The sequence below is a fragment of the Danio rerio genome, chromosome 15 (assembly GCF_049306965.1).
Source record: "Danio rerio strain Tuebingen ecotype United States chromosome 15, GRCz12tu, whole genome shotgun sequence".
Taxonomy (NCBI): Eukaryota; Metazoa; Chordata; class Actinopteri; order Cypriniformes; family Danionidae; genus Danio; species Danio rerio.
This window is the reverse complement of record NC_133190.1, coordinates 14,648,478-14,720,566: the sequence shown is the minus strand read 5'-3', so window position 1 is coordinate 14,720,566 and position 72,089 is coordinate 14,648,478. Positions and strand designations below refer to the sequence as shown.

Genomic DNA, 72,089 nt, shown 5'->3' with positions numbered 1-72,089 from the left:
GTCAACTTCTTTACAATACATTCATATCTCTTGTGCAAATACGCTAATTATTTTCTTTGTTCTCTATTTACACTTTCAGGTGCCCATCTTGAGGCCTCTAGATTGTGAACTGTGAAGAGATGATGCTAGCCTTAAGATGACTTGAGGAAATGAACCTTCCGAGAACTTCAAGGACAACAAAAATATAATACCCCTTTATTATGCTTGAGTAAAATTAACAAGTAATCACTGCGTTGTTAATTCCAAACCTAAGTGAACATTGCCTCATTTTATCTGCAAAGGTAGAAGTTGTAAACATACCAAATGGCTTCAGAATGTATAAAACTACCCAGACATCAGTACAAAAGTTTTGCTACAGTTGATAATGAGCTTTAAAGCCCAGTACAAACATATATATATATATATATATATATATATATATATATATATATATATATATATATATATATATATATATATATATATATATATATAATAACGACAATGAAAATAGCCTATGAAAATGTTTGTAGGTAATGTCAGTATGGCTAAAATAGACCTACATTTCTGCTTACTGCACTTCAAAATGATAATTTTTCTGAAATAAATCCAACATTCTATGTTATGTTTTCTGTAGCAACTATCATTCATTCAATGATAAACTATCATTCATTCATTTTCCTTTGATTAGTCTCTTATTTATCAGAGGTTACCACAGCAGAATTAACCACCAACTATACCAGAATATGTTTTACACTTCGTATGCTCTTCCAGCCGCAACCCAGTACTAAGTAACACCCATACACTCATTTATATACATACACTACGCCAATTTTGTTTACCCAATTCACCTATGGCGCATGTGTTTGGACTGTGGGGGAAACCGGAACACCTGGAGGAGACCCATGCGAACATGGGAAAGCTTGCAAATGTCACACAGAAATGCAAACTGGCCCAGCCAAGACTTGAACCAGTGATCTTCTTGCTGTAAGGCGACAGTGCTACACACCGAGCCACCCTGCAACCCCATTTGTTGCAAACTATTGTTCATTTTAATACTTTATCAGTTCTTTACATCTGTACCAAAAACAAATGGTGTTATAGTCATTGCTGACCCCTGGGTTAAGCGGATTGTCATTGACATATCATTATAGTTTCTATATTCCAAATGTTTAATTAAATCTATTGTGCTCACATCTGTGTGTGACCATGATGGAGATACTATGATGTAAACACCATCACTCGATTGCGCTGCAGTTTTTTCCTGAATATGTTGTTCTGCTCATTTATGCTTTCAGGACCATGGGAAATGTGTGGAAACTGCTAAATTATACAGAGAAGGACTTAGTAAGCATGAAAATGAACGAAATTTTGATGAACTAAATAGACTGTATTCTGCTTTATTTATTATTACAATTGGAAGTCTTTAGTACTCTACTCGGTTAGTACAGGCAGTACAGTACATGATGATTACTTGTCATTTTCAGCAACAGTAATCAGCAAAATATGCTATATTCATTTGGTTTAGTGCACTGCTTACATTCTGTTCTCCATCATGGACAACTGATGACTAGTCGTAAAAACACTCTATTGCTATATTATCTATATTAGTAAATGTAATGAGAATGTGTAATAATTAATAATGTATTAATGAATGACAATGTTGGGTAATAATTAAAATAATGTCAAACTTATCATGGATTTAGACTTACCCAGAAAAAGATTTTTTTTTTTTTTTTTGGCCTTGCATGATTTTTTTCATAAATGATCATGTCAAGAGAATAATATGAGAACTTTATTGTTCTTCGGGTCTCTCTCACTGAGCTTTAATTATGTTTTACACATGCACATGGTAGTTTTATTACTTCCCAATTGGAACACATTTGGAAACCCCTTGAAAACACTTTAGTAACCTTCATGCATACAATAACGCTTAACTAACTTGTCTATTGAGACAAGCAAATTTAAGGCTGCTCTGCGGGTTCTGAAATTTCAACATAAACATATAACGGTACATAAAACCACCCTAACATTCTTTTTTAATTATTTAAGCTCATTGTCTGAAGTCTATGGCACAAGTGCACTTTTGCTAGGATAGCGAGAGGACAAAATGGCACATGGTCTAAAATTGTCACTATTCTCTTAATGAGTCATAGGTGTTTAAAGTGAGTCATAGGGGTCATAAGTGCGTAATATGCAATAAAGCAGTCATGAACAAAACAGATTTGGTGTTTACATGGCCGTGATTTAGTATTTTCATTTTGTGAGCACAAAGATAGAGTGCTTCTCTAGAGAGCAAACAGATTTCACAATATATTTTAACAGTTTAGATTTAAGTTTTTCAGTTTACATGTTTTCTTAGTCGTTTTATTCCTCATTTTATGCATGCATGTCTTTAAATGGTAGTCTAAAGGTTGTGCGATCAATCATGACAGAAAACACTAAGCAAACAGTACAGTACATAAGAAGCAGCATGGCAAACATCCCAACTCAAAGAGTAATCACTTCAAACTGAATTGTGGAATTACTTTTGAGGACTATTTACATTGGATTATAACGTGGACATTGCAAACTGGTAGACATTTTCACATTTAACAACTAGGGGCTAAATTTACTAAACAGGACCAATTTGCATTTACAAAACAGTGCAGATAATGGGCATAGTAAATACTATTAAGGGGGGAAAATAATATACTATTACCTTCCTGTCGTGTTTGGGTCAAATCTGACCGATTTACAACTTAAATCACAAATAAATTTTGTGTTTTACATCTGATTGCCTCAAGGCCTTATGATATCCTCCACACTATGCATTTGAACATATAAAAGTGATGATCACCTTTTTCATTGAATTTTGACTGTTTTAATAAACGTTGTTACACCTGTGGTGTTCCTGGTCAAAAGTGACCACCATAGGAAATGTGTATCCAGGCTATATTAATTTATCAGACAGAAAACATCCCCACACACTACCCCTACTCACTCACAAACTCAGTCACCCACCCACCCACTCACTCACTCAGCCACCCACCCACTCACTCACTTGCTCTTTTCATACTAAACAATGTCTTTTGCGGGTACACATCTCTTTTACGCGCTTATGTGCTGATCATACAGCCTAAACTCACAACGATACATAACTATTTTATGTTTTGTGGTTCAGTCGTACATAAATGTACGATTTTTTAAAGGAGGCGATGACCCCAACTCCACCCCTAAACCCAACTGTCATTGGGGATAAGCAAATTGTACAAAATTGTATGAATGAGATTGTACAAATTCATACAGATTAGCCACTAAATTACTCAATTGTGAATTGCAGTGAGATAGCATTGGATTATCCAACGTAAATCAACTTCCTGATAAAACTTCACACAGACTGTGTCTGTTATGTGAATCCATCTTCTTTCTCTTTCTTTCTTTCTTTCTTTCTTTCTTTCTTTCTTTCTTTCTTTCTTTCTTTCTTTCTTTCTTTCTTTCTTTCTTTCTTTCTCAGTTCAGCCATTCTCTGAGTCTAGCAGGAGCATTGTAGGTTGGCTTAGCAACAATTATTTTATTATATTAGACTGTTATTATCTCACTCAAAAATGACCCAAGTATAACTAGTGCTAGTTCTGTGTCCATGCTCACCGAATATACCCTCAGTCACTATTCCCTATATTAGTACACTTGAAGGACTGGAAATGCGATCACTCAGAACACAGGAAAGGATAGCATTTTGTTTGTGCTTTTTTGTGCTTAACTACACACAATAAAAGGAATCTTTTCCATGGTAAAATAAGTTTAACAGCAATCCCCTGAATTTTCTATTTTAGAAATGGTTTTCTTGTTTCTGAACAACAGCATAAACTACTATGACAATGATGACCTTAGGTACTGATTATGTGTTTTATTCAGAGATTGAATACCATTTTACATGACATGTAGGCCTATTGCCAGAGTGAAAGCAGCAGCATATAGTTTACCTCATTTGAAACTAAAATAACTTGCAAAGTTTGAAAATAAAAGTTAGAACTGCGTTGGACTTTTTATTTATAAATTTATATCAGTTACTCTGTGCATTTTGAATTAGACTATAAACCTTACTATTTTGTTAGAGTTCTGGTATTTAAAACACGGTTTTAATAGTAACCTGCTTAGCTAATGTTTTTATTTGTATAATTTGCCAATTAAAAAGAACTTTAGGTGGATTGTTATAACTATCAGTACTATTTTAGTCTAATGTAAGAGGCTGCTACTGTCTACCAGAGGTCACATTTTTAGCCGGATACATTTAGGCAGCCTTCATGACTGAATTTAAATATGCTGTTTTTTTTCTACCAAGGCAACCTGGATTGCTTAAATATAGTGGGCGGGTTACAGCGACCAAAAAAAGGACAGACATTCCAGCATAGAATGCACATTTTCAAAGGAGAATATCTGACTTTAGTATAATTTTACAAGTACATTCACTTACAATGTTTCTTCAAACATATTATAGTATTTTTAGGCTTTAGAACAGGGATAACCAAACTTGTTTCTGGAGAGCCAGTGTCCTGCAGATTTTAGCTCCAACCCTAATTAAACGCACCTGAACTAGCTAATCAAGGTCTTACTAGGTATACTTGAAACACTCAGGCAGGTGTGTTGAGGCAAGTTGGAGCTAAACCCTGCAGGGCCACCGGCCCTCCAGGACCGAGATTGGTGACCCCTGCTCTAAAATAATCAATAACGTACATAGAGCACATTTAAATACTCCTTTGCCATACAATTTGTTTTACTAGGAAGCTCCTAAAAATACATATTCAATAAATTTGGGAGCAAAAATAGCTGTATCCACACCTTTCAGTGCTATTGTTCTCTTAGCGCATTTAGTAAAAACTGACACAAGTTAGTAACTATTGTTTGAGCCAGACTTCATAAATCTGTCCTTAGAACTCTTAAAGACTAATATAGGTTATATTTTTCGACAATTTATTATTATTATTTTTTTATATTTAAAGGTTTCCTTGGTTTAATTGTGTTGTTATAAGTTCAAAGTTTCATGTGGAATACACGTATTAAGTCATTTTAATGGTTTTGTCACAGCCACAAAAAAAAAAAAAAAAAAAAAGGAGGTTAAATCTTTAAGGTTATTTATTTGAGAGGAGCAACAACAGCTGAGAATGAAACCGATGAGTGGTTAAGCAGAGAGTGATCTCTCACACAGTTCAAAACGGTAAGTTAAGTTCTTCAGTAAACACCAAAACACTTTTAGTCACTTCCTTTAAGCAGTTTGGTTTGCATCCACAGGAGAAAGGGAACATCCACGGAAGAGCAAAGGAGAAATCAGGAGAGCCATTGAGGAGGACCATTTGACTTTGATTCCAGCCAGTGAGTGACTGGATGAGGTGAGAGTTTATAGTGTGCAGGTCATTGTGGGTGCAGGTACGGGCTGTTAATACTCTTGATGGTTCACATGTGTGGTGACTGGTTATTAGCTGTGGTGACTGGGACTGCTGATATGAGCCAAGTGTGTGAGGTTAGTTGTCAAGACTTTTTTTTTAAACCCTTTTTTTATTTTATTATTATTTTTTTTTTTTAACCTCAGACAGTAAAATCTGACCCCATTTAAAAGTTTTGAACTTAAACCGATAAGGTCAATCGTAAAAAACTGTACCGTGGCACGTATGGAAAAAACAATAGAAAGATTTTAAAAGCAAAACCTAGTTCAATCTCTAGGTGTCAATCCAACTACAGCACCTTTAAGATATTGCATGCTTATGTGTTGCTGCGTTTCACCATATGCACCCATCTATAAGTACACGTACTAATGCCCTCTTTAGTTACAAAAATATACTGCGACATTTACTTTATACCATTCATTCATTCAATCATTTTCATTCGGCTTGGTCTCTATTTCAGAGGTCGCCACAGCGGAATGAATCGCTAACTATTCCAGCATATGTTTTACCCAGCGGATGCCCTTACAGCCGCAACCCAGTTCTGGGAAACACCCATAAACACTTATTCACAAACACACACTACATACACTACAGCCAATTTAGTTTATTCAATTCACTTATATCGCTTGGCTTTAACTGCGGGGGAAAATGTAGCACCTAATTGAAACCCATGCCAATACAGGAAGAACATGCAAACTACACACAGAAATGCTAACTGGGACTCAAACCAGCGGCAGTGCTAAAAACTGAACCATTGTGACATCCTGACTTTATAACAGATGTCAGTTAAATACATCAGCCTTTCAGTTGCCTCAAAAAAGTAACACACTAACAATGTGCCTACACTCTTAGAAAAAAAAGGTACAAAGTTGTACCCTAACCTTTGTCACTGGGGCAGTACCTTTTCATGGAACAAAATTGTACCTTAAAATAAAGAAACAAATGTGTACCATTGCATTTTGTACCTTTAAGGACATTATTTGCACCTTGGACCATCAAAATGTACCTTTGGCTCTTGTAACCTGCTGGTACAATATTGTACCTTCATCACTGGTACAAATCTGATCCTTAAAGATACCGCCACAGTGACAAAGCACTTTGTACCTTAACTGTGTCAAATGTGTTTCTTTAAGAACTATTAAAAACCATTGTTCTGCTGAACCTGAAAGGCATCAGTTTATTAATGTTAAATATTGGATACATTTTTATATAAAACATTTTCCACTCACAACATTACTTTATTCCATTTATAATTTAGATTAAAAAATTAACTCAGAAAATCAATTTGCTGTAAAACGTTAAACAATACATTTCACAAAAATGTTACAGCATATGCAATAAATGTTTTCATGTACAATAAAAACTTAACTTTACATTTTTCATAGCATCATTCATACTTATAACTTGGGTTCATATAAATAATTTTAAAGTGAAAATAAAATTCTGCTAAAGCATTGGAATCATATATGCACAATACATAGGACTGTGACTAAGTATATCAGGTCCGAACATATAAAAGGTCATTAACCAAATAAAGTTCAAGTGCTCCGTAGTCCAGTTCCTCGCCTGGCACCATACAAAACCAATCCTAGTCATATGAAACATAAAAAGCATAAAAAAGGACTATCGAAACAATGTGGCAGCAACAGTTTCCCCACAGAATCCACAAAGAATCTACATTAAAAAAATACTTCACTTGATTATTTACACAAACTTCTTTTACATGGCTAAGTTTTTTATCAGCAAAATCAATAGCTTGACATTGTTGGTTTCCCTTAAGTGTGTTTTGAAGCTCCCTTAATACAGATATAAATGGGATGCTCACACTCATTCCATTAACTTTCTCATAAATCACCCAACAAGCTACCTGATGAAAACTTTCAGCACTGTTTGTACTTTTTCTTTAATAAAATCCAAATGACATTTGTGTACAACAGAAGTTATGAGAATTTACTTATCTTCACTGAATAACTCACTTATTTAAGTGAGCTGCCATACAGTATTGGCATATTCATCCGGAGTTAAAGGACATACTAAATCCACCCATCATGTGTGCATATAGATTGTTCCACAAGATAAAAGCCATAGCAGCACACACATTTAAGATCTTACTGCTGAAAATCAGAGGTAAGCCTTTAGTAGAAATCAATTTTAAATCATCCAACAAAGGTTTCAGAATAACATTCATGTGCTGCTTAAATATAGAATGCTTGATTAATAAGACAAAGTGAATATGCTTTAGCTGAGGACTGTATTTTACTCCTTACCAACAGTATAATAGATAGCACAGAGTTTGTGTTTGTTTCTTTCTAGAATCCCATACATCTCCATGGCTGCAGTATTTTTTCAGCACATCCACAATGGAAAAATATGGAAAACATTTTATTGCTATTATCATCCCTTAAATATGCTGCACATGTTCTATCATGTCCAATTGACATGTACAGTATTCTTTGAACAAATATTTTGAGTCTATTACTTTACAGGCCACAGCAAAAAGTCAACTGACTGTAAATGCCCTTAAAGTTTAAGAATTTATTTGCTATTAAATCCGTTTTGCTTTAGATGGTGGCAAAGCAAGGAATCGTAGTTTTTTTTTTGAGCAATTTAAACGAATTCATCTTTCAAGAGTTCTTACTGAACAGACTGTGGGAGGACATTTTTCTTCTCTGCATTTCAAAACAAAAGAAACTAGACTCCCCCTGAAATTAGTCAAAAGATCATTTATATCCAGTATAGCATCTTCAGGAGCATCTACTGCAGTGTCAGAGTTCACTTCATTGTCACTATAATCGATGTTGGCTTCACTGTCCCTAATGTCAATTTCATCCTCTTCAGTGACAATGTTTTTTTGTTTTTTTTTAGCCAAATGTGAGTTTTGTGCTTTCTGTATACTTGAGGCTGAAAAGACTCATGTTTGAAAAAGAAATGTTGACAGTCATTAAGTCCACAACAGATGGAAAGGTTATGCTTATGAGCATAAATCAGTTGTATACGTTTGATTAATTTTACAATAGTAAAATGTCGTCGTGAACACTTCAGACATGTGGCATCTTCACCGTCTATGATACTAGATTAATAAACCTGACAACAGCAATTGGCAATGGCTTATCTTTTGGTGCGGATATCTTTAACACATGCCTTTGGTGAAAGAGCAAAGTGTTCCTGTTGTGCATGGGATATGCATGGTTGAACACAAAATATGGACAAAAAGCCAAAAGAATGCCATTCTCCACTTCAACTGCTCGGCAGATCCCTCAGATCCTTCCATTTTCACAGTGCTGAAGATTTTCTTATCACTGAAGACTTGTTTCCAGCCAGATGCTCCCAAAATCTGCACAGTGGGGTAGGGTGTGACTGGTGCTTCCTGGACATAATGTAAACTTAGTATTAGAAGTTAGGCATGAATTAAAATCAAGTTCCTAATGACTTGTTGCAACTGCAGAAAAGACTAAAATCAACATCAATACATTGTTACTAAAAATTGTATGGATGGAATACCTGTCCAATGCTTAGAAAAGTCCACTTTCTCCTAAAAATCACTGGAGGTAACACCAGAAAAGCATGAAATCCATATCTAAGAACACATTAAAAAGGTATTAGAGGTGTAATAGCTTAAGTTACTCATTGTTTATAATTTAATAATATTAAAAATAAACAAAAGTACAAATAATTATACCTACGCAAAATTGCATAAAAATACAAAACAGCAAAAACACTATATGGCAATTTACATTTATGTTTTTTGTAGATGCCTTGTCAGATTTCAGAGATTTTAGAGATCAACTGTGCAAATTTAAGATTTTTTTTTTTTTTTTTTAACCAAGAACCAATAAAAACATAAAATTCTATTTTGATTTTCTAAATTTTCAAAAGTATGTCTAAACAGAAACGTATGCATACCACAAAGACTCTCTGCAACAGCTTCACTTATTGCATTCATGTAATGTGATTCTATATGAGATTTCTTCATAGCCATCTTCAACACACTGGTCAATTTTGTTGAAATAATCCTGGAAACACCGGCTTTAATCAGTTACAGCATGCATTCATCCCATTTCTTGAAAAAACTGAAATGCAGAGAAGACAAATAATAAAACCAATTACTTTTTTTTAATGTTGTTTTTCACCATTATCAAAAACAATTCTTTATTGTAACAAATGTATACAGAATGGCCTTCTCTCGGGCACTTTTGAAGGTGTAAAGGGCATAGACAATTATTATGAAATGGATTGTGAAAAGCTACAACATATTACTTTTAAATGTTTTTAAGTAAATGACAATTAGTGGCCATTGTATGGAAATAAAAAAAAAACATTTTAGCAACATATGGTTTTATGCGCACGCACACACGCACAGTTTTTTTTTTACTTGCATCAAGTTTTACTCGTACACTCTTTGGGAATTTTTGTAGTGTGAAAGCAGTAGGAAATAGTGATGGGCCCTTTGTGCTGTTTAGACAAGGGGATGATGCTGAATTGAGGTGAAACATTTAAAAATCTTTACTTAGTAAACTTGATACATATTAATAATGCGACAAAATTGGTCAGTATATTCATGACACAGATATTTATGTTTCTAGTATGGATTAGCATGTTTCCTGCTAGGGAGTTAATGGGGTTCTGAGTGGTTGCTAAGGTGTTTTGACTGGTTGTTAAAAGCATTGCAAGGCAGTTGCTAAGATGTTCTGAGTGTTCTGAGTAATAAACCAAACTTAGTAGCCACTCAGAACACCCTAGCTACATCTTAGCAACCACATAAAACACCCTAGCAATGCCTTACAAACTATTTAGAACACCCTAGCAAGCACATAGCAACAACTCAGAATAACCTAGCAACCACCTAGCAACATCTTAACAACTGGTTGGAGCACCCTAGTAAAAGCCTAGCAACACTTTAGCAACCACTCAGAACATCTTAGCAACCGCCTAGCAATGCTTTAGCAACCAGTCAAAACACCCTAACCAAACCTAAAAAACTTCCTAGCAACCACTCAGAACACCCTAGCAACTACTTAGCAACACCTTAGCAACCATTTAGGACCCTTTATTAACAGCAGGAAACATGCTAATCCTTACTAGAAACATGCCTTTTTGAAAATCTCTTTCGTGATTATACGGACCTATTTTGTCAAATTACTGATATGTATCATGTTTCGTTTCAATTTGCTCAAACTAAATGTTTAAATGTTTAAATATTACTCTTAAAAACACTGCAATCATTTCAAGCAATTTTATACTGAAACTCAAAAATCACAAATATATTAAGCAGGTAGGGCTGCACAATAGATTCATTTGAGGTACAGTTAATTATAATACAATAATTGTGTGCAAGTGAATAACTGCTGTTGTACTTGCCTTACATCTGTGGATGCAGCCGGACTTTCAGACAGCTCTACACTTGGGTTCTCTTTCAGTTGCTGGATAAGTTTGATACATTAGACTTGCTTTTAAAAAGATTACTCAAAAAGCTGCACGGTCATGTGATAAGTGAGACCAGCACTGACCGTTTCCCCAAAATCTAAAAGACAAAGAAACATTAACGTTATGCAATTTTCGGACAGGACGATTGTTTTTAGTGCATGATCAGATAATTTGGTATTCTTGTAAACAGAGTGCACTGGGCAGATTACAATGCAATGTTTGCATAAACGTGCAGTGAAGGCAAGATGCTGGCTTTACCCCGCACAAACTGTATACTGCACCAAAGGTCTCACGTTACATTATTACCAATAAGGGAGAAAACGCGAGCCATCTCACTGGATCCTTTGCAAAGCTTCGCGAAGGATGCACCGAAAATCCGGCACCTTTCATAAACACAACGCCTCGAGGCATTAAAATAAAAGTTTGAATACACTGTGTGCAAAATACTTTGTCTGACATGTAATTCACTAGTCATGTTTCTATGAAATGCCAAATAACAAGCTTTAATATACAATACAATAACAGACTCAAACTTTCTCAATACGTCTACGTAAGTACGGTTATCTTTACCATTGAAAAGGCCTTTAGAAAAAGAGACAAAATAACAATGCCTTTAATGTTACACTCGCATGGCACATGATGAACAAAACAAAATATATTAAAATAATTTAATAGTACTGCAAACCTATGACACACGAAACCGTAACATTAAAGTTGTACTTTCTAAAGTCATGTTGGGTTTCTGAAAAACTTTATAACGTTAGCCTATATTTGGTTTGGTTACAAATAATGTTCCATATGACTCACCTCTGAATTTCCTCTCTTCATAACTCTAGTCCAGCCTCCATTAACGTTAAAACACGTCCTTCGGATGATAAAGAAGGCAAAGCCATGGTGTTGTGGTTGTCTGCTTCCCACTATCTGTTCAGATGGTCAATTCCGTTGCCATCTGTAGAGATTTGTTTATAGGCGTCCAATAAACCCCCTTAATAAAAGTTTTGTTTTAAAGAGCCAAAAAGTCGGCTTGGGTTGTCCTCTGCTTTTTACTATCCGTTTTTAACCTCTGCGGCGAGTCAAATAAAGCACCAATTCCAAAAATTGTAGAAATAAACAGGCAAAAAGTAGACTAAAGATTTTGTCTGCTTCATGACAGCTGCAGCAACTTTGACTAATTAATGTGTTGTTGCTGTGCCAATACAAAGCAACCAATCATTTATTAATTAAAAAAGTTTGGCGGGAATTATGTATGCCAGCTCACGTGCTCAATAAAAAAACAAACACCAAAATGTTTATTAAATGTTTATTACAAACAGCATTATAATAAATATAGTTCACAACAACTGTAGATGTTTTTGCCAGAACATAATAATTAGAACTTAATATTTAATTAAGTTCTTAATATTTAATTAAAGTAGTCTACATTTAAATGATGAGTTTTAATGTGAAAATTTTCATAAAATCACTTTCCAGTCATATTTATAATAGAGATTGTATTTTAGGCAGTTTGGTGACTAAGATGAAGAAAAATGAATGAATGAACGATTATATTTTATTTGCAAATGTATTGAAGAGGGAGTTGTCCAACATTCTTGTACCTTTGATGGGGGAACAATTTTGTACCTTCATTTCAGTTGTACCATAAAAGGCACTGAACAGTGTCATACTAGCTTTTTCCTGTACCATATCTGGTACAATTTTTACAGGGGTACAAAACTGTTCCTTAAGGTACATAATTTGTACTACCATGTACCTTTTAACTTCTGAGAGTGTAGACACACCTCATTTTCATACCAGCAGCTAATGGCAACACAAATATATCTGCTGTTTAAACAATGTCACACAGGAAAAGTCCCTATAGCATCACAGTACAGTCATAACTGTTGTGTAAATGCATTTATGACTCCTATGAGTTGCGTTACAGAAAACCTGAACACCACCAGAAAAGATGGCACTAGATAACGTTAGAAAAACATACAGTAGACGCGTTTCACACAGACTTTGAGTTCTCCCAAATGAAGCAGCTTGCTGCTCGACTGGTGCTGATATGTCTCTTTCTTTCTCACCTAGGAGTGATTAAGTGTCTCATGTGTAGCTGGTTATTTTGCGACTCTAGCATTTCCAGAATTCAACACCACATACACAGCAGCTCGCAGCACAGGTGTGAGTCAAGGGAAAGTGGAAGGCGATTGCTTGCCAGAGCGTGAACTGAGGGATCATCCATCTGTTCTTCGTCTGACTCAGTGCTTACACCAACACTGGCTGCCGCTCTCTGGCTCTCAAGGGTGATTATGGGAAATGAAGTCTTCGACAGCTCGATTCCCAGAGGCTTTGGAGCCTGTGGTTGTGCTTTCTGAGGTTTGCGAAACTCACTTTATGCCTGGAGATCACTCAAGCACTGTTCTGGAGGTGCTAAAGATTAGCTCTCACAGCCTGACACGCGGCTTGTTCATCTGAATGATGTTTCAAGCTCTGTTTGGCCACTAATTGATCAATTATTTGAAAACATGCTGATAAATGAGGGCCATTGAGAAGACAGCTTAAGCTCCCAGAAGCTAAATTGGGCTGAAGCGGAGCTGCTCAAAGCTAACTGGAGATTGTTTTTGTACTTTATGGAGTGCTGGGCAATGTGAAGTGTTGTAAAGTTAAAAATCGATCTCTGACAATTATTGGACTTCTCATTATCTGCTATTTCCATGCTGTATTCATATATATTTTTGCACTGTATTGAACCAAGGTTCACTGAAAATACATGGCTCTGCCTATGAAACCTGAAACACATTGCTTCGAGTTTGTTTTGCTGCACTTTTCTCTCAAGACAATTCAACACAAGGACATGTAACAAAGAATGGCATGAGATAAAACTTCATTTGTTGAAGCAACCTTGTTTTTGAGCTATTTTATCGATCTGTGTTTCAAAGGACTAGTAACCATAACACAAGTACAGCACCATACCATGTGAGTTATTGAGCAATCTATATAAGAATCGTACTATAGATAGAAATAGATAAGTGCCACAAACATATCTGTTTACAAATCATGCACAACCTTTTGAGTTCATTACGTACTGCATGAAAATAAGGCTGTGTTTGTCAATTATTGTAATGTGAGCATGTACTGCATTTTTAGTGAGCTTGGGAGGACTATAATGGTTTTAAATTACCTAAATAATTTGATCAATGGGTAGTTTATCTCACTACTGTATGATATCCAACTATCACTGAACCCCTTAACCACAGCTGGGATGATTAAGTAACTTTGAACGTGGCATGGTTGTTGGTGCCAGGCGGGCTGGTCTGAGTATTTCGGAAACTGCTGATCTACAGTACCTGGATTTTCACACTCAACCATTTCTAGGGTTTATAGAGAATGGTCCGGAAAAAGAAAATATCCAGTGAGTGGCAGCTCTGTGGGCTCAATTGCCTTGTTGATGCCGGAGGTCACAGGAGAATGACCAGACTGGTTCGAGATGATAGAAACGCCACAGTAACTCAAATAACCACTCATCACAACAGAGGTACGCAGAGGAGCATCTCTGAAACAACAACAAGTCAAACCTTGAGGCAGATGGACTACAGCAGCAAAAGACCACACCAGGTGCCACTCCTGTCAGCTAAGAACAGGAAATTGAGGCTACAATTCAGACAGGCTCACCAAAATTGGAAAATAGACAACTGGAAAAAACATTGCCAGCTCTGATGAGTCTCAATTTCTGCTGCAACCGGAATTTGGAGCCAACAACAAGCATAGATCTTTACTGCCTTGTAGCACCGGTTGAGGCTGGTGGTGGTGTAATGTGTGGGGGATATTTTCTTGGCACACTTTGTACCAGTAGTAGTACCAATTAAGCATTGTGTCAACGCCACAGCCTACCTGAGTATTGTTGCTACATCCCTTGTGACCACTGTACATCCCTTTGTGACCACTGTGTACCCATCTTCTGATGGCTACTTCCAGCAGGATAACGCTACATGTCATTAAGCGCAAATCATCTCAGACAGGTTTCTTGAACATGACAATGAGATCACTGTACTCAAATGGCCTCCACAGTCACCAGATTTCCATGGTGAAAAGAGAGATCGCATCATGGTTGTGCAACTAACAAATCTGCAGCAGCTGTGTAATGCTATCATGTCATTATGGACCAAATTCTCTGAAGATTATTTCCAGTACCTTGCTGAATATATGACACAAATAATTAAGGCAGTTCTAAAGGTAAACCAGAGTCCAACTAGATACTAGTGAGGAGTACCTAAGTGGCCGGTGAGTGTATATAGCACATTAGCACATACAAACATATATATAAATGTGTTGCTCACTGAAGAGCTTAACTGAAACTAAACTTATTAGAATTAGGCATAAATGGTTTTTGAAGCACCAACATTGTTACCTGAATCTGTGACATTTAAAATATTGTATTTTTGACTGTTCAATATCTGTTTTGTGCCACAGCATGGGTAAAGAACAGGTAAACGTGTCAGATGCTTTATTTGAACTCTAGGCATAATTAACAATATTGATATGTTCTGTTTTAATTGATACATATATCTAAATCTCAAGATAATCTACATGAACAAACCTAATTAAATATTTGTAAAGTGCCTGCCATGAAATAATGGCAAGAAGCATTGCATTTTTAAATGTTCAATATGAAACAAGTTTAAAGGTGCTGTATTTAAGTTAACTTTTCTAAAGCATACAAATACAATAGCATGTTTGCAGTTATTTTAAGAAATATGCTAAGTGAACATTCTTGTTTATCTGAAAAAGCACTGTCAGATATTCTGCTTTGAAAATGTTTGTTACGTGCCGAAACATCTGTCTTTGTTTTGGTCATTTAACCTGCCAAAAGCCAGTTTAGCCAATTATATGTCATGACCCCAGGTTGCATTGGTGGAAAACAGCTTATTTCATTCATTCAGTCAGAAAGGCTCTCAAAGTGCTCGCAACCAAAATGCGACCTCCGGTTGACAGTAACAGTCTCCTAAATGAGACGTAGATTTAAAGATACCCATGGGGTGGTAACTTATTAGCAAATAATATAAATATTACAAATGTAAACATGAGCAGGTTACATTGTAATCCTGTCTCCCAACACTACACTATGTGACATGCAGTGATAAGCAATTTGGCTGTTTACACCAGATAAAACAAGACAGAAATTTAAATAAAGCCATTCAGAAGCACAAAATATTGCACTTACTGCACTCTAAAAAATGTTAAGGTTTATAATTTAATTAACACATATTAAACTTTTTTAAACATTATTAAATGTAGAATAAATAAAAGTCATTTCTAAAATACTAATTTCAGGTGTTGGTTTGAATAAAACTACTTTTGATATGAAAAATATTCCTTTTATCATGTGCTGTTGCTTTTATTTATAACACTACTTAAATCAGCCGATAGGCTCTACAGTCAGACTGACTACTGTTGTTGTCATCAATCTGGCAACCCGCACTTACGTGTGTTTTGAACCAGGTGGGCAATACCTAGTTCAACCACTGTGTGTCAAACTTACAAACTGCATTTTAAAACTTTAAAAATGACCTGATTTTATTGTGAAATTCAAATAATTTATGTTGTTTCAATGCCCTTTAATACAGTGGCATAGATCACTCACTGTATAGCTCTATAAGGCTTTAAAAAACTAAATGACTTGGTCATTTGTATATAATGGCACAATCATGATATATCATGCATATATGCAATGGAGTATTGGTTTAGTATTTCATCAGAGCTGAATTATTTTTTTCAATTGATTTTTCCGTTAAGGAGTTAAGAAAAGACTTCTAAAAAGTATTATGGGCCATGGAAACAACAACCTGACTAGAAAACTAGAAATTGGTTAAACCAAAATAATTCAAACTCTAGAGATTTATATAGATAATGGACAAAAAAAAAATCCCCAATACTATTTTCTTACTAGGCTAAATGACAGAAACACTAGGACCACCCTGAAGTGACAAAGCTATGATGGAGGAATATTTTTGCTCTCTTGGAGCCTCTGATTGGTGGAATTTTTGATCAGCATCATGTGTAAATGTATCTTTCTGCACAGCTTATACTCATAAACATGAATGTATAACAGTTAATTCACGTCAACAGATGTTATTAACTCCATTTTTAACTCCACTCTATCTCTATGGAGAAAACAAAAGAAATTATTACTTCCAGAGTCCAACTGTTATGCTGTTACAGGTCTTCTGTATGGTCCAGACATATAAGCCTAGACAGTTATTCATTTTAATCGGCAAAATGTCACTGCTTTTCAACCCAGTTAACCTGGTAATTTACGTGTGATTATGATGTTTGCCCACTGATGAAGAAAAAAGTAAACATTTACAACACAGAAAATTCAGAAAGCCAGATCTTTTCAGTGCAGTCCCCCTGGAGCTCCTGTCTGAAAAGGCTTGTTCATAAAACAAATCCAAAGCTTAAGATCTCTTTTAAGAGGCAAACTTTAGTGAGCAGGGCATGCGAGACATCGATTCCTCATTTAAATTCCTCTGGCTAAAAATGATTCAGATAAATGAAGAAAGATCAATATCATGGATTGCTTATCTTTTTTTAGATCGGCTCTCTGACAAGACAATGAATGGCCGAAGGGAGCGAGTGGGTGTGTGTTGAAAGATGTAACTATATGCGATCAAGGACTCAAACTGAGGGGTGTCGATAAATTTGATCCAGAGAGAGCTCTATCCGTCAGTCCCTGTGAATGCAGCGCAGCGGGACAGGCCACCACTGGCTGACTCCATCTTTGATCCACATTCCCACTGAGACCCAGACACTAACTCTGGAGTCGTGACAAAGCCCCTGGGGAAGCATCCACAGGGGTCTCTCTGTCTGCAGGGGATTTACAGCCATATTGTCTGTCCTGCTGATGGAGAACACAGACGCAAACACACATTTAGAGACTAATAATATTTATTATTATTATTATTATTATTATTTTGTAAATGTGCTGTGTAAATCCATGTAATATTGCATTCTGTTTTGTTGGCAGGGATATTAAAATTATTGGTTTACTTTAGTAATGTCAAAATGAATATATGAAGAGAACTAGATTAAATAAATGGATAAATAAATGATTAAATGTTTTATGGTTTTCAAATTAACCATGTTTCAGTGTTTGCTAGTACACTGAATTATGCCACTGGATGATGGTCTCTGTGAATCTCTGTGTTACATGTCTGAGTGTCTAGCATGTAGATGTAGCACACTCAGGTAGTGAATGGCCTCACTGCAAAGGCATCTCGATGGCTGCACTGAAACCGTAATTTGGCCAAGGCGTACACGGGCAATCCCTAGGTGAAAAATGCCATTGCGTGGTCTCTTTTTGTTTGTAACATTGTAAACTATGACATTGTCTTATTTTTTACTGCAAAGATGCCATTTTCGAATTACGTAACATAGTAAACAATGTAAAAAAATGCTTATTTCACGGGGCCGCCAAAGAAGAACCTAAGCGAGGCTGAGGTAAGAAGAAACCCGGAAGTATAAGACCAGCACTGTAACATTGCAGTAAAATGCTGTGGACAACAAACCTCCAGCTGTGCCATGATTTTAAAATGCAGAAATGGTGTAATCATCACTTCAATATCATTCAGTAAGTTTAATTAAAACAATTAAAAGCAATTTAGCATCAAACATCACAATCTCTGTAAGAGTAATATGCTCAAGTGTCCTCTTAGGCTTCAGTTCATGGCACCAGTTAAACAACGTGGGGACTCTTTCCTGCTTCAGCCTATGTAACCCAGTGAGCGATAAAACACTGCTCTTTATCCAGTGCAAACACAGATACACGGAGACTGGAGCGCGAAGCAGCCATGAAAATCAGTCGAGTCATCAAGCAGATCACTCGTCTTGTCTGTGTTTGTGCTCGGTTAACAGCTGAGGGTGAACTGATGACCTTCTCTGCCAATCACAAGCATTTCTGTGGAGCATGTGAACATAATGGCAAATCAGCGCTGTTTTAAGGAAGCCATCAACAGTGCCTTAAATGTTAACGGCAAATTCACATTCTTCTTTTAATTCAGTATCATGACGAGTCTAATACAGTAAAAGAATCAGTTCATTATTTAGAGTTTGATAAATGGCATCTAAAACGTGTTTAGGAAAAGAAAACATTAGCTAACTTGTGCCATTTCCCTTAACTTAGCTGAAAATTAGCTTTGATATCTCTTTTTATTTTCACCATTCGGTCAGAATGGACCTTTGGGTCACTCGGAAGGCGGTGAAATTATAAATTTGTTTCATTTTATCTTCGCTGAAAGTGTACAGCCAAGTATAAAACCTCCTATGTAACTACCAACGATACTTCCGGGATTCTTCGCACCACTGCCTCGATTTCAATTTTAAAAATGGCGGCCATGTGAAATCAGTCTAGCTCTCCAGATGAAACAGTGACATAAACAAATAAATAACCATTCATAATTCAACACTATTGTGTTGTGTACTTCTTGCACAAATTTAGCAAATACATTCCTTATAAGGTTCCCATTGAAAAACAACTATCTACAATGGCTGCTTGAGGATTGTGGCTTGATGTACAGTTTCTCAATATTACTTGTGTTCTTTTTGATGTAATCTATTTGTAACCACTGCCATGTGCAAAAACAGTGCTTCAGTGTGTCCACATCCCGATGCTGGCTAAGAGGTCTGCAATGTGCCCCTGACTGTCAGTTTCCCAGCAACCCCATTTCCCAGGACATCCTATTCAGGAATCTACAGTAGGTCAGGGACTTTGTGCTGGCAGGTCAGGAGTTCTTGGCAGTGAAAGAGGAGTCCAGCATAATAAGCATGGCTGCATAGGACTGCTATGCCACCATTTGTCTTTACACATACACCATCGTTATTGTCCCAGTGGCTGCGTCAAACCCACTGCAAAACTGTATGATCTGCTTAAGTATAAACTGCTTGGTTCAACCCAGGCTCATTCTGAAAATGTAACTATATAAACATTTCTGGAGACCACCAAATACGTCCCAAGTTTTAGCGAAGTTTTAGCGAATCCAGTAGAGGCCGCTGTCTCCAAATTCTCTCGAGAGTGCCATTCGCGCTTGCTGTTCTTACGTAAACAAACCAGAGGCTGCTGTTGGCTTACTGTTTGACTGACTGAATGACCGATCAACTGACCCACCCTCCTAATTCCCTAAACCCAACCAATTGTATTGATTGGCCTGTCCACGCACTTTCCCAAACCCAACCAACAAATTTTCAAAAGCAATCCAGAAAAAAAAAAACAATTTTCTGATTTTTAACACGTTTTCAGATTTTACCACATTCTTACTCTGTTTACTTGTTTATTTTATTTACAGATTCTGCTTTATTTTCACCTTACCTGCTTTCTGGAACTGTTCTTCGCCGGACTGAACCTCGAACCAAAGTTTCCTAATTCTCTGGGTGTGAAATCTTAGGTGCTGCCAGCAGGAGATGCACCACTTCTCATCCATGCCATGTGCTATGATCATGCAGCCTAAGGTTCATGATTTAGACTAACAATTCTCCCAACCATTTTACCACCAATGGTAGTTGACATCATCACTCAGCCTAGTTCCCTCTACAAAGCTTGCCACCACAATGAGTAGAGACTATTCAGTGTGTGATGCACTTCTTACCCCCAAAAGACTCCCAAACTTGAGCAGTGTTGTGCTTCTTTCCCTGGGGTTTAGTTGGAGCGGAGGTTGTCACCCTCCACATTGAGAGGTTTTGTAACTTCCATCTCACTCCATGATGTGGTGAATGCCCCTGAGTAAACCCATGTCTTCCCTACCAGCTAACCACCTTACCATCTGTAATACTCCCACATCAGGGCTAGCTTATATGCGTACTTTCACACAACCTCCCCTCTAGCTAGTATGGGGCCCCATCAGCATTCTTTCCTTTCTGGACTTGGACACTTTTCTAACATGCAGTCGCATCATAAAAACCACAGCCTTAGCTCAGCTTGGTAAATCTTGCCATGACCCTGTACATTCATAAAATTTCCATAACAGGCCTGAAAAAGAATGGTTATGGTTTTGGTTGTGCTTGTGCACTCATGCTACAGTAGATGCTTGGAAAAGTTCACCCAAAATGCATAACGTAGTTCAGCTTCTGTAATGCTTTCTACAGCCCTGCTCACACTGTGATATCAGCCACGATTTTGTGTATCTGAAAAAAATTCAGGAACTCCTAAAAAGATTCCAGCAATCCTAAGCTAAAATCTGTCATCTTTAATGAACAGTAAATTAATGAGAGGGGTCTGGATGCAGACCTGGTGCAGTGCAATCTGGGCTGCATCCAATGCTTTTTAATGGGCTCACTTAACCCCTCCCCTAACCCTACCCGTCACAGTGACGTCACTAGCTCCATTTGAGTGCATTGTGTCTGACATTGCATCGCCGAGTGATGCAGTCTCAGCTTGCTTCATAAAGGCTGCATCCAGATACTATTGAAATTAATGGCCATTGTGATCAGACTTTACCTATGAAGAGGTTCTGGTAGTGTTAGACGATTCCAGACACTTCCTGCAATCTGACTTAAGCTTTGATGAACAAACCAAGAACCAATTGGAGCATCAAATCTAATGACACAATCAGTACAACAACATCAAACCACCATGGGGAAATGTCAAAACAGTTATTTTCTAGTGTGATTATTGAGACGCTCTGTGAGCAAATCTGCTGCTATTGTTTATTTGTCATGAGGTATCATTTCAGAATTTGGAATAGTAAATGTGCTTCTCATGGATGAAGTCGAACTCTGGGTGAGTTTTCTTGCATGTCCATGTTTGCTTTGCCCTAAGTGTTGTTCAGTCTGACATTTACCGAGATCTTACAGTATGACATGGGAGTTATATTTGTACAGTCTGACTTGTTACAATAATTTAGGATTATTAAAGACATTGTGCTAAGGGATGATTAATAGGGAACGGTTCAGTTTTGTATGTAACCCTCATTCCCTGAAGGAGGCAATGGAGATCTTATGTCCCAATGCCACAGCCTGAATGCTAAACCATGCTTGGTGTCGCAGGTGTGCCTTATACTCCTAATTGAGAGAGTGGCTGCATATGCCGATTGTACACACCATTTTCAAAGTCATTCCATAGACATTTTCATACAAGTCAGGGTAACTGGTCTTCTAAGCACATTCCATATTCCGGTCTAAGAGAGGAAAAGAGACATTTGCAATAAAGCAAGAACCTTTCACATTGTACGTTTTTGTTGTGTTTAAATGTACTCTTCTAAAGCATAAATATACCATAATATGTTTGCAGATGTTTGAGAAGCATGCTAAGTGAACATACTTGTTATCTGAAAAACAATGCTAAAGTCCGGTATTCTGCTTTGAAAATGTGCGTTATGTGACAGGAACAGCTATCTTTGTGTTTGTTTTTTTGTTTTGTTTTTTCCATTTAACATGCCCAATGCCAGTTTAGCCAATTATATTATAGTTTTTATTTCAGCACCCTAGGGTGCCTTGGTGGACAACCACATATTTTGTTCATTCAGTGAAGAAGGCTATGAAAGTGGGCATCCGCGACCTCCGGTGGACAGTAGAAATGAGATGCAGGTTCACATGAGGTGGTTAATAAATAGCAAATAATATAAATATCATGAACGTAAACATTAGGTGAGCAGGTAACATTGTAATCATGTGTCCTAACAACACGCTATGTGATGAGATTTGCAGTGATAAGCAATTTGCACCAGACAAACCACAACAGAAATTTAAATAAAGCCATTCAGAAGCACAAAATAGTACACTTACTGCACTCTAATGAAATGGTAAGGTTTATAATATAATTAATACATATTAAACCTCTTTAACATTGATAAATGTACGTATGCTAAATCACTGATTTGTTGGCTTGCACTGAGTCACAGTAATAAAGTTAAATTTCAAACGGTTTATTTTATTTTTAAGATCTGAGGTGAACTATCTGCTGCTGCTTTTAGTAGTATGACAATACATGTCTAGTGGACCTGAGGTGATCATAGGGCTGCACGATTAATTATATTATTATCATGATAACGATATTTGTGGCCCACGATCAATAATGATACATCGCTCTTTACAGAATAACGACCTGGGGCCTCATGTATCAATGCTGCGTATGCACAAAAACATTGCGTACGCCAGGTTTCATGCTCACATTTGGATTTACTAACGATGAAATTAACATGAGAATGTGCATTGGTCCACGCCAACTTTATGTTTGGTGTACGTGTATTTCTTGTGTGTGTTTGTTTTACTTCCATTGGGGACTCCTAGAAGCAATTATGTTAAATTGCACACTACAAAATATCACACCAATACACGTGAAAAACATTGCTAGTAATTTATAATTAATAAAATGGGTTCATTGACACAATTTTTTTTTTTCCAATTATGTGATTTACAACATATAAAGGCATTTGAAAATGTATACCACCCTTAGTCTATGACAATGGCAGTGTTGGCCCTAGAGGACATTGTCAATGGTCAAATGCAAAGACTCCTAGGGGGCAGGGTACGCGATGGGTGGCTTCTTGGTGAGTTAAGTATTTAAAGATATTATTATTTTTTTTTTTATATTGAGCATAATTATTTAACTGCATAGCAGGAGACTGCAATTATGCTTTAAAGATGTGGCTGTTAACAACCCACAAACTGACCAAGAGCGCAGATACATTAATGCCCATTCTCACACTCGGTCAGTTGTAGAGTGGGCAATTGGGCAACTGAATTGCGGCAGCGCTGCCTCGATAAGAGCAGAGGGGTGCTGCTATATGTTGTATATTCGTGGCATTGTTATTTCACTACAGCACCCAGAATGCATTGTGACGTGAACCGAAAATGCCGGTTGTTGTAGTTGTCATCGGATATATCGAAGTAAAAACGAAGAGCAGTAAAACAGTCTGTGTGTCATCTTATTCCTTATGCAACGTTTATTATCCACACGGATATAATAAAGTGGCGACGAGGATTGAAGCACTCGCGCGTGTGTTATGACAACGCGGAAGTGAAGCAGCGTGAGTGACACGAGAGCGAGAGAGAAAAAAAAAAGTTCGAGTCGGCTGCTTTCACGTCTTCTAAAGGGAGAGGACCGACAGCGATTCAGATAAGTGACTGAATTGATTGTTGATGACCGAAAACGGGACAAAATGGCAACAGTTTTTGGCAATATGTGTCCGTTTGATGAAAGCAGTGAACAGTGAAGTTCTTATACAGAACGATTTGAGTACTTTGTGGCAGCAAATTCAATTGCTGATGATAAATTGGTACCCACCTTTTTAAGTGTGATAGGTCCTAAGACATTCACACTACTGCGTAACCTCCTACAACCAGAGAAACCGGGGGAGAAAACGTATGAGCAAATAGTAAACACTCTCAAAGCTCATTTCTCCCCGAAGCCATTAGTAATAGCAGAGAGATTTCGGTTTCACCGACGAAATCAGCTAGAAGGAGAAACTGTTACAATGTTTGTGGCAGTGTTAAAAAAATTAGCTGAACATTGCGAATTTGGTGATACATTAAATCACACACTACGGGACAGATTAGTGTGTGGACTTCGCTGTGAGGGAATTCAAAAAAGGCTATTAACAGAGAGCAACTTGACACTACAAAGAGCGATTGAACTGAGTGTGGCTATGGAATTGGCTGCTAAAGAAGCTCAGCAACTGAGCTCAAACAGTAAAGTGTATAAAATGGTCACGAAAAAACAAACAGAAATGAAGGGCCCTTGTTTTCGTTGTGGAAAAACTGGACATACACCTGTCACGTGTTGGTTTAAGGACATGGAGTGCCGCAGCTGTAAAAAGAAAGGACACATAGAGCGTGCATGTAGAAATAAAACAGAAAAAGGGAAAATGCAGCACAAAACAACATTTAAAAGAAAACAAAAGAAACAAGTATTCACAGTTGACCAAGAGAACAAGAAGAATACAGACACATCAGATGATGAATTTTCTTTGCATGTGCTCACCGTGGCAGGGGGAAACAAGTCATACAAGGTCACAGCGCTGGTGAAAGGACAACCAGTGAAGATAGAGATTGACACTGGTGCTGCGGTGTCGCTTGTGTCAGATGTGGTATACCGTGAAATTCTGAGCCACCTGCCACTAAAACCACCCGATGTGACCCTTAAAACTTACACTGGCGAATCAGTGACCATGAAAGGGCTTCTCCAGGTTCCCTGTGAACTAAACAAACAAATAAAAAAGCTGCCATTGTATGTGGTTTCGGGTGATTACCCCTCACTGATGGGGCGTTCCTGGCTGGAACAACTGCAGGTGAACTGGCAGGTCTTTCACATGATGACATCTAATACATTGGATTTAGAGGATGTTCTTCAGAAAAACAGTGACGTTTTCAAAAAGGAGTTAGGCAGCATGCAGGGGATCAAAGTGAAATTGACCGTTGAGCCGGAATGCCAGCCAAAATTCTTAAAGGCCCGACCTTTGCCATATGCACTCAAACCCAAAGTGGAGGCAAGCTTAACTGAACTTGTAAAAGATGGTGTCCTGGAACCAGTCAGTGTAAGCAAGTGGGCAACACCTATTGTTCCCGTTTTAAAGAAAGACGGTAGCATAAGAATTTGCGGAGACTTTAAAGTCACTGTGAACCCAGTATTGTCGGTGGAACAATACCCCTTACCGCTCATAAATGACATCTTTGCAGGACTGACCGGAGGACAAAAATTCAGTAAAATTGATCTCAACCAGGCATATCTGCCAATGCATGTTGAGGAGCAGTCCAGAGAACTATTGACTATAAATACACACAAGGGCCTATTTCGGTATCAGCGCTTACCATTTGGAATCACTTCGGCTCCGTCCCTGTTTCAGCGAGCGATGGACCAGATTCTGGCAGGACTCCCGGGAGTAGTATGTTACTTAGACGACATTCTTGTGACTGGTACTGACGATGAATCACACCTGCAGCATCTGGACGCTACCCTAAAAAGACTGAAAGAGTATGGATTGAGAGTGCGAAAGGACAAATGTGAATTTTTCCAGTCTGCAGTTGAGTACCTAGGCCATGTCATTGATGCCTCTGGCCTGCATACGTCCCCAGCAAAGGTTAAGGCCAAAGTGGATGCTCCGACACCTAAAAATGTCACCCAACTGCGTTCATTCCTCGGCTTGCTTAATTATTATGGACGTTTTATTCCAAACATCGCTACTCTGTTGAAACCCCTGCACAAATTGTTGTGTCAGGAGAATAGCTGGAGGTGGACCACTGAATGTCAGGAGACTTTCCAAAAAGCAAAGGAGACCATGCTGAAGTCAGAAGTCCTCACTCATTTTGATCCTTCTCTGCCAATTCAGCTGGCCTGCGACGCCTCCCCATATGGTGTGGGAGCTGTCTTGTCCCACATCATGCCGAACGGTCAAGAGAAACCGATCGCATTTGCTTCTAGAAGTCTGAGCAAAGCCGAGGCAAATTATGCTCAAATTGAACGTGAAGCATTGAGCATTGTTTTTGGAGTGCGCAAGTTTTACCAGTATATTTTCGGAAGGAAGTTTACTCTGCTGACCGATCATCGCCCACTGACTGCGATTTTTGGTCCTTATCATGGCATCCCCTCTCTTGCTGCTAGTAGGATGCAAAGATGGGCTTTGTTATTGTCTGCTCATACCTATGACATCAAGTACCGGAAGTCAGAATTGCACAGAAACGCAGATGGACTGTCCAGATTGCCTCTCGCTGACCAAGTAAAAGAAACAAAAGTAGCTGAAATTTTCTACTTTAGCCAAGTGGAAAGGACCCCAATAAGAGCTGCACAAGTGCGCAAGGGCACACGTAATGATCCTGTCTTGTCCAAGGTCATGGATATCGTCATGACAGGAAAAGATGAGAACCATGACCTAGAGCTAAAACCATATCTTACTCGACGTCATGAACTCTCAGTGCAGACAGGCTGTTTATTGTGGGGAAGGAGAGTGATCATTCCACCAACATTTAACACCACAGTGTTAAAACAGCTGCATGCGGGACACTGTGGAATGGTCCGCATGAAGGAGATTGCCAGGAGTTACTTCTGGTGGCCAGGAGTGGATCGAGAAATTGAAGAGAAGGCAAGAACATGTACGTCATGTCAAAGCATACGCAACGTACCACAACTGGCACCGCTGCACCCCTGGGAATATCCAGAGAAACCGTGGCATCGCATTCATGCTGATTTTGCAGGTCCGGTCGAGGACAAAATGCTGCTGGTCGCCATTGATGCACACAGTAAGAGGCCTGAAGTAGCCATAATGAAATCTACGTCAGCAGAAAAGACCATTGAGAAGTTGGGAGAAATTTTCAGTAGATTTGGACCACCAGTGCAGTTTGTTTCAGACAATGGACCTCAATTTATCTCGCATGAGATGGGCACATTTCTACTTGCAAATGGAGTGCAACATATCAAGTCATCACCCTACCATCCTGCAACAAATGGGCTTGCGGAGAGGTTCGTGCAGACCATGAAACATGCTTTAAAAGCTTCAATTGGACAAGGCACATTTCATCAACGCCTTCATAACTTCTTGCTGTGCTATCGCAGTACTCCACACGCAACTACCAAAGTGTCACCAGCCTACTTGTTGTTTAATCGAGAGCTCAGGACAAGCTTTGAGCTACTTAAACCAGCAACACTCAAAGAAACGGTCCTACAACAACAAGAAAATCAGGTACAGCGACGGAAACTGCGAGCCAAAGACAGATCCTTTTTGATAGGCTCATCGGTGCTGGCCCGGAACTATGGCACCGGTCCAAAATGGGTTCCAGCTACTGTGGAAACCCAGACGGGTCCCGTGTCCTACAGGGTTAAAACTGCTGGTAATCTTCTATGGAGGAGACATACTGATCAGTTACTGAGTGGAGCCAGTACATTCACTGACCTTCCTGAAGGTACCGACATCTGTGATTCAGTTGGCAGTTCACCAGCTTCTGCGACTGTCACTACAGAGCCTAGCAAGATTACAGATTCCCCACCTACTAAAGAACTGTCACCTCCTGTTGTTTCGACTGAAAATGGGGACCAAGTAAGCCGCCGGTATCCAATAAGAGAGCGACGTCAACCTCAGCGTTTTTTGGATTATACTTAGTTAGGGGCTACCCTTACAGTATTTGAGTTGGGGCAGAATAATCCCCTAAGGGTAAGCCAGGGTTTGAGGTAGTCCACCCTCATTCCCAGGGATTTAGTTGTGTTAAATTACCAAGGACATTTAAGACATTTAATCAAGAAATGTTCAAATAAATAAATAAATAAATGCGTGTTTACAGAATGTTATAATGGTAAACTGAATGTTATACATTCATTCTGCATGGTGCTAGTTCAAAATTAAAATGTTGACCTTCAAATTTAAGGGGAAGGAAATGTTGTATATTCGTGGCATTGTTATTTCACTACAGCACCCAGAATGCATTGTGACGTGAACCGGAAATGCCGGTTGTTGTAGTTGTCATCGGATATAGCGAAGTAAAAACGAAGAGCAGTAAAACAGTCTGTGTGTCATCTTATTCCTTATGCAACGTTTATTATCCACACGGATATAATACTTTATACCACCCTAACAAAGCATTCCTCTAACACATCTGTGTCTCCCACAGACACGGATACTACTCCAGACAGTAAAGTGTCGCCCACAACTGAGGCAACTCTACCCTTAAAGGATGTTAGTTCATCATACCGTTCCCCCGCCTCTTCGGTCTACATCTTGACGGTGCGCAGCTGCTCTCCTCTTAAACTGCACCTTAACATTGGACCATTTCTTTTGTTATATTATATTATATTATATTATATTATATTATATTATATTATATTATATTATATTATGTTCACAAAGGAATAATTGTTGATATTATTCGTGAATAACATTTTGCAACATTTTTTTAAAATAATCGTGGTTATGAGTTTTTCTGTTATGGCGCAGCCCTAGGTGATCATTGTCAGTTTTCGGTTGTTCACCTGTGAGAAATAGAAGCTGTTTCTAAAATATAAATTGCAGGTGTTAGAACAAAACTCGGTTACAGTTGCTTTTATTTAGAACACAGTTTCAATCAGCCTTTAAACTCAACAGTCAGGCACACTGCTGTTGGTGTCATCAATCAGGCAACCTGCACTTGTGTTTGAACCGAGTGTGCAATACCTAGTTTAACCACTCGGTGTTAAACTTACATACTGCATCTTTAAAACACACACATAAGACAGGCAAAAGACACAAGAGTCATTCTAAAAGTAAAGATGAGAATAGTTTACACAAATAAAATGTTTAATGCATGTCAGTATAAAGACAAATGTGTTCTCATGTATAAACAATAGCTAAAATGGAACTAATCTAGAGTGGGAGATTTTATAAAAAAAAAAAAAAAAAAATACCCACAGAAGCATTTACTTCATTAGTGGACTATTGGTTTACAAAGCTTTTAATTATCACCATCCAACAGAAGTGTAAAATAATACACGGTTTAAACTGGAAGAGCAATAGCGTGACCCTCGCTTCTTTGATGCACTGATGCAAGAGACATGAACAAAGCAAATCAAAGACGCACCAGTGCTACTAAAGTGACTGTCTAATAATGATGGAAGTGTTTGTGTTTCCGCACACGCATACTTCTCCTTCTCTGATCTTTCAGATGCAGAATTTCTGATTGCTTGTTAAGAGGTTAGTTATTTAGTTATTCTATATTTTAAAGAGTAAGTTACTGATATAGTATTTATATTTTTTATATTTTTTATATTTTCAATCATTATTTTGTATTAAAAAACCTTCATAAACACACTTTTGGACTTTTTTTTTGATAAGCATTAATATGCATGGCAGGAACTGATGGCAGACTTTACATGGCAGACTTTGTAAGTGTAAAAACTGAATGCTTCACCACAGAGAAAACAGTTAAACAGAGCATCTACAGCGCGAAAATGAGAGATGAGCCTCCTTATTCTTTACTTTCACTTTTTTCTCATGGATAAGGAATTTTGTTTAACGTACAGACATCCATTAGCCTATACATAATTTCATTTGTTAAGCTTAAAAATTTGTTTCAAAATTATTTCTAAATTTAGTTCTAATTTCCAGCAAGCAAATAAATTAACAATTATAACAAAGTGTGTTAAAAAAACGGAGTTATTATCAAATACACATGCTATGCCTCATATGGTCAGAAACCTGACAGGTGGACATATCTTAGCTTGTTTTTAATAGAACAAATATAAATATGTATATAATAAATAATACTGCTAATATTACAGTTACTTTCCCTGCTAATTAGTTACTTTTAGAATTACGCAACTGAGTTACTGTTTGTGAGAAGTAACTACTAACAAATTATTTTTAATGGAACACGCCCAACACTGATTATAACTATTTATTATGTTTTTTTTTGTTTTTTTAAGGATGACTCTTTTTTTCTAACAGCAATTTCAAAATCCTATTTGGTTCAAAATGTACTGAAAGAAAAGTTATGCAACAAACTCAATTAGTTTAACTCAGTTTGTTGAATGTTTCTTTATGTGCTCTCAGTTTCTTTTGAATTTGTATTTATTTTGTTTTCCATGACTGCCAATCATGCTATGTGATGTAATCAGCTAATACAGGTGCTTCTGTTTAAATTTAATGCCTATGCCAGTCGGTGGGACTGCAGTAAGAAAAATGGAAGTTCATGTTGTGTGTCATTGTAAAAAGTATTATTCATTCATTCATTCATTCATTCATTCATTCATTCATTCATTCATTTTCTTTCTGACTTAGTCCCTTTATTAATCTGGGGTCGCCACAGCGGAATGAACTGACTTATCCAGCATATGTTTTATGCAGCAGATGCCTTTCCAGCCAAAACATATCACTGAGAAACATCCATACACACTCATTCACACACACACAATTCAGCATACCCAATTCACCTGTACCACATCTCTTTGAACTTGTGGGGTAAACCGGGGCAACCGGAGGAAACCCACGTGAACACTGGGAGAACATGCTAACTCCACACAGAAATGCCAACTGACCCAGCCGAGGCTGGAACCAGCGACCTTCTTGCTGTAAGGCGATCATGCTACCCACTGGGCCACCACGTCGCCTTGGTAAAAAGTATTAGTAGAAGTAATCTGTTAACAGGTTATGGGCCTAGAAATATTACTTGGGTATAAAATGCTGGGTGAAAGTAGCAACATGTACTGCATGTAACTAGAGTTTGTGTGAAAACCTAGTTTTTACAGGGACTAAACGAGACCTATTTTTATTTTTATTGAGCCTTCTGATGATGATGAGAACGATGCGGCTAAAAACGCTGAAGCCAATGCAGTTTTTGGATGACAAAAGTTTGTCACTGATTATGAGGGAAGTGGCAGATGATGAACGCCTATAGCAGGTCGCACACCAGAAGCGCCGCTCAGTGGCACGCCGCGCAGCACCACGCATTTTAGAATTCTAAACATAGGTTTCTATTAGGATACACACACCGGCGCCGCAAGTCAGAGCGCCATCTGATTAGTTTCATGTTAAATATCATTAGAATGTGAGCGTCTGGTGTGTGATACTTTAAACTGTCATGTGCGCGACGTGTCGCGGCGCCCAGCAGTGCTTCTGGTGTGCGACCTGCTTATCGCTAAACATTCTTGCAGGCATATTATGCAGGCAAGGGAAAACCTAGGGTTATTAGTTTATACACAGGGTTAACTATGCTACAAAAGCTACCCAGTGAGGGTGTCACTAGCTATGTTTCCATCCACCTATTTTTGTGCATTTTGTATATGCGCATAAAAAAAAAAACGGTTGATGGAAACACAAAAATGCACATAAATTTTGAAAATGCGCATAAACCTATGCGCATAACTGAGTAGAACAAACTTTTTATTCAATAAGAAAAGATGCGCACAAACTACGTTGAAAACACTTTTACCACATACACTCTAGCATGCACATTTAAAAAGGTCATGTGATTTTTTTATAAGAGATCATGTGATGATAAAAAACTTTGTGTGGATGTATAAACCAGCAGGCTGAACACATCATAAACATCTGAAATGTTGTTTTGGTTATTCTAAAACACCTTACCGTTTAAGTATTAGTGTTAATATATTATTAATGACCTCCAGAATCAAGAGTGTCTGTGCTCCGCGTCTGACACCTTCAAATGCCACTGCATGTCAGGATTGGCTTCTGAGGTGTAAGTCATCTATTAGATGAAGAAAAGATTGATGCAGCTTCTCCTACTGCAGCAAATTCAGTTTTTACTGTTGATATTTGGCCCCAGTCAATCAGGAAGTGACAATTTTGTTCGCTTTAACTCATTGGATGGAAACACAACTTTTTTTTGCACGACTTTTATGCGATAATCCAGTTTGGACAAAAAGTTAATTTGCATCTCTGATGCACAAATCACAAGTTCAATCGAATTGATTTGCAGAGGTGTTTTTGAAGTTTTTTGAAAAATTCCGCAACAGTAGGTCATGGGTTCAATTACTATAGAATGCAGCTGACAAAATGTCCACCTTGAATCCAGCGTAAGTCACTTTGGATGAAAGTGTTCCTGAATGTAATTGTTCCAGCGGGTCTTTGGCTGCCAGAGAGATGAATGTGAATACTATTGGGTAACTCATTATCCGTTCTAGAGAAGCCAAACAAACCTTAAAAAGTCCCGCTGTGCACACCTGTTTATGACAGGCTCAGATCAGCGATGGATTATGGGCCACACCAGGTGAGTCCGTCAGGGATCTCAAGAGCCTCAAGCCATAGCGCTGGAGACTGGCTGGGAAGGCTGAACACCAGGCTCCTCAGCACATACGGTGCCAGCTGACCAATATGACCCCTGATCCCTCAACACATACAACAGATGAGGGACACCTGCGCCATTTGGTGAATTTGTAGAAACTGTAAAGGACTACAAATGAGAACGCGGCCAGCAGAACAGCTGAGCCTCCAGGCTTCTGTTTTAGGGTATTTGCATATTAAGGATGAACCAATACAGAAAATGTCAGCCAATAAACAAAAACTCTTTACAGTTTTTAGCCAATAGCTGATATTTAGGCTTATAAATACGGTCTTCTGGTAATACATCTGCTTAGCCTGATTAGAAAAAAAAATAAATGCAAACAAATATGTAATTTATAAGGACATCAACATTTTTTTTCCACAAATTTGCTTACGGATTGCATTTCTGAAGTGCTCTTTTTTCTTTAGAAAAAACTTTGACATCTTCCCTTTACACTGTTAAAAACAAAATCCCCTTATTGTTCAGCGTGCTGTACTTTTTATGTCATATATACTAAGAATTGTGAATAAGTATTGATTTAAAAAAATATATATGTTATGTCAACTATTCTCGCTAAAATATTAAGACTACATGTTTAACTGAGTTTTCTGGACAAACATTTGTGTGTTGAACAGGAATGTTGATAGTTAAATAACTTCTGTATGCATGATGTGACGATCGAAAACTAAACTTGTTTATCTTGTTAGAGGGGTGGCACAGTGGCGCAGTCGGTAACGCAGTCGCCTCTCAGCAAGAAGGTTGCTGGTTCGAGACCTGGCTGGGTCAGTTGGCATCCCTGTTTACATGGGTTTCTGCCACAGACCAACGACATGCAGTACATGTGTCTGAGTGTGAATGGGTGTTTGCCAGTACTGGGTTGCAGCTGAAAGGGCATCCGCTGTGTGAAACTGAATAAGTTGGCAGTTCATTCTGCAGTGGCAAACCCTGATGAATAAAGGGACTAAGCCAAAGGAAAATAAATTAATGGATGAAGGATGTGTTTATTTGTAAATAAAAATGATTAAAAACAGCACTTAACAGAAAAAAGAAAATGAATTGGCTTCAGTTGCCAATGATCATTCAGAATGAGTAAATGATTAATAAACTATTGAAATCAACGTTTATATATCTTATTATCCAGGCGTTTAGTAATGGTTACTATGTTAGTTAATAAATGCTTTATTAACTCAACTTCATGCAGTTTTGTGACAATCTAAAGTGAGGACTATTTATGCTTCGTAAATCCCTTAGAAAATGATGATTAAAGGTTTAGTATTAAATGAAAAATAATCTGCAACCCCATCTAAAAAATAAATGCTGCAAAATTACTGTAAAAATTGGATAAAACTACAAAAATATTTAACAATATATTATGATACAACATTTTAATGTTATTCAGTGATGTCTAAATTGTACAGTAATTTTATTTTGAATAAGGTTGCAAATATTTATTTTCCATTTGATACAGTTTCATTTGTGTATCTTCAAATGAATAGAAATGAAAAAAGTTTCTCTTTTTCTCCTGTTCAGAATATAACTGACCCTTTAATTGTTGTTTATAAAGGATTTATAAAGCATAAATAGTCCTCACTTTAGATTAGATCACAAAACTGGATGAAGTTGATTTAATAAAGCATTTATTAACATACAAATCAACTATTAAAATGAAATTATATATATATATATATATATATATATATATATATATATATATATATATATATATATATATATATATATATATATAGAAAAGCACATTTACTAATATACTGCATAGTTGATTTATAAAGTTTCACTTACATTTAATATAATTTAACTTAAGATGGACTAAGCTATATTTGAAAACACTTTCACCAATCAGAAAACACCAATCAGCAGTGAGGGTTGCATCTAGTAAATATAGCTAAGACAAAGATATTCTTAATAATGTCGACTTCAGAGTGCATGACTTTAGCCCTGATTTTGATTCGCCGTCAGGTTTTGAGAAATCGACGACAAATGCCTGAAATAACAGGCAAATCGGTGCTCATGCATGTGAGTGACAATCCAACAGTGTGAACTATCAAAGATGCAATCTGAGAGAATGGCCGATAAGTCCCCGATGCCTGTGAGATATTTGGAATGCTCAATATCTGGAGCTGTCGGCGATTTAAATTATGCCGTGTAAAATGAGTTTTGATTGAAAATAACATCTGAGATTGCCTACAGCCAAAGACAGAGCAGCATTCCCTTGTGTGTATGCACCTGCAGGCCAGCAGGAGGTTGGGGGAGAAGTTAAAAGTACTCACTCGGTTTATTTCGACCCAAGAAATGGAGGAAAAACTAGTGGAGGCTTGACATGAGCACACGTGTCTGTTTGACGTTTTATACAGGAAATTAAAAAAAGAAAGTTGAGGAGAAATCTAATTCATTTCAAACCCAGGTGAGCATTCATTCATTCATTTTCTTGTCAGCTTAGTCCCTTTATTCATCCGGGGTCGCCACAGCGGAATGAACCCCCAACTTATCCAGCAAGTTTTTAAGCAGCGGTTGCCCTTCCAGCTGCAGCCCATCTCTGGGAAACATCCACACACACATTCACACACACATTCACACACTACGGACAATTTAGCCTACCCAATTCAGCTGTACCGCATGTCTTTGGACTGTGGGGGAAACCGGAGCACCCGGAGGAAACCCACGCGAACGCAGAGAGAACATGCAAACTCCACACAGAAATGCCAACTGAGCCGAGGCTCGAACCAGCAACCCAGCGACCTTCTTGCTGTGAGGCGACAGCAGTACCTATTGCGCTACTGCTTCGCCCCACCCAGGTGAGCAAATATGTACATTTTCTACCCTAATAAAGTCTTCCTTCTCGTTAAGAAAAAATATATACTACGTGTTTTTGACAGTGAGACGTAGTTTGGAAGAAGTTGTCAGCGATTCTTCCTATTGTAAAGTCATGCAATGTGAAAGCCCCTGTCGCAATTACATTTTGCAGTGTAAACAAAGCAGCGACAAAACGCTAGTCCAGATAGTCATGCAGTGCGAAAACATCTATAACACGACTACTTTAAAAAAAATCCTGCAGTCTGAACTCGGCATAAGGGCAAGATGAAAATGCCTTTAAGGTAAGTCATGTAAGTCATGCAGTATGCTCGGGTATTCTGTTTGAATTGGGAAAAATCAAATAGTCCCAAACTGTTTGCCAAGCTAACAGTTACATAACATAATGGAAACTCTTATAAAATTAAACAACAACTGGCTCATAAGTGTCGTTTCAAAATGTTTAAATCAAACTTAATTTATTTTCAGGTTACTCGAGTTAATGCGCATGCACACTCAAAAAGAGGGAGGTCACGACACCAACCTCATTTATGGCCGTGTTATAAATTATCATTCTCTGAATAATGCTTTGCAAGATCATGCTGGTCTTTAGAAGTAATTTACAACTTGGTCTAGCTGTTAGGGTTATGCTGAGGTCAGACTGGATGATTTTAGCCCTAATTTTGACTCGCTGACAGGTTTTGAGAAATCCCAGACTGAAATCACAGGCAAATCAGTGCTCGTTCACGGGAGTGACAATCACACAGTATGAACTATCAAGGACGCAATATGAGAGAATCGCAGATGAGTCGCCGACAATTCAAATTTAAATCATGCCGTGTGAATTGTGTTCTGATTGAAAATAGCATCCGCGATTACCAACAGCCAATGAGAGGGCAGCATTCACTAGTATGGGTACCTGCAGGCCACCGAGAGGCTGGGGTAAAAGTTAAAAGCACTCATTTTCAGTTTATTTGGACCCAAGAAATGAAGGAAAAACTAGTGTAAATTTGTCAGCAGCACTGTGTCTGTTTGACGTGTCATCTAATCAATATCACAATCAGGTCGAAAAGTAAAAAATAGTTGAGGAGAGATTGTACAATTCTCTTTAAAAGCCCAGTGAGCAACACACATCGCAGTGACCTTGCAATGTTTCCATGTCACGTCTCGTGTTTGTTTGGTTGTGAGAAGTAGTTTGGACAAAGTTGTCTGTGATTTAAAGTCATGTAGTGTGAACTCTCCTGTTGCCAATCCATCCGAAAGTGTAAACACAGCACCAACACAACGCTAACAGTGATGGTCTTGCAGTATGAAAACATCCATGACTCGACTATTTTGAAAATCATGCAGTCTGATCTCGGCATTAGAGTTCTGGCCATCGACTCTTTGTTTACACGCTTGTGAGTGTTTGAGTAGTTGCTGTCATGTGATTTGCGTTTGAAAGGACAGACGGTACCTAGAGCTCATTTCATACAATTAAAAAACAATTAAAAAGTTGATTTAATTAGAAGCACCGTTTTTAAGCTTTATTTGAATATTTCTTATGTCTGTGAAGCAAGTACTCGCTGAGATTCTAGTGCATTTGTTGATCGCAAAAACTATTTTAAAAGCTCACGTCTGATCTAAGTCCCTCTACAAGAGAAACGTCAGTCTACAGAGATCGATGACTGGCTCCTGTACATATAGTTATATACATTCTTTGGTATAACCGTTGAAAAACCTGTAATGTTAACTTGGTCATGTAAAGCATATCTTACATGTCGGCGTTAACATTTCATATTGACTTTGAATGCAGCATTGGCGATCTGAGTTTTGAGTCTGTATTGTGTTGTGTTCTTTGCACATGGCAAAAGTTGAAAAATCCACTTTAAGCGCCAACACAGGTGTCAGCCAATCAGATTACATTAAGCAAATACTAGTACAGTCAGAAGCCAATTACATTTGCACAATACTAAAAGACTAGGAAAAGCTTATATGCAGAGTTGGTAATCACTCCTTGAATCTCAATCTTCACCTACTTCTTTGGCTTTTTTTTTTTTGTATTGAGCTTTAGGCATGCCCTCTGTCGAATGTTGACATTAGCACCCTGTGTGAACTGAGCGTTAACCAATCGAATTGCAGTTTTTATTCTCCCTGTGTACTACCATAGAGGCAGTGTTGTCATTAGATATTATGCTTATTAGACTAATGATTTTAGGCTTGCCTTTAATAGGCTTTGGCTGAGATATCAAAAGAAAGACAAGGTCCTATTTGTTTAGATGCTTTCAAATGTCAACACTATTTGGCAATCTTGTCAGGAAGATAATTAGTGAGTCAGCTGAAAATAATGGGAAAACTTGCTGCTTTATTGCAGTTTCACACTTGCCATGGCTGTATGCTAAATCACACTCCTATACCCTAAACAGTGCACTATATGTGAGAGCAGCCATTTGTAGGGGCGTCCAAAACTATGGTATATGTTCTGTAGTGCAAGAAGTCAATTCCATTGTACACTACGTGTACAACCAATCTACACAATACGCTAGAGCAGGCGTGACCAACCCTGTTCCTGGAGATCGACCTTCCTGCAGATTTCAGTTGCAACCCATATCAAACACACCTGCCTTTAATTATCAAGTGCTGTTCAGGTCCTAATTAATTGGTTCAGGTGTGTTTGATCAGGGTTGGAGCTGAACTTTGCAGGAAGGTCAATATCCAGGAACAGGGTTGAGCACCACTGCGCTAGAGAATACCCAAATTGCCAAATTAATTTCCATAATTGATCACAAGATGGCGTCCACAGTGGAATCTTTTTGGTGTAAGTTTTTGTACATAAATAATTTCATTGTTAAATGAACATTTGCATACATAAAATAAATCAAAAAACTTCATTAATAGACAGTTCGCCAAGTGTTAATAACTATCATGTAAAATCTGTTTGAGGGATTCATCAACCAGCAAAACACAAACAAAATGGCATCCCTTCTGGTGTACTAGGAGATCAACTTCACTGCCTTTTTAAGGTAAGTCTTTGAGTATTAACAGACTGTCGGCTAATTTTTTTTTGATACTGCTCCTTCAACAGACATTTAATTGACCATAAGAAACTTTGCAAGTACATGTCAACTTAGGCCCCGTTTACACTAATACGTTTACACTAATACTACAAAAAGTTTTGCTATGGTTACGCCATCTGTCCACACTATGCCAGAGTTTTCAAGCGTTTCCAGAGGACATGTTGAGTATATCTTCAAAGGCAACAGTGTACTTTATAACCTCATTCTCATCATCCTGGCTACGTTGTTTCACTTTTTTAATTAAATGAAAACATGATTCGAGGAAATACCTTTTTTTTATTTTGATATTAGCAACTTAACAGACAGCAGAAATGTTGAGGCGTCTTTAGCTACATATTTATATGACAGTCATCTTCACTGTATACATATTTATAACAAAACGGAGCCTATAATATTACTGCCTCCTTTAATTTTCATTGAAAATACGAAACATACCCTCTCTTTTGCCGAATATCAGTTTTAATAATCAATAATGGCCATACAATAAGTTTTTACATTTTAGGAAATAAAGGCAAGCAATCAGTCAATATACATAATGTACGTGGTTACATTAATTATTAACTTATCTTTGCACTCAGCCAAAACACGTTGCCTGAGAACTAATAATAGTTTCAAAAGAACAAAGTCAGAAAATTTGTCAGTTTTAAAACAAAAATGTACTAGTGTAAACGTGGCCTTACACTAATCCTAAACCCAACCCTAACACCAAACTAACAGTCTACTTATAATCTAATGAAAATTAGTTGACATGTAGATGCAATGTAGTTAAATACAACAAATGGACCATCAAAATAAAGTGTGACCCTTTTTAAGTGGACTATATTAGTGGACTAATGTAGAGAATAGTGAATGAGAGTATAGGGTACGATTTAGGATACAGCCCATGATGGAATAAAGCTAGGTAAATCGCTGCATTAAACAGTAAATTAAAATACAGTCTGCAGTTTGCAATCTTTTCTTTTTGTTTTCTTTTTTTTTAATGTTAATGTTTTTGTGGTCACTGTGACTTTTCTCAGAACATTCTGTCCTCAGATATTAAATATATCAATCAATCAACATCCATTATTTTCATGAATGCTCTTCTTCAGCATCTACACTGCATTTCAGGATTGCTGGTAAACAACTGGCCTTCACCAGACAAGAAGTGCTACCATAGCATGCCATATCTTTACATTGCTTGTAATAAATTTGCCATTGACAGACAAGGAATGGAAGAATGTAACCTTCTCAGAGTTTAGATGTGGATACATTCATGATGCTAATTTGGTGTTGTTGTGTGGCGTAGTGTTTTCCTGTCTGACCTCTATGTATATGAGATTCAAGAAGGTCAAGTCAAAGAAAACTGAGTTCCAGAACCCACCCACTAATTTCAGAATAGTCACAAATTAACTGTACCTCTAAGGTGTTTAGGAGCCAAATGAAGTCAAACTTAAATAAGTAAGCTGTTTCTCGAAAAAAACTTGGTTTTGGATGGATTTTGTTCCAAATTATGTTATGTTAAGTTTGTTCTTTTATTTTGTTTAAAGTATACGAGGGTCTTAAGTGAACAGTCCATTTAATTGCAGGGTGATGGGTAAAAAAAAAAATGGAACCCAGTGCCAATATGGATACATACCCCATCTACATTTCTGGAGAGCGTGAAAAACATCCCAGCAGTTTTTTTGCAGTTTTTGTTTTCGTGAATCTACCAGAGATCTCAAATTTCTCTCGAGTGCAATTTGTGCCTGCTCTTCTCATGTAAATACACCAGAGGCCAATGTCCACTGACTAACTAACTGACTGATTACATGACCCACCCATTTATCCATGTCCTTCCCTAAACCCAACCGATAGTGTTTTCAAAAGCCCCAATTGACCCTATTACCCCTTTTCCTAAACCTAACTGACAATCAATCCAGAAAAAGAAAAGGCACCTGCGTCCACCTGATTTTTTACCACATGTTCAGATCTTACCCCTTTCTCACCCTGTAATTTACTTGTTTAATTTATCTTTTGACTTTTGTTTTCCCTGCTTTCTGGAACTGTTCTTTGCCGGAACTCTGATGTCGTGGACAACTCCACTCCACTTCCTAAATCTGCCGACAAATGCGAGAAGTCACAGGGCAAAATGGTATAAGTGGAAAAGCTGCCCACAAGCATGCAAGCAGTCAGCTGGTACTGCGAAAAGGAACAGAAGCCATCGGTGGCATCATACCACCCTGTAGCTTTTGTTTTAAAGACAAAATGCAGCCATGCAGACCGTATTATAGATACATGATTCACAATCTCCAGAAATGTGACTTGCGGTTTTCAACTGGGTGCGCCAGGGAAATGTGAGGGGACGTAATATTCGCTCCCAATATGTGTGCGCACTCAAAGTATGACGCTGACTGGTTAGTTCATTTCACATGACTCACGGTTTTCAACTGGGTGCGCCTGGGAAATATGAGGGCATGTAATATTCGCTCCCAATATGTGTACAAATAGCAACAAATAAATAGCTTCATAGGATAGAATACATAGCAAACAATAGAAAATATTGACAATAAAATAAAAGGTTTAACCTATTAAAAACAATGGCTTATACAGAAATTAAATGAAGCTATAAAACATATTTAACGGCAAGGCATTGGCGCAGTAGGTAGTGTTGTCGCCTCACAGCAAGAAGGTCGCTGGGTCGAACCTCGGCTCAGTTGGCATTTCTGTGTGGAGTTTGCATGTTCTCCCTGCCTTCGCGTGGGTTTCCTCCGGGTGCTCCGGTTTCCACAGTACAAAGACATGCGGTACAGGTGAATTGGGTAGGCTAAATTGTCCGTAGTGTATGAGTGTGTCTGTGAATGTGTGTGTGGATGTTTTCCAGAGATGGGTTGCGGCTGGAAGGGCATCCGCTGCATAAAAATTTGCTGGATAAATTGGCGGTTCATTCTGCTGTGGTGACCCTGGATTAATAAAGGGACTAAGCCGACGAGAAAATTAGGGAATGAATCTATTTAACTTTTAATTGTATTTGCATATTGATTAAAGTTACTATAGTTATTTAGTGAAGAATAGCAGATGAATCTCTCATTGTGTTTTGTTTTATAACAAAGGTGTTAATGTAAGAATGCACAGATCTATATGAATGAATAAATGAAGCATTAGACTACTTTAGCAACTGTTTGTGCTCATTTAAGAGAAAATTAGTTGTGTTTAAAATAAAACACGCAGGATAGAGCAAAAAAAAAAAAAAAATTGAAAAAAAGAAGGACTTTTCCAACGGTCCCTTACTGAGAGCTCCGCTCAGCGCGAGCTCTCCTGGCTAAACGGAGCAGTGGTCGTAATGTTGAGCAAAAAAAAACAAAAAAAAGACAGCTGTGAAACATAACCAGCTTTGTCTTTTTGTAGGAAATAAACTTTAGATCTTTTTAGGCTAAGAGGTTTTTGAGTTATTGCTATCTATCACTGAATGTGTCAGGAATATCAAAAACAAAACCAAACTTAACCGCGTTCATTTCTGGCGCCTCCTGGATGTACAGCACCCTTAGCATTTGCCTATACTGCCTATGCCACGGGCCGGCCCTAATGATACCTGACTACAATGTCATGATGCCGATACTGAAACAATAATACAAAAAGACTTAGGACTTATTTATAACACAGCTTTTTCTTCTTTCCCTCTCTCTCTCTCTCTCTCTCTCTCTCTCTCTGTGGTTTATTTAATGTTTACTTTTTAATTCAAATGACCTGACAAAGTAATCTGCATCCCACTGACCCTTTAGCCAAACTGTCCTTGTGATATAAATAACAGCTAAAGTCATTGGCCTCAAAAAAAGAAAAAAAAAGCATCTGCCCAGAGGCCTAACAGGACCATGAAGAGCACATACAGTTCTTCTTTTCCCCAACGTGTTAGATGAAAAACAACCAGACAAGTGATTCGTGTATGTTTCCGCAATCCCTCTTCAGCTAAGTATAGCATCATTATATATCAAGAGCTTTTTACAGCACTTTCCACCTACTACAGCCACAGTGTCTTACTCTAGTTTACGAGCTCATCTCCAGCCATCGCCGTCATTACCGCCCGCGTCGGCATCCTGCTTGCCCATGTGCTTTACGTCGCGATTTATTTACCTATTATTCTGTGACTGCGGCACTCCTTGGCTTTGCCTATGCAAAAGTGTGCCAGATAGATCTCGCATGAGGTGTCAGCAAGTTCTGCATCTTGCAGACCAAGGCACTTTTTTTTACACCTTAATCTCAAACATCATTGGACGGAGAGACTAACCGTAAAACATACTGTATCCCGAAGGGAGGAGGGTGAGCAAATCCTCTCAGGGAAGAAAAAGAAGTCTGGTAAGAATAGAGTTGGCTGGTGAAGGCGAACGTATTTGCGATTTTGAAATGGATTAAGTCCTCCTCCTCCTTGTTTTATCCTTCTTTTCTTTGCATAACGTGCCAGCGGTTTGTTTGCTTTGGTTTCTTTCAGTTCGGTCTTCATTTCCTGATCGTTTTGGTCGTGTTTGGTTCATTCTTGAGAGAGGAAAGGGGGACAAAGGACAGAGAGGATGAGCAAAGAGTCTTTGTGAGTCACTGCCGGTCTCTGAATCATGCTCTTGAGTATCACTGTTGCCAGCTTTCAGAGTCTCTAGGCCTGGATTATCTAATAAAATTTTAAAGAAAATACTTGTTCAAAAAGTAAGGTAAAGTTGAATAAAAAAAATAAAATAAAAAACTAAATGCATGTTCTACTAGTTAAAAATAAGTAAATAAATACAAATTAGTTAATAAATGATGAGTGGATGATGTCTGTGAGTCACATGGTCAACCCAGGCTCATTCTGATACGTACCCCTGTATTTTGTTTCTGGAGAGCACTAAATATGTCTCGTGAGGTACATTTTTCGCTGTTTTTGTGAATCCTTCAGAGGCCACAATGTACGCTTTTTGAGATCTCAAATTTCTCTCACGAGTGCCATTTGCGCCTGCTCTACTCACGTAAATCCACCAGAAGCCGCTGTCGACTGACTGATTCCCTCACCCTCCCTTTCCCTAAACGCAACAGCTAGTGTTTAAAAAAAACACTGATTGACCAGTGCCCATCCACTACCCTAAATCCAGCTGACAGAGTTTTTAAAAGCAATCTAGAATAAGAAAAGCCCTCAGCTTTTTTTTAACTATGCTTTCAGATTTTACCACATTATTCAAGTCCAAAAATGTACACTGTTAGCCACTGAACCAACCGGCAACAGTGGGAAAGCAGTCCATACAGAGGGAAGCTTTCAACTGAAAAGGACCAGCATCATACCACCCTGTAGCGTACCTTTAAAAACTAAATGCAGCCATACTTGCTTCTGGTTACGTAATTCATGATCTTCAAAAATGTATATAGGGTTATGTTTTCAGAATGAGCCTATTTTGCATATGGTTGCCTCTGATTTACAGTAATATATTAAAAAGCCTGTTCAACAAGTTAAATTAAGTGAAGTTTATTTAAAAACTAATTTTGAGAGGATCACATGCTCATGATTGACCACAGCCGGTCCCGCAATTGACCATACCCAAGTCACTATAAATAACCAGAGTTGTAGACCTCAGTTATCTTTACCTTGAAGAATCCGCCCTCCCACTCCCACCACTCATCCCCCTTTTCCTAGGGCAGCATGATGGCTGTGGTTTGCCTCACAGCAAGATTGGCATTGGCTCAAGTTCTTACCAGGTCAGTCACAGTTTCTGTGTGGAATTTACATGTTCTCTCCGTGCTTGCTTGGGTCTACCCCGGGTTACCGGAACCGTCCAAAGACATACAACACAAGTAAATTGATTAAACCAAAATTAGCACCACAGATGAGCTTTTAGCCAGCAGTATATCTCTCCATAGAAATCCCTAATTTGTCTTTGCCATAATCAGCAGGGGAATTTGAAAACTACCTGAGGTCAAACTCCCCTCTCACCCTGCAAATGGGAGGGAACCCTAGGCTCAAGGATCTTATAAGCTCTGGGCTCTCTCCCGGGACAGCATGCCAAACATGATTTATAATCAATCATCAGCTAAGTGTGAACTCTTGACATTAAAAATAAAATGCTTGTTCAACAATAAAAATTTTAAAAATAAAATAAAATGAAAAGAAATGTGAGTACAAGGAGCGGATGAGCTTTGTGAGTCACTGTCTCTGAATGGGTGGTCTTATGATTGTCTGCAGTTTTCTACAGAGAGTCTGTAGGCCTGGATTATGACCAGAGCGTATTGTACTGTAAGATTGTAATTCTCTACACTGCTTGCTAGACAGATGAATGCACACAAGACATCAAGCGTAATGCAATTAATTCATCACACTGTAAGCCCGGACAGGTTGATTGAACTTAAAAAATTTATGGAAACCCGCTGCCCTAAAAAAGCTAATTTCGTCTCGTTGAAAAAACAACACTTTTTAAGTTTATTGTACTTAAGATTTCAAATGCATTTAATTAAATATTTAGTTGACTGAAATAAAGGTTTTTAGTACAACAATATTTAAATCTTAGGTACAATAAACCTAAAAAGTATTGTTTTTTCAACAAGACGAAATTAGCTTTTTTAGGGCAGCGAGTTTCCATAAATTTTTTAAGTTCAATCAACCTGTATAAACTTAAAACATAAAATCTTGACCTGAATGTTATGACAGAAATAATTTTAACCTTAGCTATTCACAATAAATGATTTAATGAAAATACCCCTAATTACAAACAAGGACAAAGAATAAAAATTTACTTTACAGTTTATTTAAAATCATTTAGAAATATCACTCCGAAACAAGTGACAAAACTAGAAAATGCCTTGTATAACAATTAGTCAATATTTATTGTTATAAATCTTATTAAAACACTTGTTTAAAATATTTTAATACATTTTTACAAACATATCCAAAAAATAAACAACCACAGGATGTTATTACATTGTAACATTATGGAATATTTACACTTGCCAAACACTAAAGCATAGTTTTAATTTTTTTATCTCACAGTTAGGACAGCAAGCCTGAAGGAACATGCCTTTTCTGTACCAGTTTACATGACAAGTTGATTTTTAACAGCCAGAATCTTACCCTTCAGCATCTTCTTACCCAAACTTGTTGAATAAAAAGAAGGGTATTGTCCATGCATTTTGTGTAGCCTAGGTGCAGTGCATAGGTTGATCCAAAAAGACACTTGGCCTGGGGTATATTGTCTATATTGTCCATTACAACATTTCCCTCCAAGATGATTCCCAGAGAATGGGTGGAGGTGGAAGGACAGGGGTTGCAGAGCCACATCTTAATTTTCTTGGTTAAGAATTCCAACGGGCACATGTTGATTTGAGTCTCCATCATCTGAAGCCTGACAACAATAAATAGATAACATAAATATATCTTAGAGGTGTACATTTGATTTTAATATATATTATTTGTATGTAATGTTTTTTAGTTGTATGCAAGCATAATTTGTTAATTGTATACCCAAACATATCCAGTATTCAATGATATATCAAATATAAAAATACTACAAATATTTTTGTATACAAGTCATTGCATACGGCATAAAAAGATTTGATATAATTAAACTACTAAAGACTTTATATAATTCTACTTATCATTTTAGAGTTTCAAAGGAGTTATAACATGAATTCAAATTTCATGTTGATCATTATTCTATTTATTAATGAACTACAATAAGACATTGCTTGGGTGATTTATTTATTTTTATTGCTAACATAAATGCACATTAAGAAACATAATGCAAAAAAACTTAGATTAATATACAAAAACTTTTATTAAGGATACTTACAAAACATGCTTTGAAGAACTGTTGGGTCATCACCAACAACTACTGGAAGCACTCAAATGGCAACACATGGCATGTCAGTGAGGTCAGACGCCTGAGGTGTTGCAGAGAAACAACATTGTATCATTTGTCAACATGAGAGAAAGGGCATTTTCATGTATTAAAATTTAGTCTCTGTCACTGAGGATTTCTAAAGTAATTATATAAATTTCAGAATTCAGCACACAATGGCATCAATTTATGTCAAAGGCATGTACAAACAATGGCATACACAAACCTTGATATTTTGTAGAAGATAAAAATCTGTCCAGTGAATCCTCTCTTTGACCTGAAGATCTGAATCAGCTGTGGGCAGTGATGATCAAGAGACCAATATAATTCTTGCTTAATATACACACTATCTGGTTGAACTCTTGATACACCTGTAGTATTAAAACACAAAAAAGTTTATTAACATCAGAGAAATGTCAAAATTAAACAACTGTCAAATTAGCATGTTATCATGTTTATCAATACTGTACTCATTTCATTACAAATACATTCCTGATATATGCATGGAAATGGCTGGCTTTTTGCATAGCTCCCATGTTTAAATCTGCAATGTTTTAATAAGTACCATCTTTTGTCACAAGCAAATGAGCAATACTTACATTTTCATCTCATCCTGGTTGGCCTTGCTTTGATCTTTCTGCAATCTACAGTTACAAAAATATACATTAGATTACTAGCTGACAAAACACATTTACATAATTTGATCTGTTATCTCCAAATTTCCCACAAACAGCTATTGTTAATCAAAAGAATTAGAGAGCTACAGTTAATTATTTAGCTTTCATTCTAATTAACTGAAAATTCACTTGCTAAGACTGATGAGCACGAGGTTGCATATCTTTAAAAACTGCCAACTAACATGAATTCGTATTTCCGAAGGGGCAAATCTCAATGTATTCTAGTCAGTTAATACTTTACTTACAAGAAAGAAAAAAAAACGTTAAAAACAGCTCAGGTTATGTTATGCTAAACATCTGACGACACATAACCACCACTAAAAAAATAATCAGTTTACTCAAAAGATAACGCGGATGACTCATCGAATACAGCATCAATATTAAACTTTACACGTGACGACCTCATAAAGCATGTTTTCACGTACAGTAACGTTAACTGTAACGAATTATATAGATGAAATGCGGCGGCCGTGATCGGTTATACGTGGCATAAATGAATACGCTAACACAGGCAAAACTTACATTAACTTTTTTTTAACATAATATATGATCTATCATGATCCTATTACGCACGTCTTTGCACTTTTCACGTCTTAGAACTGTTAATAAATGTGGCAATGGCGGTTGCGATTGACCGGAACAATAACATGATCCTAACGTCAGACACAGCTTAATCTTACATGTGGTTTTCTTGCTAACGGTTACATATTTTGTTTATTAAAGTAAAACAATGTGGACTGTTTGAGACAAAAGTATGAAATCGTACTCACAGTGATCAGCAGCCATTAGAAAATGCGCGCTCACGCTGTATTCACCAGTGACGTCAGTCCAAAGACAAAGAGCCAATCACATTTCCCCTTGCTCATCACTCCTTTACCAATAGACTAAAATAAGCTTTGTTAAGTACATTCAATTTAAACATTCCAGTAGAATCAAAAATATCATGCAAATCGTACAATAAACTAAACAAAATGGATAACTAAGCAAAAAAGTTGGTTTTTATGTTTATTGAATCTAAGTATTTTGAATTAATACAACTTTAGGGATAACAGTGCATGAGTGTGTTTTCACTTCACTCTTTCTTAGTTCATCCAGTACAGGTGCGCATGTCATATTTACAAACACAATTGGCCTTCTTTACAGAAAAAAAAACAGCTGCCAAAATGCTCTCAGATGTTATACTATAAAGCGAGTCAAATAGCTGAAAAGGCAGAGAGAACAACATAAGTGCACAGTCTTGTTCCAAAAAATAGAGATTTGTTTGCACTTTTGGTTAAAAGAATGTAAATTGACATATCCCTTTTTTCGTGTGTTACTCTTTGGGGGAAAAATACAGCAATAGAATACGTCAAGATTTTTTAAGTAAATAACTGTTTGTCCCAAATTAAATATTGTAGTTCTGGTGTCCTTCAGAGCTCATCACTTCTGTTTACTTCATATACTAATGAGTTTTCAAGCAGGCACTCACATAATTTTATTTTTAAATACTCAGATGATACTTTTAATTTTACGTTAGCTACAAAAACAACCTGTTTCTGAGTTTTTATTTATTTATTTTTTTATAAATTGATTCATTTGCTGGGTTAAAAGTTCATTTGAAAAAAAAAAAAAAAACCAGAGGGAATAATATTTAATCCCAAGTGTGTAGTCAAGCATTTACCAGTGTTTTTACATAATCAAGAAATCAGTACAGTCATACAAGTATTTGGGAATTTACATAGATAGGTCTCTAACATAGCGAAACTCACATGAACTGGATCTGTGAAAAACTTATCAAAGACTTTGATTTCTATGGTTATGGTTCTATGGTGTCGACAAGGAAATCATGTACTTATTTTATCAAGCTGTATTTGAGAGTTTCATCAGTTATGGGCTATCTACATGTTATGGTAATCTTTCTGTAAATCTGAAATCATATATATATATATATATATATATATATATATATATATATATATATATATATATATATATATATATATATATATATATATATATATATATATAAAATCAGAATTGCTAATAGACTAATAAGATCAGAAACCTTTACCAGTATTTAAACACACTACGAACAATGCACTCTGAATGAAGCAAAAATTATTTTGTCCAATCCATCTCATGTACACTTCCCATGTTATGATCTTTTGCATTCTAATAGAAGATACAGCACCTTCCTCAGAACAGACTATCAGAACACTGATCAGACTATTGAACATTGATCAATAGTGTGCGACTTATTTTCTTGTATGTAATTCTTTTGCATGTTTGCTTATTTTAATTTTTTTTTTTTTGTGTCAGAACTTGCTGAAGTGCTTTAAGTCCACAGAAAATTTCCCATTGAGGGATCATAAAAGTACACAAACAAACAAATAAACACATATATCAATACTATTATCTATTATTTGCTCAAATATCGCATAGAAGTAAAGTGCAATCAAATTACAAGTAAAGTACAGTGCATAACACTACTGGATAAAACAAAGGAAAAAAAAACCTATGGATTGGAGCCAACAAAGCTAATTAGGCTGGCTTAGAAAGCCAATCTATTAAAATTTGTAAAAAATTAAAAATTTAAAAACTTATTATTATCTCCTCCTAGGGTTTTCATGCTATGACCACCAAACTTGGGTCAGACCTTCAGACTGGTCTGACTCGATGTGTTATATATTTTCTAACTGATCCAACTTTTGGAATTCCAAAAAAATCCAAAACTGTCCCGAAAACTCTGAGAACTGGCACCACGTTTTGACGCATCATAACTTAGAAGGAAAAATTCTTAGAAACATGTGAACTACCACATCTGAAGAGGCTATTAAGCTGTGTAAAACTAGATATTAAACTTGGGAATAAGTTGTACACCTGGGGCACAAGATCATCCCAAACTTTCTTACTGACTTACTAAGGTGATATATATATAAAAAAAGACAGAATAATTAAACTCCAGTGCAGTTTGAACTAAGCATACCTCTGTACTACACTGTTGTCAAAATTTAGGGTTGGAGTCGTTTAAAATCGGGCAAGCCCTCAGTTTCTCTGGATCACTGTGAAACTGACAAGCCATGCACTAGCAACCATTTAGAGTACGTATTTAGAGTACCTTAACAACTGGCATTGTAATCAAGCTAATCAAGCTCTTTCTAGGTATACTACAAACTTCCAGGCAGGTGTGGAGGAAGTTGGAGCTAAACTATGCAAGACACCGGCCCTCCAGGACCGAGTTTGGAAACCCCTGATTTAAACTGTTCATACTGACAAGCTTTGATGCATCATCAGTATAAGCTGTCAATCAACTCCATAACAACAAAACAGACTGACTTAGCAACCACATAACAGCAGCTATATCTCAGCATCAGAACATCATAAAGAAGCAGGGTTTGGCTTGTTTTATTCTGTCTGTCTGTCTATCTGTCTGTCCGTCCTTCCGTCCGTCCGTCCGTCCGTCCATCCATCCATCCTTTTTCAAACTGTTTCAAACTAAAACTATTGCCAACAGGCTTTCTCAAGCCAGCCTTAAAGTTTGTCTTGAAAAACTTTATTAATCTAGTTATAAAATGATACCTTACATCAGTGTTTCTCAACCCTGTTCCTGAAGGCTCACCAACCGTACACATTTTTAACATCTCCCTAATCAAACACACCTGAGTCAACTCATCAGAACATTAGAAGAGATTCCAAAACCTGAAACTAATGAGTCAGATAAGGGGGACGTCCAAAATATATATACTGTTGGTGTGCCTCCAGGAACAGGGTTGGGAAACACTGCCTTTAAAATCTTCTATTTGTGAAATATTATATTAATTAAACGAAGTAAGTTGTTGTTGTTAATGACAGCATGCATGTTATTTGTTAAGAGTTTAACTGTAAAAACAACCCACATTGCATTAATATATCTCTATTTAAAAAAAAAAAAAAATAAATGTATCTAGTCCCAGTTACCATAAAAAGTAGTAACTTAATAAAGTAAAATAAAATGCAATTTATCTATCAATCTATTAATCTAATTATTAAAAAAAGCATGCAGAGGCATGGTAATAATACAATTTTATAATATTTGCCAGCATGAACATCATGCATGCATTCAATGTAAAAAGAACTCCCATCACAACAGTATTTCCAGAGCAGCGCACCTCCAGCAGCAGGTATAAATAAATGATGGAGCAGTGAATCCCGGCACCTTGAATCAAGGGCATCGCTGGAGGACTGGAGCCCAATTTCACGCTCTTCACTCACCACACAGACAGTGTGTTTTCAGCAGAATGGAGGAAAGCACCTGTCACCACGTGGAGTGTTTCATTTTCTGTAGATATTTCTACAACAGGAGGGAGAAGGCGATGCGCTGCTAAAGGAAAAGCCGCTGTCAGATTTACTTGAATACAACAAGCACGCGGCACAACCAGATCTGCAGCTATATGGGGCTTTAATAAAGCGTCTCGACGCTCTGTTTACTGTCCGCTTCGAAACTACAAGACATCTTGTACGCCTTTTTACATCATGATCCACACTTTTGTGTTTTGAGGAAGTATGAAGACCATCTTTTGTTTCTGTGAGTGGGTACAGTACTAGAACAAAGGTTGTGAAGTATATCTCTGTAAGTCTGTATACTTGTTTTCCTTACCATGTAGAGGCAGTTTTTTGATCCCCATGACACTGTGTTCTAACTAAATGTGACGCGACAAGTAATTTAGCTGTCTGCACCAAACACAACATTATCAAGAAACAATTAAACAGCAGCCATTCATTTAAATATCAGCCACTGCACCCCGTTGAAATGGTAAGAGTTTTGATCTACAATAATTGATACATAAACATTGTTAAAAGTATAAAAGCTGAGTGACTGATGTTGGTTTACACTGACCATTGCGAGTTATTTAATTTTTAAGATCTGAGTTGAACTATCTGAACTATCGTTCAAAACGTAAGTCATGTCATGTTCAACCTCATACTGGTTGCTTTTTATATTGAATAAAGCACATAATCACCACCTGAGGAGGTGATCGTCATAGTAGTTTATGGGGTTGTTTTACTGCGGCATTGCGGAAATAGAAATTTTTAACACAATCTCATGGTAATTTGTAACTTTTTGATTAGTGTCTAATTTGTATGAATTTGTATGATCACATTCATACAATTTAGTATGATTTGCTTATCCTCCAATTACGGTTGGGTTAAGGGGTGGTGTTGGGTGCTGCCACTCCTTTTTAAACTCGTACATTTTTGTACGACTGAACTCGTACGAATCAACTACTTAACTGACAAAGCGTAAAATAGTTATGTTTCCTCGTGAGATCAAGCTAAAATTTTACAAGTCGCCAAGACAGTTGGCTAGGAAAAAAAATTGTTTTAACATGAAAAAATATTAGCTTTTATAGCGTGTCGTGGTGCCACATCATGTGTAGTTCAGAAGTAATAAAAATTATTTCATAAATATAAATAAAACTCCTGATTGTTTATGGCGAATCATCTTAAAGATAGATGTGCAAGTGTGTGTGATGAGGATAAACTTCTATTTTCTATTTTATTCTATTTTAATTATCATTAAATGGTTGACTCAACCAAGAAAGTTTCTAAAATGAAGCAAAATAAAATTAAATGTCTGCTATTTGGTATTAAACTATTTGAATTTGTAAAGCATTTAATTCCCCAAATTCAAGTAAAATAAAATCAAATACAACAAAATAATGTAAAATATTGTAATAACAGTTTATCAAACAGCATTATTTCCTAAACCTATAATATAATAAAAATATAACACTCTGATTAATCCAAATAACCAGAGTAAAATGTTAATGAAAACATATAAAATGGACAAATTAATTGGCTTAAAATTGATGCATAATAGAACCATAGCTGATCATATATCCAGTTGGTCCGTGTATCATCCGTTCATTTGATTATTCCTTTTATTACGGAAAACGAAACATCAGAAAAACGATGAATATTTCGTATTTCTGTTTATTCTGTAGGCAGAAAAAAACGGAAACTCATCTGTTATTCTGCTTATTAACTTAAAACGAACTATTAAAACAAACACAAAACCAAAACGAAATAATGAGTCAAAAAATGGTCCGTGGTCCGTGTATCATCCGTTCATTTGATTATTCCTTTTATTACGGAAAACGAAACATTACAAAAACGATGAATATTTCGTTTTTCTGTTTATTCTGTAGGCAGAAAAAACGGAAACTCATCTGTTATTCTGCTTATTAACTTAAAACGAAATATTAAAACAAACACAAAACCAAAACGAAATAATGAGTCAAAAAATGGTCCGTGTACGGTCCGTGTACATTTTGTTCATTTGTTTTCCATTTTCAAACGGAATAAAGGAAATGGAGAAAACGGCCGTTTTTCCGTTTTTCTTTTGCTCACGAGAAAACGAAAAAACGAGATTTTGGCTGGATTTTCGTTTTTTGGTTTAGGGTAGGAAAACGGATAAACGACTTTAAAATTCATTTTACACATGTAGGCGGTGCTGAAACGCCCACTTTCCTCTAATTGGTCAACCAAATCTGCGCTCGTGACGTCACCCTCAAAATAAAATCCTTACACGCAGGCTTTTAATTATTATTATTTAATTATATATATTAACTAAGTTTACATATTCTATCATTTGAACCACACACAGTTAGCAGGCTTACATTCATTGCGTATGTATAAATTAAATAAAAACGTAAATCAGCAGTATTCTTAGACATTTGTCATTAAAATAAGGTCCTAGTTCACTGCCAAGCTTCTTGCTGCTGTGCACCTGATGCAGAGCAAAGAAAGCCATTTCTGAGCAGCACCTGGTTTACATGATTGTTTCAGAGCTATTATAGGCCTAAATAATAGCCTACTCTGTATAAAATAATAATTTATTATTATTATTATTATTATTATTAGGCCTATTATTATTAGTATTGTTATTATTATTATTTACTTAGTTATTTAATGGTTGTAAGAACACATTGGACCCTGCATGGGGCTATAATAAATGGTACCATTTGTTTCTATTGGATTTTCTCCTATTTTAATTTAATATATGCCTTTAGCCTATTGTAAATATTTATTTGATAATTAATACTTTTTTATTGCAACGTCAAAGTAGGCCTGTCTTATTATTATTATTTTTTGTTATTATTTTGTCGTTGTTGTTATTATTATTGTAGCAGGAACATAGCCACAGGTGTGGCAGAGTGTGCTGGTGCCACCCAAAGTGGCATCTTGCACCTGAAAATAGATGCCTTCGCGCTCAAGCGCGCGCAAAAAAACTTGCACAGGCAAAAGTAATGAATGTGTTGAAGGAAAAAAAAACATTCTAATTATTTGTTAATTAAATAGTGCAACATTATTCTCAGTCAGTGTAGGCTGAAAAAATTAAGATCGCCAGCATTTCAAGGGTGGTTTTATTTTTAGTTCATTGCTGTGACGCGCTATATTTCACTAAGGCTGCATGAGACTGCGCATCTTGCTTATTTTCTCTATTTTACATACAGAACATATCATACAGTCCAGGTTCTACCGTTCTTATGAGTGTGGGGCATTGCTTTACGGTGGTAAAGTGGATTATTTCTTGGCAAATTCATAATGATTCACTTTGTTTAGTAATAAATTTCATAGTTATAAAATAACTACATTTCAAGAATATGTTAACACTTTCAACTATTTAGGATTATTTATTGCATCAAAAGTAATTTCAAAGTAACATTAAATGTACGTATAAACTGCTTAATTTGTGTGTGTAAACACCTAAGATGCAAAAAGCTTATTTAGACCAGAATAGGCCTACTAAATGCAACGGTCAATGTATGTAAACTTATGACCTAAAATGTCTTAAATGACTAAATTTAAGTCTTTTTAAGTTTTTAAATAATTTAAGTTTAACATAAATGATTTAAACTTTAAACTTCAAATTAACAGAGTATGGCAAATAAATTGTTTATTAAATGGAGGTCAGGTGTCTATCTTAATTATAATTATTAAATATTATGACACTACAGTGGTGTATTGGAGAGTACGCACCTTTTAATTAATTAATTTTAAATAAGTGGTTTATCCTAAATAAAATGCAATGGGATCGGTGTGCAATGAATAGTTTGAAAACCCCTGGTTCAGACTAGACGAGCTAGCTGTCTGTGCGCTGCGCTGGGTTTCCTCCGGGTGCTCCGGTTTTCCCCACAGTAAAAAGACATGCGGTACAGGTGAATTGGGTAGGCTAAATTGTCCGTACTGTATAAGTGTGTGTGTATGTGTGGATGTTTCCCAGAGATGGGTTGTGGCTGGAAGGGCATCCGCTGCATAAAAACTTGCTAAATAAGTTGGCGGTTCATTCCGCTGTGGCGACCCCGGATTAATAAAGGGACTAAGCCGACAAGAAAATGAATGAATAATGTGCAATACTAATTTAAAATACGTATCACTAACCTTATATGTGAAATAGCAGGGCCCGCTGTAGCACTTTCTCAAGAAGAGCAAATGTCAAATTATTAGCGCAACGCACATGTAGCGAGCTCATCTGTTTGTCGGAACTAGACACAATTTTTTTTATCAACTATAATGTGTTTAATTAGTTAATTTGAAATTTATGTCATTATTCCAGCAATAATTGTTGAGTGAAAGAATGCGCTAGAAATATGCATTGCGGCTCTCTTTATTGTACAGGCTTATTGCACGTAAACTTTTTTAGGTTCGGCTCTCGAATTAGTAAGGTTATGAGTAAATGTTATTTAAAATATTTAAAGCCTGCCATCTAGCCTACAATAACAGCAAATTTAATAAAAAAAATAATAAGACAGGCCTACTTTGGCGTGGCAATAAAATAGTATTAATTATCAAATAAATAATTACAATATATAATTAAAATAGGAAGAAATAAATGAAAACAAATGGTACCCTTTGTTTTTATAGCAGGGCCCAAAGTGTTCTTATTCTGGTTCTGGTAACAACTATTAAAAAGAAAAAAAAAACACACCAAACAATAAAAACACTAGTAACTGATAATAATAATAATAATAATAATAATAATTATTATTATTATTATTATTATTATTATTATTATTATTATAAAGCCCTTGCTCTGAAACAATCATGCAAACCAGGTGCTGCTCGGAAATGGCTATCTTTGCTCTGCATCAGGTGCACAGCAGCAAGAAGCTTGGCAGTGAACTATGACCTTATTTTAATGACAAATGTCTAAGAATACTGCTTTACGTTTTTATTTAATTTATACATACACAATGAATGTAAGCCTGCTAAATGTGTGTGGTTCAAATGATAGAATATGTAAACTTAGTTAATATATATAATTAAATAATAATAATTAAAAGCCTGCGTGTAAGGCTTTTATTTTGAGGGTGACGTCACGAGCGCAGATTTGGTTGACCAATTAGAGGAAAGTGGGCGTTTCAGCACCGCCTACATGTGTAAAATGAATTTTAAAGTCGTTTATCCGTTTTCCTACCCTAAACCAAAAAACGAAAATCCAGCCAAAATCTCGTTTTTTCGTTTTCTCGTGAGCAAAAGAAAAACGGAAAAACGGCCGTTTTCTCCATTTCCTTTATTCCGTTTGAAAATGGAAAACAAATGAACAAAATGTACACGGACCGTACACGGACCATTTTTTGACTCATTATTTCGTTTTGGTTTTGTGTTTGTTTTAATATTTCGTTTTAAGTTAATAAGCAGAATAACAGATGAGTTTCCGTTTTTTCTGCCTACAGAATAAACAGAAAAACGAAATATTCATCGTTTTTCTGATGTTTCGTTTTCCGTAATAAAAGGAATAATCAAATGAACGGATGATACACGGACCGTCCGTGTACGGTCCGTGTACATTTTGTTCATTTGTTTTCCATTTTCAAACGGAATAAAGGAAATGGAGAAAACGGCCGTTTTTCCGTTTTTCTTTTGCTCACGAGAAAACGAAAAAACGAGATTTTGACTGGATTTTCGTTTTTTGGTTTAGGGTAGGAAAACGGATAAACGACTTTAACATTCATTTTACACATGTAGGCGGTGCTGAAACGCCCACTTTCCTCTAATTGGTCAACCAAATCTGCGCTCGTGACGTCACCCTCAAAATAAAAGCCTTACACGCAGGCTTTTAATTATTATTATTTAATTATATATTAACTAAGTTTACATATTCTATCATTTGAACCACACACAGTTAGCAGGCTTACATTCATTGCGTATGTATAAATTAAATAAAAACGTAAATCAGCAGTATTCTTAGACATTTGTCATTAAAATAAGGTCATAGTTCACTGCTGTGCACCTGATGCTGAGCAAAGAAAGCCATTTCCGAGCAGCACCTGGTTTACATGATTGTTTCAGAGCTATTGTAGGCCTAAATAATAGCCTACTCTGTATAAAATAATAATTTATTATTATTATTATTATTATTATTATTATTATTATGCCTATTATTATTAGTATTGTTATTATTATTATTTACTTAGTTATTCAATGGTTGTAAGAACACATTGGACCCTGCATGGGGCTATAATAAATGGTACCATTTGTTTCTATTGGATTTTCTCCTATTTTAATTTAATTTATGCCTTTAGCCTATTGTAAATATTTATTTGATAATTAATACTTTTTTATTGCAACGTCAAAGTAGGCCTGTCTTATTATTATTATTTTTTGTTATTATTTTGTCGTTGTTGTTGTTATTATTATTGTAGCAGGGACATAGCCACAGGTGTGGCAGAGTGTGCTGGTGCCACCCAAAGTGGCATCTTGCACCTAAAGATAGTGCCTTCGCGCTCAAGCGCGCGCAAAAAACTTGCACAGGCAAAAGTAATGATGAATGTGTTGAAGGAAAAAAAAACATTCTAATTATTTGTTAATAAAATAGTGCAACATTATTCTCAGTCAGTGTAGGCTAAAAAAATTAAGATCGCCAGCATTTCAAGGGTGGTTTTATTTTTAGTTCATTGTTGTGACGCGCTATATTTCACTAAGGCTGCATGAGACTGCGCATCTTGCTTATTTTCTCTATTTTACATACAGAACATATCATACAGTCCAGGTTCTACCGTTCTAGTGAGTGTGGGGCATTGCTTTACGGTGGTAAAGTGGATTATTTCTTGGCAAATTCATAATGATTCACTTTGTTTAGTAATAAATTTAATAGTTATAAAATAATACATTTCAAGAATATGTTAACACTTTCAACTATTTAGGATTATTTATTGCATCAAAAGTAATTTCAAAGTAACATTAAATGTACGTATAAACTGCTTAATTTGTGTGTGTAAACACCTAAGATGCAAAAAGCTTATTTAGACCAGAATAGGCCTACTAAATGCAACGGTCAATGTATGTAAACTTATGACCTAAAATGTCTTAAATTACTAAATTTAAGTCTTTTTAAGTTTTTAAATAATTTAAGTTTAACATAAATGATTTAAACTTTAAACTTCAAATTAACAGAGTATGGCAAATAAATTGTTTATTAAATGGAGGTCAGGTGTCTATCTTAATTATAATTATTAAATATTATGACACTATAATTCAGTGGTGTATTGGAGAGTACGCACCTTTTAATTAATTAATTTTAAATAAGTGGTTTATCCTAAATAAAATGCAATGGGATCGGTGTGCAATGAATAGTTTGAAAACCCCTGGTTCAGACTAGACGAGCTAGCTGTCTGTGCGCTGCGCTAATAACTTGGCATTTGCTCTTTTCGGTGCTGCCAGATGCATTTATAGTGCATAAAAAATAAAAAAGGTAATTCGGTAAAGCGCGCGATGCGCGCAGAAATAAGCGCACTATATGCATATATGTCGAATTAAGTTCTCTTTTTCTTTAATCAAGACTTTTACATTCGAGGAATTACAGTTATTAATAGCTTAGTCCTTATAAACGATCAGTTTATAAAATACACAATTTACGGATCAAGCCTAATGAAGAATAAGAAGAATATGCAACGCATTATGATCCTTGAATGATCAGAGCGCATTTATATAAACTGTATATTTGATATAATCAATAATATTAAAAAACATTATACATTTAAAGTAATGGAACATTATATGTTATAAAATCTAAACTATTATTTAGGCTGCAGGCTAAATAAAGGCGACTTTTCGGGGTTGTTCAGCGCGTGCTTCAAAGAAAAGACATGACACAATCTCTATAAAAACTTGTTGTTTATTTACAATATCTAAAGGGATATAAAACATCTAACATGCATCTCCATTCTCAACGAGTTTCTGTGTTCTGCATCCTTCACAGACCGAGGTCTCATTCCGAGGTAATCTGTAAATATTCTCATTTGGTTCTGGCACATTCTTGATTAAAGGTGAAACTGACCGGCGCAACGGATGATTTGTCATCTAGGGTGACTACAGTTATAATACAGGTTATGGAACTATTTCACTTTAATTTCATATTATTATTTTATTAAACAAACAAACCAGTTTTTGTTTTGGCTCTGCATGCAGCGTATTGGATCTTTGAAGCATTGCACCTTATTCCTTATATTCCATATTTTTGTTCACACAGGTCCTATACAAAACTGTGTGGATGGATGATTTGTTTCTTCGTGAAAATCACTCATTTAATAAGCAAAACAGGCCAAAATGTTGTTTAGCTTGCATCAAACTGGATGGACAATTTACAAACATATTGAATACAAAGGCTGGTTATTTTATGCAATGAGGGACAATAGGCCTATTACAAATTAAAGAAAATTATTTGCATATTAAAACGAAAATATATAATACAACAACAGATCCTACCTCGTAAGAAATAACTTTAGATAATGTAAATAAGCATCAAGTTTTTTTGAGATTGTGTGTCTAATTCAGTAGTGTAGTGCGTTCGCGTGGGTTTCCTCCGGGTGCTCCGGTTTTCCCCACAGTCCAAAGACATGCGGTACAGGTGAATTGGGTAGGCTAAATTGTCCGTACTGTATAAGTGTGTGTGTATGTGTGTATGTTTCCCAGAGATGGGTTGTGGCTGGCATCCGCTGCGTAAAAACTTGCTAAATAAGTTGGCGGTTCATTCCGCGGTGGCGACCCCAGATTAATAAAGGGACTAAGCCGACAAGAAAATGAATGAATAATGTGCAATACTAATTTAAAATATGTATCACTAACCTTATATGTGAAATAGCAGGGCCCGCTGTAGCATTTTCTCAAAAGAGCAAATGTCAAATTATTAGCGCAACGCACATGTAGCGAGCTCATCTGTTTTTTTTTTCTGTTTTTCTCACAATTTTTTTTTTTATCAACTATAATGTGTTTAATTAGTTAATTTGAAATTTATTTCATTATTCCAGCAATAATTGTTGAGTGAAAGAATGCGCTAGAAATATGCATTGCGGCTCCCTTTATTGTACAGGCTTATTGCACTTAAACTTTTTTAGGTTCGGCTCTCGAATTAGTAAGGTTATGAGTAAATGTTATTTTAATAGTTAAAGCCTGCCATCTAGCCTACAATAACAGCAAATTTAATAATAATAAATAATAATAAGACAGGCCTACTTTGGCGTTGCAATAAAATAGTATTAATTATCAAATAAATAATTACAATATATAATTAAAATAGGAAGAAATAAATGAAAACAAATGGTACCCTTTGTTTTTATAGCAGGGCCCAAAGTGTTCTTATTCTGGTTCTGCTAACAACTATTAAAAAGAAAAAAAAACACACCAAACAATAAAAACACTAGTAACTGGTAATAATAATAATAATAATAATAATAATAATAATTATTATTATTATTATTATTATTATTATTATTATTATTATAAAGCCCTTGCTCTAAAACAATCATGTAAACCAGGTGCTGCTCGGAAATGGCTTTCTTTGCTCAGCATCAGGTGCACAGCAGTGAACTATGACCTTATTTTAATGACAAATGTCTAAGAATACTGCTGATTTACGTTTTTATTTAATTTATACATACGCAATGAATGTAAGCCTGCTAACTGTGTGTGGTTCAAATGATAGAATAAGTAAACTTAGTTAATATATAATTAAATAATAATAATTAAAAGCCTGCGTGTAAGGCTTTTATTTTGAGGGTGACGTCACGAGCGCAGATTTGGTTGACCAATTAGAGGAAAGTGGGCTTTTCAGCACCGCCTACATGTGTAAAATGAATTTTAAAGTCGTTTATCCGTTTTCCTACCCTAAACCAAAAAACGAAAATCCAGCCAAAATCTCGTTTTTTCGTTTTCTCGTGAGCAAAAGAAAAACGGAAAAACGGCCGTTTTCTCCATTTCCTTTATTCCGTTTGAAAATGGAAAACAAATGAACAAAATGTACACGGACCGTACACGGACAATTTTTTGACTCATTATTTTCATTATTTCGTGGTTTTGTGTTTGTTTTAATATTTCGTTTTAAGTTAATAAGCAGAATAACAGATGAGTTTCCGTTTTTTCTGCCTACAGAATAAACAGAAAAACGAAATATTCATCGTTTTTCTGATGTTTCGTTTTCCGATATAAAAGGAATAATCAAATGAACGGATGATACACGGACCCCAGTTGAAGTCAGAATTATTAGCCCCTTTTTGATTTTTCTTTTTTTCTTTTTTTAATCTTTCCCAAAAGATGTTTAACAGAACAAGGCAATTTTCACAATATGGATGATATTTTTTATTTATTTATTTTTTTTCTGGAGAAAGTGTTATTTGTTTTATTTCGGTTAGAATAAAAGCATTTTTTGATTTTTTTAAACACCATTTTAAGGTCAATATTCTTAACCCATTTAAGCTTTATTTTTGTTCGATAATTTACAGAACAAACCATTGTTATACAATAACTTGCCTAATTGCCCTACCCTGCCTATTTAACATACTTAACGTAGTTAAGAAAGTGTCTTGAAAAAATCTCGAGTCAAATATTATTTACTGTCATCATGGCAAAAACTGATTGAAAAAAAAAAAAAAAAACCTCTCTGTTAAACAGAAATTGGGGGGAAAAATAAACAGAGGGGCTAATAATTCTGACTTTAACTGTATCTTCTTAACCCTAAATACATACAATTAAATATAATATTTAAGTAAAATAAGACAACATACAATGTGTTTTTTTACAATGTGTTATTAAATTAATCCAACAAGCAAATACATAACTAAGATCAATTGATTCTTAGTTCATAAAATAAATTTTAAAAAAAAAATTATACTGCTACTACTACTACTAATAATAACAATTATTATTATTATTTTATTATTATTATTAATACTATTACTATTATATTTACCTTCTCTGCACTTTTTTGTCTGCTCGTGTGTAAGAGGATGTAAAAATTTACAACAAAGGTTGTGAAGAGAAGTGTTATAAAAAGGGAATTAATTGTAAAGCAATGCAGTGTGTGTGTGCGCGTGTATGTGTGAGGAAGAGGAAAAGAGACAGACTGTTTCTATAAAAGGAATTTTGCACGGAGTCTTGAAGGCTAATGTCCTAAATCCTGTGTGAGCACGGGCAGAAACACACATCACAACACATCAGTGTGTTATTGAGTGGACACTGAAAACCATCAGTGACACCTGTCAGATCTACGCAGGTGTTCACAACAGTGACACTCATGTGGGCTCATAGGTGTATTTCTCTGTGGTTACATATAAACAGCTAATTATTATATTATATTATATTATATTATATTATATTATATTATATTATATTATATTATATTATATTATATTATATATTGCTATTTATGTCCAACATAACCACAGTTGCATTTTTTTTTACTTTTTTTTTTTTTTTTTTTACTAAATATACTTATATGATACATAAAACTATTGTTCATTTACCATTTAATGCAGTATAGCAATGCATTTGTGTAATGTTTATTTGCACAAATAAACAGTTATGATGTATATGACACAGATTTGGAAAAAAAATATTAAAAAAAAGTAATACATTAAAATACTAATTACTGTGACTGATAAATAACTTAATTACTCAATAAGACAGTTTATTATTTGATTGAATACCACAAAAGAAGGGTAGGGACAAAAGAAGTTAAAATCTCTTTTTTAAATTTTTGTCAAACAGACCTTTTAGTTTTATCCAAACATTTTTTTTTAAATATTCACATACAATATCATAACACAAAATGTTTCAATTTACCGACACTAAAATGTCATTAATTCTTTTCACAACTCATCAATTCTTAAGAATGTGCAATTGTTGAACAATTCTAACATTCTTTAGTTAGGCTAAAAACCAGGTTATGCTAAATATCAGAGTTACAAAAATAAATAAATAATTATAATTATTCCCGAAAATATATTTGCATAACAAAAATATAATTATTCTGTTTCTCTCAATTGATTTAAACAGAACTGTTGAATGAAAATTATCTTTTTGAAGCTGTTTGGACAGAACTATGTGTAGGTATAGTGTGTCCACAATCATATTGGAGTGATATAAGGAAAATAAGTTTTTTTTTTATTTCCTGAAGTTAAAATAGGGGGCGAGGCAGTGGTGCAGTAGGTAGTGCTGTCGCCTCACATGCAAGAAGGTCGCTGGTTTGAACCTCAGCTCAGTTGGTGTTTCTGTGTGGAGTTCGCGTGGGTTTCCTCCGGGTGCTCCAGTTTCCCCCACAGTCAAAAAACATGTGGTACAGGTAAATTGGGTAGGCTAAATTGTCTGTAGTGTATAAGTGTGTGTGTGAGTGTGTGTGTTATCCAGCTAAAAACTTGCTGGATAAGTTTGTAAAGTGTGGTTTCCATGATTTTATTGACAGCCGTGTGTTAACACATAATCATAACATGCACAAAGCAACTGGGATTAAAAGATCTGTTCAGTTCGCCGTGATCATCAATTATGATCAAGAATGAGTTTTACACATTTAAAATATTTCAAAAACAGTGCATGTTTGTAATGAAATAACTGTGTTATTATGTGTGTGCGTGAACTTTGTAACGACATTGTGTGTGACTCATCATTGCAAAAAGGCTTGAATTAAATGCACAACAAATACATTATTACATCATTGGGAAAGTTCTTACTGTAGTATTTCTCACAAACATTACTTGAGATCTGCTTCCAAATGTCTGTCACTGTGCTGTTTATCTGACACACACAGCCAGAGATTGAGTCACACTCTGACAGACACATGGGAATGGTGCAGGGAAAACTAGCATTAAAAGCACAGGCAACAAAAACAGCTACATTGTATTTAAAGCAGACAATCTAATTTTCTGAAAGGTATAATAAATAATCTGATGGATGTTTTGAAGCTGAAACTTTACAGACACATTCTGGAGACACAAAAGAAAAATAGGTGCCTTTTAAGCAAAGTTTGTTATAGGAAACTAACTGAATGACCTAACAATTAAATGTAATCCCTAACATTACTTTTTTAGTGGAAAAGTAATTACTTTGTAACTAATTACACTGAACACTGAGGACATATGGGCTTTAGAAAATACTGATAAATGGATAAATATATTAAAATTAATTAGACATCAGTATTTTCTGAAGCTCATATATGTCCTTAGTGTTCAGTGTAACAGGTTACAAAGTAATTACTTTTCCACTAAAAAGGGATATTATATTAAAACTAATTAGACTTATACATTTATCAGTTTACTGTGACCAACGTTTGATAGGTTTTTAAATGTATATCATTGCATCTAACATGTTGCATTATGCAGTAATAAACCTGCACCATATTTTATCAAACATCAGCACATGCTCACTTATTATCTGCAGCTATCCCCACCATCACCGCACCGTAAACACAATTGATTTAAAATCAACACCTTTTATCGCACAGCAAATAACTATATTAGACACAAACCATGTTTCCAAATTTGCCTCATAAATTATATTGATTGACAAATAATTTTCCGGTGCGAGGACCTTTTTTTTCTTTAATAATTAATTCAGTTTTGCAGACAGGCACAAAGATGAACAACCCTCATGGTCTTGGGAGGCTCCATAATGACTCATAATCACTGCACGTCCCATGCTGGGATTGGAGGAAGTGGGTCAGCGGAGTTCAGGGAACGGTAATTTAAGATTTAATCCATACTTCACTGCTGCTCATGCGGTCATGTGTTTTTCCCCGGAGATAATTCTGCAAACACATCAGCTGTATCACAGGGACATGGAGAGCTCCCGTAGGATCATGTTTACGGGATGCACATTATATTATCTATTAAAAGTGTCTAAAGTATTGGTTAAAATGCAGATAACTTGCACAGTCAGCACTGCGTCTTGCTGACCTTTCGATCTGATGTTCGTTGATTCATCTGACTCATCGTTTTAACACAGTAAATGCTTGATTTTTGTTGTAATGCTCTGAGATTGAAACAAAAGAGTCTGTAGATGTTCAATCTACAATGTAGAGGTTGCTTAAAATATTTGCTCAAGCCAAGTCTGTGTGAAATCAAAATTGACCATGTTTATTTTGCTAGCACGTTTAAATCTTTAGGTGATCATATAATCTGTGCAAGTTAATCTGTTAAAATAAAAAGTTTGTTTTGGTCATTTCAAATCAAAGTCTGGCCATGTTGGCTCAATCGTTAGTATTGTAGCCTCACAGCAAGAAGATCGCTGGTTCTAGTCCCAGCTGGGTCAGTTGGCATTTCTGTGTGAAGTTTGTATGTTCTCCCTGTGTTTGCGTGGGTTTTCTCCAAGTGATTCGGTTTCCCTCACAGTCCAAAGACATGTGGTATAGGTGAATTGAATAAGCTAAAATGCCTGTATTGTATGTCTGTGTATGGATGTTTCCCAGTACTGGGTCGCAGCTGGAAGTGCATCCGCTGTGTAAAACATATGCTGGATAAGTTGGCGGTTCATTTCGCTGTGGCTAATAAATAAAGGGACCAAGCTGAAGGATAATGATTGAATGAATGCATGAATCAAAAGCCCCTTTTGCACGTTGATACCGGTAAATAAAAAAAAAAAATTGTCTGTTCACACAGACAATATGGAATTTTTCTGGAAAAGACCATTCACATATGTATTCCAAAATACTGGTAAATTCCGACATCATTAACCAGATATGATATGTGTGTGTTCTGTTGCTCACCGTCTTCTTCATGTGCATCAAAGCTTAAAGGTAAACAAACAACAGCGTATCATAAGCAGTATATTGATCATTTTTTTCACAGTTGGTATTAAGAAGGATCATAGAAACGTTATTTAACTAACATCTAGCAGCTAAATTTTTCTGGAAAAATATTTAATACCTTTTATTTTTTTCATAAACCATGTAGACGTGAATGCAGCTGAATGTTCTGATTTGCTAAAGCAGACGTCTCACATCAGAGGGAAGATAGCCGGATAGAGAGCCGGATAGAACGTGCTCTATCCGGCAATCTTCCTTCTGCTGTCACACAGTGCAGCATTCCGGCAAATTACCAGTAATGTTACAACTTCTCTTTCCGGAAAATAGCCTGAATGAATTTACCGGTATTTTCAAAAAGGGCCTGTTAAAACATACAGAACTTTCCATAAAAAATTACCGGTAATTTTTCTGAAGGGTCTATATATGTGAAAGGGGCTAATGTCTAATCATTTGCTTCCGCATTTGGTGTGGCGGTCCTTCTCTACTGACGTCAATTTGATGTGCCAATCTCACAAGGAAACATAACTATTTTACACATTGTCACTTTTTTTACAGTGGCCAATTTGTACAAATTCACACAACGTAATTAATTTTATCTTATTTTCATCCGCGTTCCAGGGCAAGGTCGTGGTGGCAGCAGTCATAGGAGAGGACTCTAGACTTACCTCTGCCCAGACACTTCCTCCAGCTCCGGAGGAGTAATCCAGAGGCATTCTCAGGCCAGTCGAGAGATAATAGCCGTATTTCCACCTCTCAAATAAATAACAAAAAGAAAAAAGCCGCACGGCATCAACAGAGCTATGAAGGGAGCGCTCCTTTCCTGTCTCACACACACATACAGGCATCTAAACGCGCTTAAACACACCTTTTAAACTTGACAAAAAGCGTGTGTGTTTGTTTGGAAAACTGTGTCCGCACTCCCGACTCTCCTTTTTACTCCGACCCGAAGCCCCAGTTGGCCCTCTTTGGCCCAAGGTATTCGCTGGCCCCAAGAAAGCCTTGATTTGGCCCGATTAGGCCCCGGAAGTGACAGTGGAAACACGACTGGCCTTGGCTCACCCTGGCTTGCTTGCTTGCTTTAATCGCGATATTGGAAGTGCGGCTACTGTTCCTCCATTGTGTCCTGGGTCTTTCCTGAGGCCTATTCCTGGTGGGACATGCCTGAAACACCTCCCTAGATAGGTGTACAGGAGGCATTCGAAACAAATGCCCGAGCCACCTCAGCTGACTTCTCTCAATGTGGAGGAGCAGCGGCTCTACTCCAAGCTCCTCCCGGGTGACAGAGCTTCTCACCCTATCCATAATGCCTCGTTTCCACTGACTGGTACAGTAGGGTACAGTTCGGGTCGGAAAGGGTCACCTTTATCAGGCTTGCGTTTCCACCACAAAGGGTACCTTTTTGGTGGGTGTGGTGTATGACAAAGTTTAAGTCAACATCATGCTCGTTGGAATAAATGTCTAGAGTAAAGCTGTACGGGTCCTTCACATATCATAATGAGCAGCACTTCTCACAAAACAAATGCTTTATACACATAAATACTTGTTTGTAAATGTTTATTACTAACTTTTCTATGAACATGATTTGATTATAACTGCAGATCAATGACAGTGCGAAATAGGCTACTGTAACGTCTGTAATTATATAAAATAAAATACATAAATGCAACATATATGAACACATACAGACCCTTCGAGTCTCCCATATATTATTAATTACAGAAACACTACACACAGCTAACATTTAGTACTTATTTGAGTTCAAAAACACATGCAATATAGCCCACAGTCAGCGCAAACCTCTCTTCGGTGTCTGTAATCTTCAGCAGCACATGTAAGCTCTGTTTGAGAGTAATTCTGTCATTCCCAGTTCATAATAGTCCAAAAGGCAAAGATAATCATGGCAGTTTATTCATGATTCAGGTTGCTAAAACAATTTTGCTCTTGTGTTTTTCCGCGTTTCACTCCCGCTTCACTCTCGCACTTGTCTTTTTTTTCTGAATGGATCAGAATTCAATAAATCGCACTCACGCTATTATCAACAGCTCAAGAAGTTTGTTATATCAAATATAGAAGCGATCGCAAGCTCCCTGAAGAATGTGAATACCGTTCCCACTTTTAGACAGGCTCTCAAAACAACAACAGGACACGGCAGATTTTTCTTCTTGGCTTATTGTCTGTTCATCGAGACAACGACAAGGTTTGTTTGAGCCCGGGTCATCCATGGCTGGTTATTTATTGCATATAGTATTTCCATGTAATGTCTTGGCTTTGTATTAAAAAAAAAAAAAAAAAAAAAAAAAACATGGCGGTTCCTTTGTTTACGTTCTGTGTAGCTCCACGAGCTTGTGACGTATCTCTGTAACCAATCAGCATTCAGCTGTACGTGTAGCTCCACCTTTTGGTACCCTTCTCCCGTTTGGTACCGTTTCAAAAGGGTGCCAAAAAAGTGGCACATTATGGTTTGTTACGCTTTTGACAGAGGAAACGGCCATAAAAGTGTACCAAACCGTACCGTACCGAACCACTCAGTGGAAACGAGCTAAAAGGGTCCGCCCTGTCACCCTGTGAAGGAAGCTCATTTCGGTTGCTTGTGTCCAAGATCTTGTCCTTTCAGTCATGACCCAAAGCTCACGACCTCAGGTGAGAGTAGGAACGTAGATTGACCGATAAAATGAGAGCTTTGTCTTTCGGCTCAGCTCCTTCTTTACCACAACGAACCGATACATCGACTGCATTACTGCTGCCACTGCACCAATCCACCCATCAATCTCATGTTCCATCCCTTCCTCACTCATGAACAAAACGCCAAGATACTTGAAATCCTCCACCTGGGGTAATGACTTTCCTCCAACCTGGACAATTTAATTCATATAAAAACTAATCATTATTAAAAGCACCCCCAAACCTCAGCCCTAACCCTACACCTTATTGGGGAATGAATAAATCATACTAAAATGTACGAATGAGAAAGGAATTTAATAAAAATTACAAACTGTACCAAGATTATGTTGGTTTGATGGCTTCAGCCACAATATTCTTAACCACGCCACTCTTACTGTTAGTTTGTATGAAATAATGATGCGCAAAACAAAAGTCCCACCCCTACTCAATATTCCATTTCAGTTGAAAGTACATCAACATACCGAAATGAAAGTCTTAACAACTCACAAAGACTTTAAGGAAAATAAACAGGAATAGCTGAAGTGTAAACACTGCATGTAGTTATGATGAAATAAACAGAAAGACCAGAAAAAGAATATGAAATCAGAATTGTTTTTTTTTTTGTGTCATTTTAGATCAGGTCTTTAGGTTTGAAGTCATTGTTTGTATACTTTTGAAAATTGAGCTAACAAGCCTTTAGTAACTGTGGACATCAATAATTTACAGTCTGGTGCCATTCAAAAAGAATGCGTTTATGCACCTACTGCACTACTTTTTATTGATGTTCCAAGTAAACGTGCACAGGCATCCCAAATAAAAATATGGAAATTAATATTAAACACTTAAAGTAAACTACACAACTTAAATACTTAAAGTAAACTACATTAATATGTTTTGTTAATTATATAGTTGTTGTGGTCGTATAAACAAACTGCCCAAATGCTGTAAAAATTGTGTACAACAGAGTATATTATGCTACTATACACCAGAGTTTACAAGTAAAAAAACATATTTATTCAAATTTATCACTTTAGCATTGATATTATGATAGCATGCTGCAACATTTATTAACAAGAAATTGTAAATATTATAATGTATACAGTATAATGCATGTTGTACACTACCTGACAAAAGCCTTGTCGCCTTTTCAAGTTTTAGGAACGACAAATAATATCTTGACTTCTAGTTGATTATGTGGTATCTGAAGTGGCTTATATGAAAAGCAAAGGCCTCTCGATTATGCTTATTTTACCCAAATAAAACATGAGCATGCCTTGATTTTTTATTAATAAATTAGGACAGTAAGGTCTGACTTGTTACTTAACAGAAATAATGTACATTTTAGAACATAAAGACATGGTGCAGTGGAAAAATAATTAATATTGACACCCATGAGCTTGGAGGACTGCATCCATACATCTCTGCAATGACTCAAATAACTTATTAATAAGTCATCTTGAATGGCAAAGAAATTGTTCTTGCAGGACTGCCAGAGTTAATCAAGATTCTACGAATTCATGTTCAATTCCCCCTCTTTCATCTTACCCCGAAATGCTCAATAATGTTCATATATAGTGACTAGGCTAGTCAATACTGGGGCACCCTGACTTTCTTTGCGTTGATGTGTAGGCTAAAGTATGAAAACGAGCACTATACTGCTGAAGAACTTGCCCTCTTTTGTACTTTGTAATGTAATCGGCAGCATAAATGTCTTGATACCCCAGTTGCCATATACTCTGCAAATTTCTTGCACACCCCATACTGAATGTAACCCCAAACCATGATTTTTCCTTCACCAAACTTGACTGATTTCTATGAGAATCTTGGGTCCATGATGGTTTCCAATCATCACAAAAACTGCAAAAGACTTTTTGGATGCAGTTCAACAGATGATTCATTGGAAAAATATACCTTCACTTTTTCAAATGATCAACTAGAAGTCAAGTTATTATTTGTTGCTCTTACTACTGGGATCGATGACAAGAATTTTGTCAAGTAGTGTTTAACTATCACTGTTGTATTACCACTAACTAAAGAATTACCATGACAGATTAATCCAAGTACTATAATATTTTCAATAATGTTCTTTAATATTTTTGCATGTGGGTTAGCATGTTGGTAGCATGAATTACACTGTTAACCCTTACTGTAGATTATGAAGTAAATAACTGTAAAATAGCCAGTGTTTAGCTGTAATGAAAAGAAACAGTATTTTACTGTAAAAGGAGCAGGATTTGTATGAAATTCTGTAGTGCAAAAAATAAATTACAGTAATTTACTCTATGTACCATTACAGATATTTACTGTGATAATAAATGGTAAATTACTGTTCAACCATTACTGCCCCATCTACTCTGATGCTTTATGTTGCTATTCTATATTTATTTTATCTCTGTGTTTTATTTGGTTCCTTTTATATTTTTAACATTGAGTATCAAGAGTCAACCAATGCCACAGAGCTTATTAAAAGGTAATTGTAAGATATGGACGAAATGCATTTAAAGGCAAAAATATTCACACAGAGCAAAGAAATTGTCACAATAATTTTTTAACTTTGTTTACTTTTTCTATAATTATTCTAATTTAATTGCCTAGTTTGACCTATAGTTAAGATTTTAAATTGCACTTTTAACTGAATATTAGTATTTTGCTAAATAACTAGTAAAAATGTGTTATTAAAAAAAAAAAATATATATATATATATATATATATATATATATATATATATATATATATATATATATATATATATATATATATATATACACATACATTTTTGCAGGGACTCAATGAATTTGTCTGGAAAACTGGCTAGTAAAAGTGCCATTAACAGTATAAAGGCTTTCCTAAATAAATGTATAAATCATGATATTTGTTGTGTTTTTTATTATCACTACAGATTTGGAACGACATGAGAATCAGATTATTTATTTATTTATTTTTTTTTCTATGGATGAAGTTTATATTATAGTATATTTTTATTGTTTTTATTAAACGATATGTGCATAACTGTGATAAATGTAGGCAGTTGCTTTGAAAATATGCTATGTACCAGGGGTGTCAAACTCCTGGAAGGCCACAGCCTAGTAGAATTTAGTTCCAGCCCTGCTTCAAAACACTACCTTTAGATTTAGTTTGATCAGGTGTGTTTAATTAGTATAACTGCACTGTTACTCTGTAGATTTTGCAGTAAATACTGTAAAAAACAATGATTTAGGCATCACCACACACTCCCACAGGCTGTCCGTCTTATTCTAAACACAAAGGTGTTAGAAAGAGTTTTCAGAAAATGCTGGCCCTTTAAGAAAGCCAGGTGTTTGATTTGTTTACTGCTGAGTGCGCTCTATTCTCTGTCCATCAATTCAGATGTTGAGTCTGATATGTTTTAGGCTTTAAATAAGAATCTAAAATGAGTAAGTAAAATGTGTTCAAATGTTTTTGAGGGTTTATAAAATAAGGCTGTGTTTTAAGTTATATTGTTGTTATCTTGAACTGTGTACTTGAAAGCTACATTGTTAGCT

The 72,089-nt window shown here is 36.3% G+C and overlaps 1 long non-coding RNA gene across 1 annotated transcript; it reads right to left on the bottom strand.

Moving 5' to 3' along the window:
* Positions 1-45,086: 45,086 nt before the first annotated feature.
* Positions 45,087-47,699, bottom strand: LOC101885639 (uncharacterized). The gene is made up of 5 exons (XR_002458977.3): positions 47,645-47,699; positions 46,797-46,841; positions 46,424-46,568; positions 46,150-46,240; positions 45,087-45,702 (listed from the first exon to the last, which is right to left on the bottom strand). It is a non-coding gene; the product is annotated as an uncharacterized lncRNA (long non-coding RNA).
* Positions 47,700-72,089: the final 24,390 nt, after the last annotated feature.